The 60596-nt window shown below is 36.9% G+C and overlaps 4 protein-coding genes across 4 annotated transcripts in view; 1 reads left to right on the top strand and 3 right to left on the bottom strand.

Moving 5' to 3' along the window:
* The window catches only part of fam83d (family with sequence similarity 83 member D), an 8706-nt gene extending 1055 nt beyond the window's left edge, over nucleotides 1-7651 (bottom strand). Inside the window, exons 1-4 of the mRNA XM_056468078.1 lie at nucleotides 6865-7651; nucleotides 4733-4900; nucleotides 4495-4619; nucleotides 1-357 (exon numbers count right to left, since the gene is read on the bottom strand). The exon at nucleotides 1-357 is cut by the window's left edge and continues 1055 nt beyond it. Coding sequence (XP_056324053.1) covers nucleotides 1-357; nucleotides 4495-4619; nucleotides 4733-4900; nucleotides 6865-7449 — 1235 coding nt within the window. The 5' untranslated portion in view covers nucleotides 7450-7651. The remainder of the gene's footprint in view (nucleotides 358-4494; nucleotides 4620-4732; nucleotides 4901-6864) is intronic.
* Nucleotides 7652-12153: 4502 nt separating this feature from the next.
* Nucleotides 12154-22749, top strand: zhx3a (zinc fingers and homeoboxes 3a). The gene is made up of 3 exons (XM_056467856.1): nucleotides 12154-12428; nucleotides 18038-21122; nucleotides 21599-22749. The coding sequence occupies exons 2-3, from the start codon at nucleotides 18199-18201 to the stop codon at nucleotides 21630-21632; spliced, it is 2958 nt and encodes a 985-aa protein (XP_056323831.1). The 5' UTR covers nucleotides 12154-12428; nucleotides 18038-18198; the 3' UTR covers nucleotides 21633-22749.
* A 2011-nt stretch (nucleotides 22750-24760) lies between these two features.
* Nucleotides 24761-39537, bottom strand: top1a (DNA topoisomerase Ia). Its single transcript, XM_056467950.1, has 21 exons — nucleotides 39394-39537; nucleotides 38976-39000; nucleotides 35129-35225; nucleotides 34769-34889; nucleotides 34570-34616; nucleotides 33670-33759; nucleotides 33371-33452; nucleotides 33190-33287; nucleotides 32881-32996; nucleotides 32409-32530; nucleotides 32154-32276; nucleotides 31878-32065; nucleotides 31652-31796; nucleotides 31064-31207; nucleotides 30667-30852; nucleotides 29337-29405; nucleotides 29129-29243; nucleotides 28927-29054; nucleotides 28708-28802; nucleotides 28441-28590; nucleotides 24761-26222 (listed from the first exon to the last, which is right to left on the bottom strand). The coding sequence occupies exons 1-21, from the start codon at nucleotides 39424-39426 to the stop codon at nucleotides 26120-26122; spliced, it is 2277 nt and encodes a 758-aa protein (XP_056323925.1). The 5' UTR covers nucleotides 39427-39537; the 3' UTR covers nucleotides 24761-26119.
* Nucleotides 39538-43567: 4030 nt separating this feature from the next.
* On the bottom strand, nucleotides 43568-58142 carry cyldb (cylindromatosis (turban tumor syndrome), b). Its single transcript, XM_056468185.1, has 13 exons — nucleotides 57672-58142; nucleotides 56328-56454; nucleotides 55642-55886; nucleotides 55390-55552; nucleotides 53073-53205; nucleotides 52877-52984; nucleotides 50935-51014; nucleotides 50756-50822; nucleotides 48898-49030; nucleotides 48712-48820; nucleotides 48469-48587; nucleotides 46260-46464; nucleotides 43568-44091 (listed from the first exon to the last, which is right to left on the bottom strand). The coding sequence occupies exons 1-13, from the start codon at nucleotides 58083-58085 to the stop codon at nucleotides 43910-43912; spliced, it is 2085 nt and encodes a 694-aa protein (XP_056324160.1). The 5' UTR covers nucleotides 58086-58142; the 3' UTR covers nucleotides 43568-43909.
* Nucleotides 58143-60596: the final 2454 nt, after the last annotated feature.

The raw sequence follows: 60596 nt of genomic DNA, 5'->3' as shown, positions 1-60596 counted from the left end.
AGGTCTTCACCTAGAGTGGAGGAGTCAGAAACTGGGTTACTCTTTCTGTCTGGCTCTTCAACGTCTTTATTCATCCGCTGGATCTCTGGGGTCTGAAGTCTGGCTGGAGTGCTCGTCAGACGCTCCGCTTGAGGCTTTGTTGTCCGTGCCAAGTAGGAGGGAGGCGTTCCAGGTGCTTTCAGGACAAGGTGGTCATATAAGCTGTAATTTCTGGCACTAGAGGGAGCTCGTGTGTTCACTGGCAGGGGTAGAGACTGAGCGTATAGGATACGGAACTCCTCATCGAATTTCTCAGTTATCTGGCCAGATAATTCGATAAGGTTGCTGCTGTTGAGTTTGCCATCCGTCCAGTTGAACCTGTAGATAAAGGAATGTGGTCAAATAAATAGGAAAGGTTGAAACAGAACTGTAGGAAAGACTGATTGACATTTACAAAGTTAAACTTGATTTTAATAGTGAATGTTTTTAATCATTATTCTACATTAACTGAAAGGTCATATCCATAGGGAAAAAAAGAAAATATTTTGGTTACAGTTCACTGTAAGATCTTATTAGAATAGACCTTATTAATTAGATTATTAAAGGGCACCTATGGTGAAAAATCTACTTTTCAAGCTGTTTGGACAGACATATGTGTATGTATGGTGTATAGACCGTCATATTGGGGTGATATAAACACACCCAGTCCTTTTTTATCAATTTAGTAACATAAAATCAGTGGACTAATTGGAGCAGTTTTCAGATCGACCGCAACTTTACGTAGGAGTGCGGTCCCCCCGCCCACCGAATTGATTGACAGCTGCACGTATTAACATGTCCCGGTAGTCACATGTATAATCATATAAACAAGACCAGACGTGCGGAAAGCAACCGGGAATTAAAGGTCTGTTCAGTTCGTTAGGATCATCAATCATCATCAAACGTGATCAAGAGTGAGTTTTACATGTTTAAAATGTTTTAAGACAGAGCATGCGTGTAATGAATTACAGCGATTTAGCTTAGCTTTCTTCATCAGCACAGCCGCGTGTCAGAACAATTAAAAAAGAAGACGCTTCAGTCCCGGTTTGTGGACGTTAAATCAGGTTTATTTTGTACATTAACATAACAGATATCCATACAGCAGTGGAGAATTACCTGTATCCTGTCACAATTGCGTGCAAAAAGAGTGCAAAGCTAAACGGGCGCTCTGTCTGTCTGTGTGTGTGTGTGTCTGCTGCGGTGTGTGTTTGCGCGCGTGAACTTTGTGTGACCCTGCCATGCAAATGCACAATAAATACTCATTGGTAAAGTTCTTACTGTGGTATTTCTCACAAACGCTACATGAGATCTGCTTCCTTTAAGTCTGTCTGTTGTCTGACGCTGCCGAGGGAGGAGATTAAGGCACGCAGAAAGGCACGTAGAAACGGTGGGCGGGGAGGACTAGCCTTAAAGAAGCAGTACACCAAAACCGCCAACCAGTGAAAAAATGTATAAATAGGAATTTAATAAAAGGTATAATAAAAAAATCTGATGGGTGTTTTCAGCTGAAACTTTACAGACACATTCTGGAGACACAAAAGACTCATATTAAATCTGAAAAAAATCACAATTAACTGGTGCTACTGTAATATCAGTCTAGCGTAGTATAGTAGTTTAAATTAGTTTTAGTCTTTTCAGTTTTGAAATTTTGCAAAGTTGAAAAACATGATTATTCTTTAGGGTGTAGGATTGATTTTAAGTGTGCATTAGGACTAATAAATTGTACAAAAAAAAATGAGAAAAGATTTGCAAACATGACTGGTGTCAGGATCCCATTATCGTGAATCCACCAAAATGACAAAATATGCTGTATTATGCAAGCCAGGCCAGTAGATGGCGATGTTAAAGTGCACATATGTTCCTGTAGTTGTCAAGCACTCGTATAGTTAGTACATATGTGCCATGCGCATAACTCACAATCACGCATTTTACCCAAAATCAAATTTTAGACACGATAATGATCAGGGATGTGATTCCTCTGTATTTTCCAAGCTCAGTGGGGCGACCCCTGTAATTTGCAAAAATCCAATGTTTTTTTTTTTTTTGAGGGGGGTGGGGTCTCAGTGATGTTCATCGTCATCAAAGCAGACAACCTGATGCTTTGCACCTTCATTGTTCATCATTGTGCACAAGAAGGAGCAGTAACTGCTTTATTCCGGACATCATTCAGAGATGTAACTGTACAGCTACTAGGCTATGTGTATATAAAATAATGATATTGTGTAGTCCTAAAATGTGCGCATATGACGAAGCTGCTGACAATATGCAAGATTATGAAATCGCTTTGAATGAGTGCGTGGCTGTGCACTTTCTCTGCTCTCACAACCACATGCGCTCTATGTACATTATAAATAAAGCCAGCACACACATTTGTTATTATATTCTGTAAGTCACCTGTTCTTATGTCTTCATTTATTCAATGCTACAGCCTAGCACCTGACATGTATTACCTGAAGGTTTCTTAAGTTTAGATGACATTACAATTGTACAAACAATATTTTATAATTAATTAAAACTATTAAAAAGCAGGGACGAAGTCAAAGAAAAGTGAAAGTGATAAACTCTTTTTAGCATGTATGAGATTTCTTTAAGGGAGGAATCTTAAAGTATGTTAGGCTGCTCAATTCAACTGGACTAAATATTTCTACAGTTCGAATTGTTGACTGACTAATACTTTATTTATCTTGTGGAATAAAGAGTCGACTAAATTACAGGAAAAATTAGATTCTGTGCACACAAGAGCACTAAACCGAGTTAGTGGCAGTAAGTGGATCTGTCCTAACATTGAGGTACAAAGTAGGCTGTAAACCTATTAAATATTACGTGTCTATTAAACTGCTTCACACATAAACAGATAAAACAAAAACAAATTAATGTGTGGCCAATATCAAACATTTATATAAAGAATATTATTTTTTATTATTTCTATTATTATTATTATTATTATTATTTAAACCACACACACATACGCACGCACGCACGCACACACACACACATTGTTTCTCCTCTGCCTATGATATAGTTTTTGAAAACATTAATTCTAAAACTAATTAAAATGACTAGTATTTACTATAGTCAATAAACTTAAATACTTGCCAAAAAGGACTTTGCCTTTATTCTTTTATTTGGACCTCATTAAATATAGTAGAGATGCATGATATTTATTTATTTTTTCTAAAACTTTCAAACTCTTTATCTGAGCTGATGGCGATATCTTTTCTCTACACAGCATCCATTTCTTATTGGTCAGTTACTAGGACCCAACAGGAAGCTGCTTGGAGAGCCATGTTGAAAAAAGGATAAACAGAGCAGATACTGCATTAAGCTGTATGATTGCTGTCAGTCAAAAGTTCAATCCTATTTTCATATATGCTGAACAATTTATTAAAAAAGACTAAGCACTTTATGACATTACTTCATGTTGTGTATTTTAGTTTCATTTTCCTCGTCTAAGGCTTATAGTGCCCCCATGTGCATTAGTTATGTTGCGGGGCAGGCTTTAGGACCTAGGGTATGCTGTTAGCTGGCAGAGGCTGTAGCTCTACTTAAGCAAGTTTAATTTACCGAGGTATTTGGTACAAGGAGTTATTCTGTAATCACATTTGCGAGATAATACAAAATAGTTAGTACAAGTGATCCAGTTACGTTACTAGTCTTACTTCAGCACTTCCCTCAGTCTCTAGTGAATTAGCCACGCCCATTTGTTGCACTAAACATGCAATAACGAATTCCTTTCAGTTATTATTGCACGGTAAAAATATCACCCAGCCACCAATTTATTTGATATTTTTCTAATCTGTGTGTTAATATTTACTTATTTAATGCAACAAAAATGGGGTTTGCTGTCAAGAATTGTGTGATTTTGATTGTGTTTGTAGGAATTTGATTGACACTATGTAACATAGGGGACCTTGTAAAGTGCAAACAATGTGTTTGTTCACAATGAGGTACATATGCACAGCTAGTGTTTTTTAGCCAACGATAAACTTCCTGTGAAAGCTTAATGTGACTGTTTTCAATTTCTTTAGGTTACTTTTACAGCATCGATGTTGTAACGTAACTACAATACATTCAGTTAAATAGACTTAAGCATTCATTTAGTTGTTCAAGCATAAAACAAGATTGTTAGGAGTGCAGAAACTCCATTGAAAATACTGGGTTAAAATAAACTCATATTTTAAAGACATGTCAGGGGAAATGGAATTTAATGTAGTGTTTCTTGTCAGGTCTGAGACACACTTTATATCATATATCAATCAGGCAGGGAAGATCACTGATTTTTAAAGAAATCGAACCTTAAACATGGCAATTTTATAATGGAAAGTTCATCGGAAGCTCTGAGGCTGGCTGGCTGAGATGAAAAGTCTGCGTGCATATACCCCTTTAAAATCTGAATGACATTACAGAGGACTCATGTTTTTAATGGTGAACTATCCCATGAAGATTTTCAAGATGTGTGGAAAAGATGCCCGTTACCTGTAGGAACCTGTTGCCACTTTGTTCCCATCGATCAGCATAAAACGCTCATGAACCTTTCCTGTGATCCGAGCACCTGATCTCATGTAGTAGGTAGAGCCTGTTATAGTCCGTACTTTCATTTGCTTAAACAAACAAACAAAATAAATGATTAAAATAAAAAGTGCAGTTAATTATATATAAAATGTAATAAATGACATTATTAATGTAGTTATAATGTAATTCTGTAGACTCATACCAGCAGTTCATCCAAGTGTACATAAAGGTTTTTGCACATCTGTAAGAAAGAGGCAACAGAAGACTGGTCTAAAAGAATATAAACAGGGACTCTGCGGCGTGTGCAAGCATCTTGCAAATCATGGAAGATGTCCAGGTCTGTCATAGAGTCTGTCACAATGGCGATAACCTAAGGATAAAAATCACTTCTGATTAACAGAAATACAGTCGCTTAATGATTATCAATGCTATGTATGCCCTTAAGTTTGGTTGTAGGAAATGAACTAACAGCTTAGAGCTTAAGCACCAGGAAAACAATCAGTGTTCAAGCTCATTCGTATGAGTGTCATGACCGAACAGCCGCTGGCTACACACCTTGATGCTTTCTTATTACATTTGGCCTTTAAACACATGCAAGCTGGAACAGATCCAGGCTGCCTGCAGGTGTAACCTCGATACATTCAACTCAAAAAAGCCCTTCATTTGAAAGAGCCTGTTGTGGCACCTCCAGGTTCAGACCCATGTGTGATCGACGCTTCAGCACATTCTTATCATTCCTCACTGCCGATTCAGATCCAACTACTTTGAATAAGCCACACACTATTTCTTCTATCACATGAAAACCCAAAGGCTCATCTTTTGATTCATACCATTGAAACGGAGAGATATTTTTATCATCATAATCACCAAATCATCAGTATTCTTTCCACTGCTCTTGCTTGGTTATTTTTATTATTTTAATCCTCTTGAAATTTGGGAAATCTGAGAAAAAAATCATTTCCAAACTTAATAACAATAAATAAAATTAAATTAAAATTAATTAAGTCATATTATGGCAATCCATTTGAACATTGCTTATAAATTACTAACATCTATTTTTTAATCCAATTATTTTAAATGAATCCAACAAAGACAAGCATCTGTTTCTAGTTACTATTCATTAGTGTTTTTTAAGCCAATTAAATATGAACTATGAAAACTGGACTATGTAGCTACTGAAAATACACATGTGTAAAAAAAAAAAAAAAAAAATAGCTAACTGGAAATCAAATGTGAAATTTATATTTTTAGGACTTTTAAAGAAAGCAAGAAATAAAAATGTAATGCATGAAGGGAACCAATACATCAATATATTCTCTAAATCGAAATATATGAGGAGCATACAATACTATTAGAACACTTCATGACTTTAAATTCACTTTACAGTCACAAAAAAGGTTAATAACTCTGCTCCCAGACACTAGAACATAGAAAAGCCTGTACTGTACCTTTTGATTGCACACACACACACACACACACACACACACGCACACACACACACGCACACACACGCGCACACACACACACACACATAACCTTTTTTTAAGTCAGTATGTGTAAGTTTAAGGATTAAGACGTATAAATATTTTTTAAATCTCAATGATTCATATTATTTTTCATGCTTATTTTGTTTAATTTTTGAAAAATACTTTGTAATTTTTTTAGGGGGGGGTAAAATGTGTATTTTAGACATTTGACATTTTTTTATTATAACTGAGGATCTTGCAAGAATCATGCAATTTTTATGCCATTACAGCATTTGAGGTTGTCTGCTCTGATTTTCAGATGTTTTTAAGGCCTTATATTGTGAAAGGATTAATTGTCTTTTGTAGATTTGCAGAAACCCTGCATCGCATCCCTTTTATTTTAGCCATGGCTTTATAATAGAAAATATGTAGCAAATTTTTTGCACAACAAATACTTAGTTTGAACTATGATAATTATACTAAAGATCTATTCTCAGTTTTGACCTTTAAAAAGAAATATTCCTAAAAATTTGCTTTTGTATGCATATCATATAATATATTTAGTATGCATATAATAAAAACAGTAATATATTATCTTACTCTAATAAAAAATTATAATAACATAACACTTACTTTTACGTTACTTTAATTAAAAAGTAACTAAGTAACACCTCTAGATACCTAAAAAGTTACTTTAGATTGTCTTTAGCTTAATATAGATTGTCTTAATTTAAATTATCTTTCCCCAAACACTAGTGTCAACACGAAAGAACTGATGATTTATTACAACTCATAAATTAACCAACAGAATCATTAAGCTAAACTATCCAAAGGGGGAAATATCTGTATTTCTTTATATCAGCAATACCTCTTTGGCATTTTTGATCATCCTCCTGGCCGCTTCTTTGCAGCTGTAAATGCACTCTCCGTAGCTCGGCTGGAAGTAGGCGACCGCTCGCGTTACTCCGCGGTACGAGCCTGCTGTGAACGCCGGCCAGCCGTTCTCCAGCACCGGGGGCTCAATGTCAGAGACCTCCGGGAAATAAGTGACAGATGAGCAGTCCAGAGTGCCAGACTGATCCAGATGAGAATCGTCACCGTTGATCGAGATTGTTTTGGGCACCACAGCCGCGCGAGAAACCCTCCTGATCTCGTCTTCGGACAGAAAGTTAGGGATTCTCTCTTTCTGGAGGAAGCCCATGAAGGACTGCACTCCCCCGGCCACCAGCTCCTCCAGAGCCAGGCGGTGTCTCTCATTGTAGAGCTCGTTAAGGTTCGAGTCCTGCTCTTTCCTCGGTGTGCGCCAGCCTGGTGAGTCCTCGAGACACTGAGAAAGAGCCATGACTGAAAGTTTTTCAGTCACACACACACACAAGGGTTCCCAAAAATGAAAATCACACACCTGTATGCTGTACTTTCCAGAAGACTCGTCCCACAGCTGGAAAGCGACCATTGGTTGCTACGTTGTTGCCAGTTGAGTTGCGGCGTCACGTGTCCGCTGAGAAAGAACGCTATTGGACAGTGTGCTCTGCGCCTATTGGTCAAGAGTTTGAATTTGGAGGCAAACAAAAGCGGCGTGGGTGATTTTTGCTTTTTTTTTACAGTCTGCGTGTTGTAATGTTCACGCCCGGCGGTGTTGTGAAACTCAATGGCCTCATAAAGCACAGGTAATAATACTCATATAAACAGACGGTATAAAAGTTATGGCAAGATGTTTAAGCAGCTCGCTTTCATAGCGCCTTTTGTTTTGAAGTAACTTGTATTTTGATATACAGTATGCAGGTCAACTTTAGCTATCGTGTTGTTTTTAAAAAAAGAAAACATCTGACAAATAGCTTTTATTCTTTAAATCTATAAATAAAAAAGAAAACGACCAATAAAAAAGTGTGAAGCACTTTCACAAGAGAGGCTAGAAAAATTGTGAAGCTCTAAGTTATTATTATTATTTATTTATTTTTTGTGTTTCAGTTTTTTTTATTATTCAAAGTTGAATGTGCTGGCCAGTTTGTTATTTGCTTAATAAATTACAGTAGGCTACAGTTTTTAAATTAAATACTTTTTTCTAATGATATATGGTGTAATACATTTTTATATTTTTATTTATATTTATATTCTAAATATTTGGGAAATATTTTGGTACATCAAAAAGTGTGGATATGATGACCATCCAACAAGCTAATTCAGATTTTTTAAAAAAGTGTTTAAATGTCACCTAAATTCAGTATTTAATAAAATAAATAATTAAATGGAAAATGAGGTGGATTAACTGCAAAAAGGTCCACTTTTTGAGAAAAAAAAAGAGACACCCATTTCACCATGCTGGCTACGGGCCTGGTATGCCTATACAGTGTGCCTAGCATACAGTATGGTAAACATGAGACTGATAAAAAAAATCCCAGTTTCTTTGGAGTGTTTATTAGTTATGGGTTTATTGTGTAAAATATTGATATTGTTTTATTCTATTTTAAGGCATCAGAGAAAATATTTTGCAGGCTATAAAATAACAAAAACATGGAATATTTTCATTCATTTTCTTTTTGGCTTAGTCCTTTTAGTAATCAGGGGCCACCACAGTGGAATGAACTGCCAACTTATCCAGCATATGTTTTACGCAGCGGATGCTCTTTCAGCCGCAATCCAGCACTGGGAAACACCCATACACACTTGCATTCACACACATACACTACGGCCAATTTAATTTCTTCAATTCACCCATAGTGCATGTCTTTGGACTGTGGAGGAAACTGGAGCACCCGGAGGAAACCCACGTGAACACGGGGAGAACATGCAAACTCCACACAGAAATGCCAATTGGCCCAGCCAAGGCTCAAACCAGCTACCTTCTTGCTGTGAGGGTACAGCTACCAAAGAGCCACTGTGTTGTTTTCAGACAGGTTGTTTAAAATTTTAGACAACACTATACCCTCATTTTGGCTTCAGAAAAGTTTAATAAAGTAATTGTTGGATTAAGCCGATTATAAAAACTGAAAACGTTTGATATTCTGACCAATTGTCATTTATGACACAACAGCTCTAATTGACTATATTTTATTCAAAATTGTGATGAAATGTTGTTATACATTTAAGGAATAAATTAAATGTTATCATTTTACTGAAACCCATACGTGTTTCCCAGGGTTGGGTTGCAGTTGGAAGGGCATCCGCTTCGTAAAACTAGGCATGGGATGATAACTGTTTTCAAGGTATACGGCGGTTTGGAAAAGTCAAGGTTTTAAAACCGCAAATATTTTCTGTAATACCGTTCCTAAGGTATGTGTACGATTTCTTATTTACGTTTTTTTTTTTTTTTTTAGGACAACAGTATCTCCAGCAGAAAAGATCTCCAAAGATGCCGTTTTAAATTGTAAAGAAATCAATGTTTTTGAAACTAATGAAGACAGCAGAAGTCAGTGATTCATTTGAATTATTGAGCCTGACACGTTTACTGCTCTAATATACATTAAATGTTCTCAAAATAAAATATATTGTGTTCAAAGGGGGATTTTTTACCCAGAAATTTAAAAAGAATATATTTTAGAGCAGTAATCACAATACCGTGATATTATTGTCCAAAGGTTATCATACTATCAGAATCTTATACTGGCACATGCCTATGTAAAACATATGCTGGACAAGTTGGCGGTTCATTCCGCTGTGGCAACCCCTGATTAATAAAGGGACTAAGCTGAAAATAAAATGAATGAATTATTGAATGAAACCCATACATATTAAGAGTACCTGAGAAGACATCTCTTAATTTTCTCTATAGCTGTATACAGTATGTCATTCTGTATGATTAAAAATAACAACGTTAATGCTATAAATAACTAATCATCTTACAACTGTTAGTTTAACACAATATTATTTCATTTTTGATTACAGAACATAAATGTGGTTAATTGTCTGACACAATGTAATTTCCACCGTAATATTTTAATATACATATTCACAGATATTTAATATTCACAGGTAATATTTTTAAGCTATTTTATAAAATTAAGATATACTATACTTAAATGTACCCACAATGTTGTGAATACCAGGAACACACACTGTTATTGAAATAGATGCCTGTATGGAATGTCACACTTTGACTTTCTGTCAAAAAGGACATTGTCCTACATAGTTAGCCTGTCACTGTAAGCTTTTCAGCAAAGTTAAACTACAAAATGATTATAAGACGAAATTATTCATAATGCAAAACTATAAAAACAAATACAATATACAATTTCATATCATTATTTTGAGCATCAAATACTGTAATCAGTAAATTGTATGCATTTATAGATGACATGCCTCAACCTGACCATACAGTTCTCTCTGCCTTTCAGTTTATAGTTTAGTTGAAAAAATACAATTTAGTTATATAAATTATAATTATAAATATAATTTGGTGGACAAATTTTATAAAAAAACGAATTTGCATAATTTATTTAATTTTTAAATAGGTGTTAAACTCAACAAATTAAATGACTGTGAGAAACAACACAGATGTATGCCACTGGATGTTCAAGAGTACAGTGATTTTATAAATAATCCCGGTCTCCTGTAAATAATATTTTAAAAGCTAAGCTATGTCTGCCATGTGTTCTCAAAGGGAAATGACAAATTTGGGCTGAGGCCTTAATGAAGGAAAAGCCCAAACCGCATGGCAACCGTCTCGTAATGGACAGTAGGTGTTTTCAGGCTTTATCCAATCAGATTCATCTCTGCCTGTACTGTCAAAAACGCTGCACACGTCTGAAGGTGTAATTGCCACTGTGGCGTGAGGTGGGAGCCCCTGGATAGCAGGTCTACCACCACGTTCCTGAGAAAAGAAAAGACTCAGACACATTATACACATTTTATGTGGCCAGATACAAGTACGGAGTATCACACAACCTGTTGATAAAAGACGGGCTGGTGTTTGTTGCACTCTGCCTGTCTGGTGGTTATCAGTTAAGAGAGCAGAGCAGTAGGCTGTGGGAACTCTCAGATTTACTTTCACCTTATATGACCCTCTCTAAAAAATGTAATCAGTTTCAGAAACCATTATTAGTCCTAGTAGTAAATACAGCAAAAATCAAGGACACGTGCATGCAGCTGTGCATATCTATTATCATTAGGAATAAAAATGTTTATATTTGGCGATTAGTACTGAAATATTACAGCAAGAACAACAATTTTGGTAATAGAGTTTTAATATAATAGAAAGAAATACTTATATTTTTACTTTATGTTGCACAAACTTCCTGTTCTTGTGTGTGTGTGGATAATATTATTCACGAACAATTTGTTTTCTATTGCATTGATTTTACTTGGCCATGGGTGGTATTCTGTTATGATCTATTCTATTCTATTCTGATCTACCTTGTTCTGTCATATTTTGTTTTGTTTGGTTGAAATATTTGTTTTGTATTGCAATTTCATTTTCCCTGGTTGTGGTGTAGCAACTGAGATAATATTATTCTGTTTTATTTTGTTCGAGTAATAACATTGTATGTTGCTCAGAAATTACTAATATGATTTTATTTTTATTCTGTTCTACTCTATTATTTTCTAATAATATAAATTCTGTTGTGTACTGCAATGATTTTTTTCCCTGAGCATGGTGTGCTAATGAAGATTATATTACGTTCTACTCTTAAGTTGTTCTAATACTAAACATTTTATTGTGCTTGCTCAATAATTGGCAATTTGGTCGCGTGACTGCGTGTTTACTGTTCATTTTTAGCAATTTGTATTTAACTGCATGTTGCATTTACATTTTATATCCACAGAGATTCTATTATTTTCATATTTTCTATTGTATTCTGTTTTAATAGCACGCTTTGCATATGCGTTTTTAATTTGCTCGCGCGTAGATTCTGTTCCGCTCTGTTTTATTCCATCGTAACATTGCGCGCAATATATATCTGGTGTTCCTATTCATAAACACGCGTGTGTAGTGTATGAGTGTGTGTATGTAGTAGAGGCACATGCTCGTGATCGCTATAGTAGGTTGTTTCCCCCCCTCGTCCTTATACGACCTACTGACCGAAAGCGCTGCTCCATATTTCTGGCTATATTAGACATTTGCGCATGAGTCACTCCCTTCAGTGTGTCTGCTCAGCCCGTCCTAGAACAGAGAGGGGTAGGATCAGGATTTTGGGTTTGGGTGACGCGTTTTAATCACGTGCCCTTATTTGAGAGCGCCTGGCGTACATTTCTTTCCCTTCTCGCCACTCCAGCAGCGCCCATGTCAGCCGGGCACATAATCAGTGTGCCATAAAGCAGTAGATGCTCCTTATCGCCGTGACCCGGAGGGTTCACGTTAGTTCACAGGGTTCATCTGAGGAGAGGTCTCGGCCCCTCCTGTTCCCCCCGAGACCCGGAGCGGAGAGGAAACCTAAATGTTATTCATTTCTGTATCAATAACGGATTTCATTCGCAGTCAGCAGAGCCGACGAAAAGGTAGGGAACTTTGACTTTTCGAAGAAGTGAAAGCGATTATTTAGGTGACGCGAACACTCCTCAAAAGTAGTTTGGTAGAGAGAAGCGTGCCTGTTATTCTACTCATATGCGGCGCGTGAAGTCGCCTCTATGTATAAAATGGCGACAGTAGAAGGGAGTGCTTAGTTAAAATTTTGGTAATAGCCAAATATTGCGCCGCGCTACATCGCACTCAAACTCCCGAGAAACGTCCTCGCCGGATGGAGGTTACTAGTGCCTCGATACGAAGCGAAGGGTTAACTTACCAGTTTGTTACAGTTTTGTTACTCAAGTTCTCGTCTGCTTCCAATTTGATTATTCGCACGCTACAACGTGCCTATGGGATGTTACTATAGTGTGTCCGTTTTCGAGCGTCACGCGTCCGATTTCTACTTCAAAACGAGTACCGAGGAGCACGGAAATATTGGCGCATTGATCGATTTCCAAAAGTCATCTTTACGATGGCGAGCCCTTCGGGGGTGCCTGTAGTTCAGAGCTGGCGCAGATCTGGAAAAGCACGCGCTATCAACTGTTAATGGGTACAGAATGTACTCAAACTCAGATTTAACTCCAGATCATAACCCTGGCTCTGGTACCCACACATTATAAAATCATTATTTAGAATGAAGGCTCTCAGGGTGTTTCATCTCAACTCCCTGGCCGTACACTAACCATCACTTTTTGCTGAACCACACTACTTTTCTCTTCAAGTTAACATGCCGAATAATATTGGATGGATGCATGCTTGCTGTAGGTCGCAGAGCATGCAATGGGTTTTGGGTGAACCTCTGTTCCCCTGTGGGAATGGTGTTCTGGTCTGCAGTGTTGTAATAAGGCAGGGCAATATTGCCTTTCATCCTGAATTTGAGCAATTAGAAAAAGTAAACCATCTAGAACGTGACCTTCTCAAAAGTATCTGCGCCTACAGACTGAAGAAAATGCCATTTGGACATACATGCACAGTTTGCCGCTTTATTATGTGTCCAATCTGCATGGCGAGAGTGACTGCGAACACTGAAACGTTAAGTCCCTTTATTGTATGTTGATTTCCTGTAAAAGCTGTCGGTTTATGTAATATTCCTTGAATTAAGAGAGGAGAATCGCCTGCCTAATGCCAACTGGATTTCGAAGCAGAATTATAATTATGGAGGCTCTACGTGCTCTATCCGTGCTATAAAAGCAGTCAAAATGATTAAATTATTTATAATGAAAAGCTCACTGTGCATGTAATAACAGAAAATGCCCTTCTCTGATATCTCACATTACCTTATTAAATTTGTAAATCTAAAGAGTGGATGAATAACAGCTCCACAATAGGAGTATATCCCCCAAACCTCCCTGAAAAGCCCGTATTACCTCAGTACTTTTTGAGGGAAACTTTTGGCTTAACAGCCGAGTGACGGCCATACAAGTGTTTCAGTCTGTTCCAGCGCCGTTTTGTATGGAGGAGCCTGGCATTCGCCGAGACCTGGCACTGACTCAGTACAATTCATGGTGCTCCGCCATCTTCTTTTTTTGTAACTAATGAGTGTGTCGCACCGGTGATCAAACTCAGCACATCACATCAGTGATTATTTCTCTGCTGTCTGAGGCGTGAAAAGTACTTATTTTCAAATGCGAATTTCCGAATCTGTTTGCGCGCAAGATTTTTGTGTCGTAAGACAGGCAAAGTAATTCAGAAAGCGCAAGTAGCGCCTTTGTAAAATTCTGGGGTGCTCTTGTTCATGAAAAAAAAAATCTGCCATGATTACAGAGCGGAAAAAGGGACGGACAGTCTCATTTGTTTCCAATTTGTATGTTGGCATAAACAAATAGCACAGTCAAATAAAATATTTGGAGTTTTCTCTCTTTTGGGTTGGAGGGCTACAAAAAAAATGTCCCCCAAGTGAGTGTTTTTTGGTGAAGAATAGAGGATTTAGTCCCCTCTGTGTGTTGTGGGCAAGGAAAGGGAAAGGAGAGGGGTTGCTATGGCAATGTTAACACATGAGTGGCAGCGCAGACTGGCCTCCCAAGAGTCCGTGCAGCAGTCATCGAGGTAAGGGGGGGCAAAGTGGGCACTTCTGATGGCACCCAGCTTTCTGTAGTACTCGCATAAGGTTCATTGACTGGTTTTAAACATAAACACGGGCGGCCCACAAATAGCTGATGGTACAAACGCCAGTGTTGGTGGCATTTTGCTAATGAGTCACATCCCATAATGAAGGTGAACTGTAGGATGCCTCAGTGGCTCTTTAGTCTCTACATAATTAATGTGGACGTGTTTGACGCCATCACTGATATATCTCACAAACAGCATTGTACCACAATGGCATGTAGTCACATGCCCACCTTACATACTGGCAGTCTGGCACAAGCATTCAGGAAATATTTCAATGGCATGTGAGCGTTGAGGGCACTGCATATGGCTTCCGGCTTAGTGTCATATTTCCCTTGTAAATGGCAGCGCCATTGTTTAGGATGAAGAAGAATGATCACGACAGCCTCTTATGATGACCTCTTTTCTTGTTTTCAGTTTTGCACTTATAGAATTGTAATTACTACAGCATGTGCGCAGCTGACCTTTGTTATGGCATTAAACAAAAGTCACATTCACCCAGAACTTCATGTAAAAATCAGCCGATATTTTACAGGCTTATTCAGCTCAGCCTCGCGTAATAAAGCTGATCCAGTCTGAGAAATAAAAGAGGACGTCACGGTCATGTCTAGGAGCACTGTGTATTTTGGGCCGTCATTTCAGCTCTTTTTTTTTAATTCCTGAATGGTTTTCTCATTTATTTAAAAGACAGATGGAACCAGTGGAAAAAAATATATACACATGGACACCACATTGTTTTATCATCCGAAATGTATTTATAGTCTGATGAAAGAGAGCTCACAAAAATTCAGAGCTAAAAGCAAAGCCATCTGAGAGGTTAATCAGTACACACAACTCGCACAAATCTTCATCTCGTGCCAGTTTTTTTTTTTTTTGAACGGAGGTAATTGGAAATACACACAGCAATCACTCTATTACATATGGTGGACACTCAGATTAACAGTCAATACAAGATATTTACATAATTGTTAAAGCGAAACAGGAGGAAAAAATGTGAACCACAGATGAACTTTATCCTAAAATGCTCCCGCACAGCCTGAAGTGTAGTGTGTGGAGGAGTGCACCACAAAGAAGAGGATTTTGGGGTGTGTGTGTGTGAGCACACAATCAAATAAAAGAGAATATGGCATGTAAGAATACAAACATTCTCTCAGCTTCAAACGACGTGTCTGTTTATAACAATCCTAACCCTTTATCATAAAAAAAAAACAACAACTTCTGAGCATATTTTGTTGCTGCGCAGAAAAAAAAAGGCATTTTATTTCAGCGGCTTTATGAAAGATATTCATGCTGTTGATATCTTAGAAGGCTTATTCGGTGTGGTCCCACGTAATAAAGAACGTCCAGTCTGCGATGCTTCAGCCTTTAATCAATAACAATGAGAGAGGATGTTTTATTATGTAAGGCCCGTATAGCCAGACCTTTGGCCTCTTTCTTCATTTAATACCCCGCATCACAATCTAAAATGTTTAAGCAGAGCCAGACTTATTAAATGTGTATCACGTAACGTGGTGTAATATTTAAGTTTCGAACTACTGGAAAACGTAAATGTAGGTCAGCGTTGTTGTGCTAATTTTCAACCAAATCTACTGCATGCCTTGACTCCACAGGTTGCCGGGATAAAAAGGCCTCCGGTTTCGCCGCTAAAGCTACGAAAGCACTGAGACGCACAGTAGCAGGATAGACTGTTTTGTGTGAGACTGGTTCACCCCGGTGCTGAAACACGAGGCCTCTCTTTCTGAGTTCCCTTTTCAATAGCTCACTGTCTGGAAACCTCTTGTCCTGTGTCTAATCGCACGTCTCGGTTGCCAGATAAAGCATCCCATTCTTTGACGAGTGACCTGTTTTTTTATATAACATTTTTGAACCATCTCCTGCCTGTCTGGTGCTAATCAGGCTAGCAGTTCAAAATTTGGGTGGTATAGTCATTGAGATATTAACATGTCTGTTATGGCGAACAATCATTTTTTTTTGGTTAATATTTGCACAATATGGAGAGCAGATTTTTGAGAGAATAGTAGGTGCCCTTGTTCCTTCAGACGAACTCCATCACATTCTAACTCAGCTAGAACTCTTTAACAAATAGAAGTCACATATGCCGCACACATTTTAATTTCTATCCAGTCCAACGTTTTTTTATATGCACACATTTATATACAAGCAACTTTCTGAATAGTTGTTTTTTATTCAGAGAAGTCTGGTGCAATTTCTGTAACCCTGATTCATGCCAGGGGTTAACATCCATTGATGAAATCTGAGTATCATGGACTCGTAAGCAGGCTGAACATACAGTAAATGCCCACGTCTGGATGCAGGGAACCGGGATTACAGCATAAGATGCTGGTGACCTAGTTTTATTTTTATTTATTTATTTATTTTTCTGGCAGGAAGGCAGCCGTCATGAGAAATAAAAGAGTCAGTTGCAAAAGAGTACGTCACGGCCATGTCTGGGAGCATTGTGTATTTTGGGCAGTGTTTTTTTGTACTTCTGAATGGTTTTATATTTGTATTTAAAAACAGCTGGCCATAGTGAAAAAAATATAGAGACACATGGTCCTTACAATGCTTTCATCCAAAATGTAGTCTGATGAAAGAGAAGGTCAAGGAAATGTAGAGCTAAAACCCCAATACAAGTCTTAAACGGTTTAAATAAAATCTTTTGCAGATCCACATTGCAGGAAAAATATAGTCTTAAATCATTTGATTCTTTCACCTGCTACTGTTTAGTTGAAATATTAAAACTGCTCAAAGAACATAAGAAATTTATGTGCTTTGCTATCAGCTTCCAAGATGGAGACAACGCATATTTTCATAAATATTTGTACCGCCCGATTTAAACACATTAATTTGGTAATTGTACATTTGCTTCAGACTTTTAGAATTGGCTAAATATGTTAAATATAAGAATCAATATAAGATATTTACATATTTTTCTTGAAAACCGAACAGGCGGAAAAATGTGAACCACGTATGAACTTTATCCTGAAATGCTCCCTTGTGTAGCATGTGGAGAAGTGCAGCAGAAAGAAAAAAAGAGTGAGTGTGTGTGAGGGAGAGAGAGAACACATGTAGAAATCACAGAGAACTGGGCTTGATGTAAGCATACAAACAGTCACATTTTTGGAAACAAACATTTTTGGAGTATATTTATAACAAGAAACTTTATCTTGCTATCTGTTTATTTTAGGCCGCTTATAATGAAAATTTCTTACAGGCACATTTTGTTGATTTTAGCTGTTCATAAAAATGAGATTTTATATTGGCGCAACAGTACCAACATTTCTGCTTTTAATAGAGCTCTACTAGGCAAAACTAAAGCAAGTTTTGGAGTTCATATCACTTGTTTGATTTTAATAAACATGGTTGTATTAATAAGTGGTTGGTGGGAGCGCTTCAATAAACTGTCAAAAACTTTGATGCATGTCCCATGCTGACATTAATTTCTATTTTGTATCAGAATGTTGTTATATCAAAATGTCATGTTTTCTTTCCTTAGGTTCACAGGGAGCTGTTACTTCACTCCCTTTTACAATGGGAAGTCCTGATAGCTGAAGATTTCATCAATTGCTGGTTCATCACGGCTGGTGATGACACCTCAACTCCACACAATTCCAGTATTTGTTTCCGACTCTTCACTCATCTGCACAATCCTACAATATGGCCAGCAAGAGGAAATCCACCGTTCCCTGTATGATTCCATCTAAAAGTAAGCACATGCGGGAGGACATCATACTAGGATGCTTGCCTGAGCTCCTACCCACAATACCTGAAGACAGCATCCTCAGTATCTCTTCAAAAGATGAGGATACACAACGATTCCATGATCTCTCAAAAGCAGAGACGAAAACTTCATGCTGGGAAAGGGGAACATATAGCTGCCCTCTGTGCTGTTTTGAGTCCAGAGACTTGAACCTGTTTCTTCATCATATGGACAGCTGTCACATGGACTTTCATGCTCAACCAAACTTCTACTGCCTATCTTGCAAGGTCTCAGCGGTGAAGTTTGAAGGTCTTGCTTTACATAACGCTAAATCACATCCTGAACTCCATACAGCGCACAAGAGAGTGTCCTTGCAGGTTACCAAACGAGATGGGGCTATAACAGTGGAGCAAAGCCTGTTTACAGAAGAGGATTTCAGTGAATCCGGAATATCCATTACCAAGACACCCATAATGAAAATGACCAAAGGGGGGCACAAAAAAATTGTCGTCTCCCATACTGTTGAGGTACACCGGGCTGAGCCTAACATCGACAAACCCGCAACTGTAACCAATGGAACTTCAGTAAGGACCTTTCCCCTAACAACATCAACACATATCATTGGTGGAACTGGTGCCCCTCCAGTCTATAAAATCCCAAACACACTTGGGATACCAAGAATGCATAACCGTGGTCCTCTGTGGAACTCTAATATGTCATCACCCGATTCAAATGCTGATCTCCCAAAGGTCATGATCCCTCTAAGTAGCATCCCCACCTATGATCCAGCTATGGATTTAAGCAGCTTTCTTAAGACATCCTTTGGTAAGTTCCCTTACCCTACCAAAGCAGAGCTCTGTTACTTGACAGTGGTCTCTGGCTTCCCAGAGGAACAGATCAAACTCTGGTTCACAGCCCAAAGGCTGAAGCAAGGGATCAGCTGGTCTCCTGAGGAAATCGAGGACACACGTAGAAAGATGTTCAACACTGTATTCCAAGCCACACCGAAAACATCACAGAATCAGTCGCATCACAACATTTCCCAACACTGTGTTTCTGTCCAGTCTGCCACTTTGAGTTCTAACTATATACAACAGATACCAAAGGGAAGTGCAATGGGTTGGAAAGGAGGGGTCATAGTCAGCCAGCCTAGCGTGACCCAGGCCACATCCCTTAAGCAGCAGCAGCAGCCAGTGGTTCAGGTGCCACAGGTAAATATCCACAATGCTGTCATCACAAAGGAAACTGGAAATGAATTATCTTGTCGGACAGCTGAGAATGGCAACAATGCAAGCCGAGGAGGTAGCGTTAGCAATCATGGACACACTGGAAAAGGCGAGACTGGCTGCAGCTCATCCATCTTGCCTGGTGCTTCCAAAAGTCAGAACAGCAGTTATAGTGAGGGCAGCATCATGAATCTGACCAACATAGTCAGGAAAATTGACTGTCATGTCAATGACAGGAGCGCAAATTGCACCAGCAAAACAAAAGCCAGTCCAACTTCCATTTATGGGCAACAGAAAGCATCCAATCACACAAAAGAAAGCAGCTTTGCCACCACCAGCAAATTTAACAACGGAAGCACTTATAAAAGCACCAGCCACATTTCTATTTGCACTAAAAGGGAGGGGAACATCTTAGACCACACCAGCAAAAGCAACACTGACACTAGTGTGATTTGTAGCAACAGAAACATAAGAACTGATGAGTTTTTAGCACCCCTTACCCATACCCTGGTCCCACAGCCTGGAAGCATGGATCTATCCTTTGGTAAGAGCAAGGTTTTACCTGAGCTGCCAGGCACCCTGAAGCAAAGCTTTACCCATAACTCATTCCCTGAACAAAAACGCTTTCTTGCACCACAAGGTCAACCATACCACATACATACTTTGACAGACTCCCAGTCTGCTTTTGGAGGTTCGTTTATCAACCTGCCCCAGAGCTCCCTCCAGTCTAACTCTGCAGCAAGCTCCCATATCCAAGATGAACCCAGTCAACACTCCTCCCCATCCCTTTCTGCTCCTCAGGAGCAAAATTCTCCAAAAACCCTGCTGGGAGCACCTCAGGTCCAGTCCACAGACTTTACTGCCGTCCACTACAAGGAACAGGACCCCAAGCACTTACCTGCCTTAGACAAAGACTCTAAGCAATCAAGTTTTGATAAAGAAAGGTTCCACAGAAACTTAACACAAAAAGAAAATGAAGGAAGAGTTTCTGAAATGGACAGTGGAATTACAAACACGTTTTACACCACTGACAAGAACGAGCATAGCAAAATAGTTAACCACACTACATACCTTCACAACGATAACACTAACAAGGCTAAACAAGCCATGCCACTCTTACGACAGTACATACAAGAAGTGGACCAATGGGAAAGCAACTGCAACCATCTCGAAGAGTCAAACATGAGCCCTATGAAGATAAACGTAATAGCGTTGAACAAAGATGAGAGTTTGTACAAGACCAACAGCAAACCGCTAATCAGCAAGCCTTTAGAGAGCTTGATCAGTGGCAACGATTCCAGTCATAAAAACGAATCTTCAGCATGGCACGAAAGCTTACAGCTTGTACCAGTGGATGCAGAACATCGCACAATTGATATAGGTAACACTGAATCACATCAGCCAGATAAACTTGTAGGTCTTGAAACCCAACAAGTCAAGCGCGATCTATGTCCGGAGCGGAAGAGTGTTTTTCAGAGTCTAGATTCTGAAGCTCCTATGCTGCCAATGAAGAAAAGATCACAGGAGGCAATGGCGGAGTTAGACAAGTCAACCACAGGAGAACAAGATTACTGGGAGATTAAGGATGACGAGCATCAGCAACCAATGGGAAACCAGAGTTTGAGAGGGCATCAAGCACAAGACAGTCAATCAAGGTAATGGCTGATGGACTGTTGATATTAGAAATAAACAGGCTAATTCTGAACGTTCCCCCAAGGGACCCGTTGTCATTTTTCTAGCAACTGTCTACTACTCTTAGATTGTCGCTTTGTTTAAGGTAATCAAAGTAGCGCCAATTTTAAAACGAGCTCAATTGGTAATGGTGAATTAAATTATGTGCATATTAACAGTTCTTGGCCTTTTGATCAACAGATTCTTGATACAGTGTTTTGAATTAGTCACTGGCGCTCGCTCATGATTATGTGCTTTATTTAAAAAAAAAACAAAAAAGCAGCTATTTTTGGCGTTAGCGAAGGCGCAGCTAATGAATTATAGATTTACTCAAAGTGTGTCTTAACGTGAATAAATGATGAAAATCATGTGTAGCAAAGTGCTGGACTCTGAGATCTTTTGGTGTGATGCTGTTGGTCGTGTTTGGGCTGGTCTTACATGTCTTTTTCCTCCTCTACAGGGACTGTCTGAGAGGAGAGCTTCTGAAAGTTTAAGGACTTGGCTCCGCAAGCCGAAGAGGCAGAGGATCCCATATTCATCCTGAACATTACATTTCTTGTTTTCTTTACATATGACAGCAGATGAGATTGTAAAACATTCGTGATGGTCAATGGACTTGTGGAGTTTTGGGTTGATCCAGAGAGTAGCCGCTACAAATGTAGATCCGATTCGATTTAGGTAAACTCTGTGTAGGAAACTATGATGTATATGCTTGAAACTGCACTATCGAGGGTGTACTGGACGTTAGGAATGTCAGTTAGATATTGTGAAACTTTGTTATATGTCAGATAATCAGCACTTCTGCAATGCCTTGGGTTTTTACCGTTACCCGTTTTCATTTCTTCATGTCCAGATCAAACAAGTTCTCCATGGCGCTTTTTTTTTTTTTTTGGTTTTTCCACACAGCATTGAGCAGTTAGCAACAAATCATGCACTATAACTCGCTTTAGTGGTGTCTGTCTGCACACACAACCAATTGGCCAGACATTGCCTTAAACATCACCTTTCTATTTCTATGACTGGCTGCACAAACAAGCTTTTCAGCAACTGTGTTGATGTGTGTATAAATTGGGGATATGAAATCCCAACAGAACTGCTGCTATATCTTCGGAAGTGTTTTGTTTTTTTTTATAAGCATTAACAAGACTATTATATGTGAAAAGCTTACAAAAGAAATGTTAATTTATGGTGGAGAAAGTTTAAAACGGTTTGCTTATCCGATGGGGTATTACAGTTCTCACAGACAGTCAGATAAAGTGCTCTGCTAACTGGATATTCCCTGTGTTTGAGTTGGGCTACGATATATATATATAGTATATAGTATATCTACACACACACACATTATGCATCATTTATATGCTGCTAAGTTCAGACCATCCAAAGTGAATAACAGGTGCTTTTCATCCCATATTATTTGCATTTGTATCCAACGTGGTTTCTCTTAAAAAAAAAAAAAAGTTAACACAAAGATAATATCTGGACTTACAGTATTACCTTCCCGTCAGTTCCCATTGTGCAGGTCTGTCTAAAAGAACACAGTGCACTGGAGTGTTATCCTTTCTACACATTACAAATCTTTTGGTAATAAATGGAGAATGTCAAATTTAAGAACTGGCGTCCTGAATGCATTTCATGCTACTGAGAGTTATACACAATGGCTTGGCGAAGAAACTTCCAGCGCAGAGGAACAGACGCGCGTTTGTTTGGATTTGCGTTAATTGCGGATTTTTGCGAGTTAAAATGAAGCACATGCAAATGTCCGACGGCGCAGGGAGCAAGAAGAAGAAAAAATGGCCATCTCGGGGAATAAATGATTAGAATAGTTTCCTGAGCACAAGAGTCACCAAGAGGTCCCGGGTGCGCTTTTCAAAAGGAGTGAAACCTTGCCTAAATCTACAGCTTGGCTTATGCATCATACAGGCCGTTCTTCCAACACAAACAGGCAGGGGCTTTTTTTACGCTCCCCCTCCGAGCTCTTCCTGAGGCCGCTCCTCAAAGCTCGTTTCACGCGCTTCTGGGAACACAGGAACTTTTTCAACCCATTATTTGAGGGATAATGCTTAAGCCTCTGCTGCGGTTTTGTGGCTCTCAAAAAATTCTACATTTTTCATTTATTTCAATGTTATTAAGGTACTTTTTTTCTCTCTTTTTTAAGGATCAGTAATATTTTGAGCTTGCGAGGAATTGTAATGGCACTTCATTATATTTGAGTAGTTTATTTTGATAAGCATATTTATAATTCTATTAAAAAATGGCAAAAACTGAAATTTAACTAAAATATGTTATTTTATCAGAACAAAATGACACGCACTAAACAGCTAAAAATCTAAAATGGTTGTAACTATGAAGTTCTCAAATATGAGGAAAATATCACCATAAAACTGCAGACAAAATGAGCATTTGTGAAACCAGTCTTTCATTGGATTTTTTTCCTCAGTGCAGTCTCCAAAATCTTTACCACTGTGCAAAACGTTCAAGCAGTACTTGACTCAATTAATAATGTATCTTTCATTTCAGTTAACTATTTTTAAGTAATAAGTAATATACACTGAATATTCAAAGATGATTTCTTCGATTTACTCTTAAGTAATTGTAAACAATTAATTTGGGTTGAATTAAAACTAACAAATTAAGTTGAACATCACTAAATTTAATGTTTGATTAAATCCTATAAATTGTTTGCACTCATAATTTTTTTCAGTGTATTATAAGAGCAAATGTAGTTTAATATAAATGTTTCTGATTCAGAGCTTAACAAAGAAATATTTGTTTTGACCAGTGTAATAGTTTAAGGTTATTCACACAGGCCAGTGCATGTGTATTAAACACAAACTCAATACACTAAAAAACACTGGGTTTCACATAATTCCTTAAATGTTGCCCCAACACAAATCAATGAATTTAAGTGGAATCAAAAAAACAATTAAATTATCCCCCAAAAAAACTTAAAAATTGTGTCATTTAAAATATAGTAGTTTAAATAAGCAGCAAAATGTTTGTTTTTTTTTAAGTAGGTTTTGTACTTTTATGGACTTAAAAAATATTAACGCAAATGATTTATTTTTCATTGGCTCAAGTGATTAAATTGAATGTTAAACCAGTATCCTACATTTTTTTTAATAAGATGAATGAACATTTTATGGCAATTGTTAGTTTGATTAAAGCTATAGCTTCTTGTTGAAAGAGAATTTAAATTAATTGACTTTCTACGCTTATAGAAAATCTTTCTAGGTAGATAAATGAATAAGCTGCCTTTTTAAACAAGTTGAAAAATTGTATACAACCTAGTACAAAGCATATGTCAATTAATGTAAATAATTTTTTTCCAAACAAGAAGCTATAGCTTTAAAACAACAATTCCCATAAAATCTTCATTCATCCAACTAAAAGAATTTAAGGTAATGGTTTGACCCAATGAAAAATAAGTTGCCTTAATATTGTCTTTCATTGGGTCAAGTGCTCAAATTTAGATGTGAACCATTACTCGACCTTTTTTGTAATGAAAGCTTTTTTCAATGCAAGACGCAGCACATTAAAAAAAAGAAAACCCAATACTGGACTATATGGAAGATTATTTTAGTTTCTTTGAGGTTTGGACACCAGCAGCAGCAGCACCACAGCCTTATGTTGTAGGATTTTATTTTTTAAATAACCTACAGTTGAGGAAAAAGAAAATTAAAAAGAAACAAAACATGATCAGAGGTTATGGCATGAGCTCGAGAAGGTGGAAAAGGTTACATGGCTGCCACTAACAACATTTTATTTCATACTGGAGTGAGGGGAAAGAAAAAACAAGATGAAAAGTGTTAAAAGTCCATGTTAAAATAAGTCTATTCTTAAAATCTTGACACAATTACAAAATAAAACAGCTTCAATCATAACAGACTGTTTTTGGCAAAGTTGATTTCCCTCACATAACCCATCTGAAACAAACCCCTTTCGCCAAACCCTGAAATAATACATCCTAATAGTGAAATCTTCAAGTAACAGATACAGGAGCTTCGCTTTTTTTCATCTTTTTATGTTTTTTTTTTTTTTTATCTTATGGAAACAGTCATTACACATTAAGTTAAACCCAGATGGAGACTCAAAGCTGTAGGATACTGGAGACAAAAGTGTGGGGGGAAATAACTGGTTCACATTTACACTGGAAACAAGACCCTGATATACAAGCTGTAAAAAAACAAAAAGAGAAAAGAAATTCACATTCTGCATGTTTAAGGAAATATAATTGAAGCTGTAATCCCCTGCAGCTCATCCAAGCATCCTACTTTGTGGTCTGGATATTGTTTTTACAAGAGTTTCCAAACTCCAGTTTCAAAGCGAACAGTTCACGTAAGACTCACTCAAACACACAGCTCTTCATGGTCATATTTCCCAGAAAATAATCACACCTGGTGTACACGTTTCTTCTCCTAACAAGGCGTGTGGGTGTACTTAAGCGATTCTTTGATTTTTCTATTAAAATATAGAATTTATTTTAATACAGGAGGGCTACAAATACAGCAAAACTAAAACTGAAAGGATCCACAAAGCGAGTCGTAGTTGAATACAGTAGCTAGAGGACCACGCAAGTTCAATGTTTTGTCCCCCCCTGACATCCCAGGGGTCCGTTTGTCCAGAGCCCCGAGGGGGGGGGACAGGCAGACAAACAGTAAAGGTTGAGCTGCTGATTCTCCAGTTTCTGGCTTAAAGACCATGCAACCTTGTGTACTTCATTCTCAAAAGAACGACCCGATAAAACCTACAAGATCACAGGTCAAAGCCTAAAATAATAAAAACACAATCGATCAATGAAGAGAGAAACACAAAAGCCCGTCACTGAAATCATGACATTCAGGTCTCCTCTGGACACTACGCTCGCTTCACATCTTTTCCCTTGTCAGGTTCTCAACCTGCTGGAAATCACTGACTAAAAGTATCTATTAAAAGAACATAAAAAGGATGTGGGTGGAGGGAGAAGTAAAATCTCAAACAAGATTTAAAATTCATAGTCTTTTTCAGCCATGTCAATCGCCCAGGCAAATTTCTCACGCTGAGTTTTGTTGTAGATCTTCTCTATCGGGATGCCGAACTTCTTACACCTGAAAAGACCAACATGAAACATTTTTATTTGATGATCGGCATCATTTCAACTACACATGAAGCAGAGTGAAATTCTCCTCTCAGGTTCCTGTGTGCAGCTTCAGTAGTTATATTTTTATGGCGACGAATAGCTTCATCGCCTTAAAGTAAAATAACTGAACAAACACAGGAGGAAAATGCTCATTTTAGTAGAAAACCTTCAGATGGCACTTGACATGGCTTCTGAACTCTTCACATTCAGTCCAAACTGTTGTTGCACCTCTTAAAGCCCTTTCACACTGCGACGCAAGCATTCTCTTCAATCAAAACAACAGATCCCTATGGAGGTTTTCACACCAGGCTTCACCATATCACAGCACAGAGCAACATTTTGGTTTTTTCGACCAGTGCTTCACTTTTGTTCCCCCATCAGCGTGTGATGAAATGACTGACCCAGTTAGATTTGAGCTTTGGGTCAAGTGGTCAAAGCTGCAGATGCACAAACGGGTGAGACTGATGGGGACGAATAGACGCCAATTGTTTTTTTTTTATATTTGGTGTGGTGATAATTATTTTCTGATAAGTCAGTCATTAAAAAAATAATAAATTAATAAATAAATAAATAATAATAATAATAATAATAATAATAATAATGGGCTGCACAATATTGGAAATATATAACTCCCAATATTTTTTATTCTGCGATATATAATTGCGATATGAAAACGATTTCAATTAGATAAGTTGAATGATTATTTGGAAATTTAGATTGATTGGGATGAGTCTGTAGGGGAGTGTATCTGCATAAAATATAATAAACAATCAGATTTACACAAAGCTGCAATGATAAATTGTGCAGGCTTAATAATAATAATAATAATAATAATAATAATAATGGGCGATGCTGTGGCGCAGCAGGTAGTGCTGTCGCCTCACTGCAAGAAGGTCGCTGGTTCGAGCCTCGGCTGGGTCAGTTGGCATTTCTATGTGGAGTTTGCATGTTCTCCCTGCGTTCGCGTGGGTTTTCTCCGGGTGCTCTGGTTTCCCCCACAGTCTAAAAACATGTGGTACAGGTGAATTGGGTGGGCTAAATTGTCCGTAGTGTATGTGTGTAAATGAATGTGTGGATGTTTCCCAGAGATGGGTTGCGGCCGGAAGGGCATCCGCTGCGTAAAACAAATGCTGGATAAGTTGGCGGTTCATTCTGCTGTGGCGACCCCAGATTAATAAAGGGACTAAGCCGACAAGAAAATGAAAGAATGAATAATAATATTATTATTAGAAAAGAATTGCAGAGAAAAGGGATATGTTTCATTATTTAAAGCAGTAAGCATTACAGCTTTAAAGTGAAGAACCAAAGATTTAATGGTTGTATGTGTGGATGTGGAAGGGGCATTTTAAAAGCCTAAATGAAGAAATTAAAATAATAATAATAATAATAATAATAATAATAATATACAAGATACATGTATATTATGGAGATGATTTATAATGATAAAATTATTTAATACACACACGTTTTTATAATGTGCAAAAAAGTAAAATAAAATTGCAAAAAGCAACAACTAAAACCAGCTGATGCCCATGTTGACGAGCGCAGGCGTGATTCAGAAAGCATCTTCAATTAATTGGAAATGAACAGACATTTCTACAAATCATTATGGAAGAGAAACATGCAGGCACTTTGTAGTGCACATCAGGCATGGGATGATAACCGGTTTCAAGGTTTAGAAAAAAAGTCAAGATTTTAAAACGTTTTGTGTTTTACCATTCTGAGGATATGTGTAAGCTTGTGTTTGTTTGTTTTTTGTTATTTACATGTTTTTCACAACTATTTTATTTAGTTTTTAAGGGCAACCTTATCTCCAGCAGAAAAGGAACCTCCACATCATAAGCTACTGCTCCAAAAGGTTTTAAATGTTTCTTAAAATAAAATATATTGTGTTAAATGGGGGAAAATTGTTGTTTTATACCCAGACATTTAAAAACAACTTAGAGCAGTAAAATCACAATACAGTGATGTTTTTATCAATACCATCCGAATCTTATACTGGCCCATGCTTAATCTTATAATTTATAAAAGCAGTATTATACAGTGTTATTTTACATTTGATTATTACGTTTTTGTACCTGAATTCTGACCAAATAGAGCTACTTTAGGCATCTGCTGAAATTGTATTCACATCACAAATTTTTTCAAATCAAATGGATGCGTGTACTGTACAGTGGTGATCTCACCAGGCTACAGAGATGCGTGGGTCCAGGTAGTTGAGCTTTGAGGTCCCCAAAGCGATCTGCTTGTTCTCCTCACGGTCAGTGGCCTGAACCTCCAGCTTCATCAGCTGCTCCTCCACCCTCTGAAGCGCTTTCTTCTTGGCCTCCACAGCTCTGCGTTGCCAAAAGAATCAACATTAAAGCAGCATACAATCACATACGAATGCACAATGAGCGACGAAGAGGCCAAATTCAGCTGGGCGCCCTTCAAGCAAATATTTTGACACTCACTTCTTGAATCTCTCATCTTTGCGTACTTTGGCATCAGCCTTGGCACCTTTCAGCTCTCTTTTAGCTTCAACAAGCTGCTCCTTCTTTGCGTCAATCTGGTTTTAATGAACAAGTGAATGCGGGAAAGGCAAATATTTAGATGGTCCAACAGACCCTGCGCTAACAAAGAAATACCAGCATGAAGACAACAATAAGGACAAGGTCGCCAACGTCTCATACCTTGGTCTGAAGATTCTGCATGGACTTCTCAAAGGTCTTGGGTGGTGCCCTCTGGTGGTTACACAGGATGGCTACTGCTCGGTTGGCCCGATTGTAGGAGAGGATCTTCGCAGGAACATTATCTTCAGCTAAACAAACACACAAGCGTCACATATGATGCGTTTCCAGCAGCTCTGCTCAATCTGGAGTGAGCAGGACTTACAGTTAGTGAGTTCGTTCAGCTGCTGCTGTAGTGTGATGGAGGCGTTGTAAGTACGGAACACTTTAGCCGTAAGGCCGTCCATCAACTCCTGAAGATGCTTGTTCAAAATGGATGTCTGCAAGATGGTTTACAATTAATGTGATGCATTCAGAATTAAGATTTCCCTCTGCATCCCATAAATAACAGACTGGTGAACGTGACTGCTTACATTGAGACGGTCAAAGAGGTCATCCTCCGGCTCCTTGTCCTCCACGAAAAGCTGGAGATTTTTGAAAACCTGTAACATTTAAAAGGGATTTTACACAAAAAGCAGAAGCAGAACACACGACTATGCTAATCAATAGCACTCAGATGAGAAGATTTCAATTTGTACGCGGCACAGTAAATTGGCGAACATTTGATTTGCACAGAGCCTTTCACAAACTCAAGGACAGTTGCAGAGCACAAAAGACCACAACCCCAAACACACACAAAAATTGATTGCAAGCAGCAAAACCTGGCATAAATTGATGACTGACAAACAAGACGCAATGAACATTGAGATGCAACTAAATGAGTTGCGCAATCAGAGACAGACCATCACGTAGACCTGAGGAAGATTACAACATCTAGGTACACCTAGAAGCATCTACAGCCTGTGTAAGACAATCAAAACGTACAAAAAAATAAAAAATAATATCTGGGTGACGGAGGTCTTAAGTGTGTGCGCAACAGCATAACAATGGATCAATTCAGCTGAGTATCGTGGTGCTAGACCGTGACAAGCTTTAAAAACTGTAATTAGGACTTTATTGCATGCGATTAGTAACCTGTGAAGTTGCTGGCGAATGGACTTTTTGGTTTAAGGACACGGGCGGCAGAGTTTGGGATATATTAGCTCTGTTCCAAAACCTAATGAGATGCCTCAGGCAGCATCTTAACTGAAAAGGAACCTCATAAGTGACTGATTTGGAACGCTCTACATCAGCAATCTGCGCACCACACAAGAGCACGGCGGACCTCTGGGTAATCTTTTCAATATTGAATCAAGCGTTTATAAATCAACATTTACTCTGCCTCATCCACCATCTCGGATAGACTGAACTTTTTGCAATTCCTAAAAATAATTGTACCTGTGAAGCATACACCGAACTTTTTCATACATTAAATGCATTACTGATGACATGTAATGAAAACACCCAATAAAAAGAGGGTTTACGTTACTAATCAGCTTAAAGTTGAATCATTTCAAAATCAACAAATGAAGATTTTACATTTTAAATGCAGAGAAGGGAAGGAAAAAAAAAAAAAGTTAACAATTTTTCCAAATAACACTGGTTTAAATAAATAAATGCACAATAATTAAGTGTAAATTTTTAAGTACTAGCATTTAATATATGAACCGATGTTTGTATGTGATTCAGTTTTGAAGATTTCATTTGGCACTACGTTTCATTTTTGATCCCTTCACACCTTACAATATTTCCTCTGTAGGCAATTCGCTAGATATTGAAACAGAGCAAATGTAATACAAGAATAAAACAAAATCAAATACTTACCCTCTTCTCTACAGGGACCTTGTTGTAGTATCTAATGGAGTCTTTACCAAGAAAGTCAAACTCCACCACATACTCCTGGCCGTCCATCTCTGGATGCAGACTGAGATGCTCCACTCGAAGTGAGCAGCAGCCCACTGTGTCAGCAGTCTCCCCTTCCTCCTTTTCATTACCTGCTCTCAAAGCCAGCTACACCAGAGAAATACAGAGATTCATAACACCGTTCTGCTTTTCAGCTTCTGCTCAAAAATTTCACAGCAAACGTACACCCATTGAAATGTTAGTAACTGAACCAAACGCTTTAAGTGCTTTTAAAGAGGAATTCTGAATTAACCTATTCATCACATGCTTTCAGGGTCATGAGCCTGACATGAAGGATATTACATTGAGCCATGCAAACCTTGTCAATGAAGTAAAGAGCAACAGCACGCTGTCTGATCTTCATTTCTTTTGATTTCCAGTCATCGCGGTATTGAGTACGGATCCGATCCACACATTTCTTCAACCGACGGGCTGTTTCATATTTCTGCCAATCCTTCTCTCCCTGTAAGAAAACAACATGAGGTTCGCACTGATATTAAAGGTCTAGCCAACACTGATCATTTTCTCAGGGCATTAAAAAGAATAAATGAAGACTTTATTTTTATAAATTAAAAAAATAAATATCAACACTTAGCAAAGACTAATTTATTGGCAAACACATGCTTTTTAAATAATTGCTTAAATAATGGTTTCCACAAACAGCAGCAAAACATTCAACACCAATTCAGAAAGATTTTCTCTTATTTAAAACTATAAATACTGCACAATATCAGATTTCGTAAAGTAAATTAAAAGATAGAAACAGATTATCATTTCTGAAACAGTATGAAAAAAATTTAACTATACTACATTTACTATTCTTAAACAAAAACATGAGAAAAATAATTGGTTTAAATCAGCTCCACATAACTTTACAACTTATTGTAATGACATAGTGCTAGTTTACCTTGATCCTCGAACTGGGGTTCAGCATGATGTATTTGATGGAGCCTTGGATGTTTTCGGTCCAGGACACCAGCCATGTCACCTTGTTGTCATGACGTACCTCCTTCCACTTTGTCCCGGGAGGTGGTGTAGGATGTTTTGAGTCCCTAATAAGACAAAAGAAACTGATTAGAAACATTTTTTCTCCACCAAGGGGGTGGTGTTGGGCTCCAATGAATGCTGCTTACTTGCTGCAGTTAACTATAATGTCTTCGGGTCGGATACGACGCTTCAGCATGCCCATTTTGGGATGGTCACCTCTTCCACGGAACAAGCCTGGAGGCTCAATACGAAAGTTGGCAATGCGCTCTTTGTGATTGTCCATGACACAGAAGCCATACTCCTGCAGAATGCGTTCGTTCTCTTCTTTGATTTTCTGATAAATGAAATTTTTTTTTTTTAAACTGTGTCAGTGAAATATTATACCAGCAGAATGATTCCTTCATTTAGATCTCCAAACTTACCAGTTTTTCTTCTTTAGTCATGGCCTTCCTGGCTTCAGATTGAGCTTTGAAATATTCACTCATATTAGAGAAGTCACACTTATTCAGATCAGTGATTTTGGATTTCTCTTCAGACGTCATTTCCTAAAACGACAAAATCATGAAGGATTAATTAAAAAAAATAAATTAATTTAAAAAAAGTTATAGTTATAAAGTTAAAGTTATATATATGATTTTGTAATAAAGCAAGAAACACTACTTTCCAAACAACGTTACCTTCCTCCAATCTTTAAAGAAGTTTTTACGAAAGATGTCCTTAGTGGTGTACTCGTGGTCCAACATTTTTGAGAAGAAGGTGGCCACCTCCTCTGCATTTGGGCTGAGTTTCATATGCTTCCCTGGTGACAGAACGTAAAAAAAATAAAAACCATAAAACCAGATTCAAAACAACTGCAAGAGAACGGAATCCATCTTATCAAAGTTACTGAAGTCTCAAAATCTGAACATCTCATGCAACGCCAATTAAAGACAAAAACACAATGTGTGCATTAAACATTAGTCATGTTCATGCAAAGAGAAAACCTACAGTAATTATGCAGCTAGTCTTATAAAAGTCTTTTTTTTTAATTGTTTGAAGATCACACAATCCTACTCCTGCTTCTTTGACAGTTTTCTTGAGATGGCATCACCCCCCCCTCCCCCCTCCCCCCTCCTCCATGCACTTCAGGAGAACCATTAAAGGACATACCGTCATAATAAAACTTGACATTGCTGGGCATAGGCTCATACGGTGGTGCAAAGACAGGTCCTTTGTGTTCCAGAAACTTCCATTTCACTCCATCTGTGTACCTTTCTTCCTCCCACCTAAATGGTATGAACAAGCACAAAGAGGAAAGGAGGTAAACCAACATCCCAATGCAGGCAACCAAAATGGATCTGCAAAGTGCCTGAACAAGGACACTTGTGATCTGCAACATATCCCCGAATAAAATCAAAACAGACTCAAGACGAGGAGTCAGCCTACAATTACTTGACCATCAGAGGATGTGAGACTAACCATTTCCACTTCTCTTCTGGCTCCTTTTTTGCCTTTTTCTTGCCATCTGTGGCAACTTCTCCTTTCTTGTCTTTTGTTTTCTTTTTGGGCTTTATGTCCTATGGCAAATCAAAAGATTCAAATTACTGACATCTTGGAGAGTGTAATCTGAAGAGATTAGCCAATAACTTTATCGGTTTACCTCTACCTCCTGTTTCCGTTTCTTTGCTTTCTTTTCACTTCTGTCATCCTCGGTTTTAATTTTTTTGGGTTTGTAATCACCACTGAATGAAACAGAACAAAACGTCAAAATGCCTTGCAACCACACACACACACACACACACACACCGTTCAGATACCACACAATCACTGTCCCCATTTGCTCTAATAGTTACCATTTTAAACAAAGATTAAGTGAGCTTTCGTGACTACAGAGGATTGCAAGTTTGTTTTAATGTCACAAGTGAGTTCAAGATGTCCTGTAAACACAATGTCACTTACTCGTCATCATCACGCTCTCTCTTCAGAGACTTCTCCAGTTTAGGAGAGTGATAGAAGTCATCGCTGTCAGGTTCAGACTTAATGTGAGGGCTGTGTAAAGGATGAAAAACATTATTCGTTTTCTCGCTCACATGATCAAATCTGAGAAGCCTTTTAAATTGGCTCAAGATAAATTCATGTTTCTAATTATGTAATTACATCCATTCTGATGATCCTAAAAGGAATCATATCATAAAGAAACTCTTCTTTGATCTCTCTTTAGAATGAAAACATACAGCAACTCTCAGAACTCCAAACCCCTCAGCATAAGGGTGATTTCCACAACATTTAAAGGTTTTCTGTTTTACCACTGTCATTCATTTACATGACTTCAGGATTTTGGGTGGTGTCAAAGCACAAGCACTTTGATTGGTGTACACTACAAAAAGAGATGGTTATTACGTGAACCATAATAAGTGGCAGACTATATTTTCTACAGTATGTAAAACTACTAGCATACATTACACTGGGATTTTCATATTTTTGTATGGATGCGTTTTATTTTTGGCACACTGCGCTCAGGTAAACATACATCCATCAACTGAAATCTGAAACCCAAAGCATAACAATCTGAATCACTAATTTTCCCCTATTATAGATGTCAATAGCTACTGGTTCCCAACATTCTTACATATTTTGTGTTATTCATTCTTTTCTTTTTTCTTTTTTATCTAAGACATTGAAGCACTTGAGTTATTTTTCACTTTTGGGACAACCAATGCTTTCATTTGAGTGGCTTGTTTTTTTGGACAGACGGTTTGTTTAACTTTAAAGTTATGACCCATTTAAGGGGTCTCTTATTATAGTGTAACTCATACTACAGTTGCATCATTTACAGTCACATTAAGGGCTCACACTCACCTTGCGAATCCATTCTGTTTCTCTTTTTTAGGTCTGTCATCAGAAGACTTGAGGAAGGAAATGGAAAAACAGAAAAAGGTCAATAACAGCACTCAATATTGTGTGAATCACAAAAGACTATTTACAACTCCTCCAGAGCCAGAGGATTGAGCTCAGATAAAACCGCTGCAATGTGAAAGTAACCGAGGATTCTGCCCACCCTTTCCTCCTTTCTCTTCTCTTTGTGTTTGTCCTTCTGCTTGTCTGAAGATCCATCTTTGAGCTTCTGCCTCTCTTTATCTTTATCTCTGTGCTTTTTTTCGGAGGGGTCCCTGTGTTCGCTGCCAAAATGCAATAAAACATGCCGTGATCTAATTGCCACAATGGCCTGGTCCATCAACAAAATCGGCTCCAAATAGATGATAGTGTTTACAAAGGAAGTTGCAGTAAAGCCAACATTCCTTCCTGTGGTCTGAACCCTAAAGGCCACACCCTGCTTATCAAACACACTCCATAAAGAGTAAACTGGGCTATAAACCGCCTATATATCTGCTGTAGGACAAAGTAGGAGACGTCATACCTGTTGCTGTACTTTGATTTCTCACGTTCTTTGTCTTTCTTGTGGTCCTTGTGTTTGTGTTCTTTGTCCTTGTATTTATCTTTGTGTTTGTGAGAATCTGCCAACAAAGAAATTAAAGATTAAGTAGCACATTCAAAAAGGAATGAACACCTGGCAACAAAAAGTATGACCCTGAAACTGGAAAAACTCATTCAAAAGTGCTGCAAATCTTAGACTGCATACAAAGCGATTTGATTCAGAAAGACGTACCTGTACACTGAAATTGTTTTAGTTCTATAGGTGATCATAAATTAAAACAAAAAAAAGGAATAGTTCATATGGAAATGCTACAGGAGCAGATCACACACCTGGATGAGAAACGCATTTCAGAGAAACCTGCGTGAGCCTGCCAGACGCTGAACACCATTTACAGACAACTGGTTTGAAATAAGTACAGCATGACACATTTTGGGTTGTCCTTGCCCGACCCACTGCAGACACATTAGTCACACCTTGTAGATTTTGGCACTTTACCTCTTGAGGTGAAATGTCCAGTTTTCACTCTCAGCTATGTATGGTGTTTATAGAGGGCCCCATTCTGCACAGGGTCCAGCTAAGACTGTTTACTCTAAGAGGACTATTGCTTTAGGAAATGTGTAGGTTGGTGGGCCGGATTGGGTTACAAGAGGGCCAGGCAGATCCTACTGACACTGTAGCGGACAGTGAGAAAGCTGGAGGTGTTTTATAACAGGCCTCCCAAAAGGCAAAAGCAAAATGATCTCCCTTTATGTTACAAAAACTAAAAGAAGGAACGAGAGTTGTACAAGAGTTTGGAATCCAAGCAAACTCAAATGTCATCCTTTAAGAGCACAGAAACAATGAACCTCAAGTTACAGTAAGATGCATTCAAGCATTAAGAGGGACAGAGTGCTCAGTTAGGACATGAAATCAAATCCTTTATCTTCCACAGTACGCATGAGCGCACTTCCAAACCCCTGAAACCATCTAGATGTGTATTCTTAAACTCTTATTTAGGTGTGCAGTAATCAATAATTGTGGCACAACCTTCTCACCTTATTTATACATTTTTTTTTTAAACTCACTCCGCTCTAATCATTCATTATGTTCGTTTTGCCCTTCAGCAAAACACATGCACATCTGGGACTGTGAAAGAACTTATTTGTGAACTGTACCCTCTAGTGGACAAGTTCATTGTCAGCAGAACAGTTACATGCTTAAAAAAAAGAAAAGAAAAAAAAAAAACACACACACACAAAGTAATGAAGATGGAGCCAATATAACTGATATAAGCCATCTGACAAAAAAATATGGTAAACGCTGGGTAAATGAAACAAATAAACAAGTAATCTTTCATACTAAAATTACTTAAAAGTACATGCAAATCTAATGTAAAAACAGTCCCTGATCTTTATTGAGGACTGATGGGATGTGTTATTAAATATGTAATTACAGTTCAGATTCATTTATAATGCATTGCAAGCAGGCAAACATTGTGTGCAGATACGGACACAAATTGCAACTTAATTTGCACGCTGTGTTATTAAATGGTCTAATTTTATTAGTGAGAGACACTGGTTTTACTTTTTTTAAAATTTCATATACTGACAACCATGTTGTGGATGTTCAATGAAGTGGCATGGTGTGAACAAGCAGTTCATGTATTACCACAGCGATGGTTAAATGCTCAGAAACGCTCTTATGGAGGAAAGCAGAATATTTACCAGAAGTGTCATTCTCAGAGTAAGAAATGGGGAAGAAGGGAGGGGAGAAAAGGGTAAAATAAAACTTGAAATTAAAATAAAATTAATTTTATGAGATTACCTGCATAATTACTGTAGGTTTTGTTTTTATTTTTTTGGAAACTCTGTGGCATTTTTAAAACACTGAAGCAGAAATAATTTGCCAACTTTCATATTTCCCAGTTGGCCACAAAATTAATTATCAAAGTGCAACAAAACAGCACAATGGCTGGCTGTCAATTTCAGCTGTGATCATGCTTGGAAAAAAAAGGAATGAAAAAAAAAAAAATAGAAAAACATTTGAACTTTTTTTAAAATCTATATTCGAGTATAATTTTTTTTAAATACTACTACTAACTGCTACTTAAACATATAATAGGCAGTGACCACAAAAATGTTACTAATGTACTAAAGGCATATAAAATAAAGTGCATTTACAGATTACACACTTGATTATTTGTGTTTGTTTAAAAAAAAAAAAAAAAAAAAAACAAAGAAAAAGAAAAAGTTGTTAGGGCTGCACAATACATCATTTCAGCATCAATATCACAATGTGTGAATCTGCAATAGTTACATCGCAATTCATGCAATATTTAGTCTGGATTATAGTTGACCAAACTTATACTGAATTCTTTCTTTTTTTTTTTACATTTTTGTCTTGTTTCTAGTCCAAATGTCTACATTTCAAATCAAAAACAAGATTTTACTTGTACCACTGACTTAAGAATGTTTAGCTATTTGGACTAGAAACTAGACAAAGCAACAAAAAAAAAAAAAAATACATTTTTTGCATTGTGACAATTCCATTTCTGTAACCGAATACTGTTAGCATCCCCAGAAAAACGCCAAAGAGCCATTCAAACATTCATAATATTTATATAAAAAAATAATAATAAAAAATAAATAAATAAATCGCAGAAGAATAGAAGATCGCAATATCAAGTTTTTCCAATATTGTGCAGCCCTAGTTGTTATCATTACACAATCAACAACCCTTCATAGTCTAATTGCAAGCACTACATTATTAAATTAATTTTCATTAACATAAAAACAATTAAACTGTTCATAGTGCATCAAATAATTATAAATAATATAAAAGAATTAATATATTTTGAACTAAAATGTATTAAAAAATGTCAATTAGTTTTCATTTCAAGGTTTCATTCCCACCTCAAGTTAACAATACCTTGTCATTGTAAAGTGTTATGGGCCTAAAACGTTTACAGCCATTTGGTGCATAGACAAAAGAAATGTGTCAGATGTTAAAAGTACTTTTGTTCATGGCATGCCAAGTTAAAACTATAAAGAAATGGGAACATGTTTTTATTATAGGTATCATGTAAAACAAACAATTTATAAATGTCTCTGAATGGCCATGTTTTGAACCTGCATGACCCAACTGATCTCACCAATGACACTGTGAAATCAGGTTTAGGTCCAATGAAACCCCACAGTAGCGGTTCGTTTAAGTTTACCAAATCTGAATGCAATTGTTTTTTGACGCATATTTAATTACAGCACACATCATGGCAAAAAACGTGTATCATTGATACTAGATTACTAAATAATTACTTACTGATTTGATTTGTGAACATTTGTTTTATTTCATCACATTCCATCGATTAAAGATGTATTTGAGGTCGAAACGTTTATTTTGGTGCGAGGATTCAGAACAGGTCACCCACGTTTCTCAATCCTTCGCCTCCATAATCACGTCGATGTGCACTTAACGTTCACTACACTCAGACCGCTAGACAGAGAAAAAGAAAATGGCGCAGAGACTAAGTCCTCAACCCCCAAAACCTCATTTTCACAAGCCTCGTTAGACCATTTTCCGTCTTCCAAAACCGCCCAAACGACGGCAACTGACAAATAATCTCTTTCTCTTTCGAAATAGACATTTTTCGTTGATTTTAAAGCATCGTAAATGCGTTTTGTAAGGGCTCAATGTGAACAATAGGCGCTTGTCAGTGAGCGAGAGGGGACTTAGTCTCTGGGACGCCATTTCTGTCCTTAAAACTAACTGGTCGTCAAGCAAGCGTTAGAGGTTTAAAACGTAATAAATTGTATTTTAATCACAACGTGGCGATTAGACGAATCCCACTTACCATTATGTCTGGATCCCGAGTCGATCTGCGGAAAAACAGTGGTGTACAGTTAATGTTAAATCGTGCCATGTCAATAGGCTGCTAACTTTCAACTTGATGCTAGTCGGCGGTTAGCGCTCAAGCTAACAAGCCTGTTCATAAAACAACGTTTAAATACCACCGCTGCGGGGGACAGAAGAGCGTACAAAGTTTGTATTCCCAAAATGAAGTCTTTGTCAGGGAGCATTATTATAAGAAAAGCGGCAAATGACAGAAAATACTCCATTATTACAATCAAAGCCGACTTCCACTGTCTATTAGCTTAGCATGCTGGTGGAAAACTGCCGCTGCGGATGGAATTTAAACAGCCGAGCTAGTGACTACAAAGCATCAAGAAAGAAAAAAGATAACTGACAACCATAAAGCACAAACAGTTTACCTGGGAATCGTTGTGGGAATGGTCCCCACTCATTTCTATGGGTCTTGTTTTTAAAATAACACAGTTAAAAGCCTGTTAAAATAAAATGCCGGCGAGGAGCAGTGGGCAGAATGAAGAAAGACACAGTTGTGTAACAGACCAAGCCCGAATTTCAAACCACTGCGCATGTCAGACGCGTTTAAAAGGATAAAAAAGGCGTTTTTCCTGCGCCTGACTCCGCCCACACCGTGTTCGCGCACGGCTCCCCTCTGTGACGTCACTCCAGACTTACTATGGAGCCACGTGGTGCCTGTAAAGAGAGATTTGAAACAGTTATAACAACTATTATTATAATAAATAATAATTATAATCACAATAGTAATAAAGTAGCGCTACTAATAATAGTAATACATTAATTATAATATGCTTAATATTTGATTAACAAATATCCACATGTGAAAGTGCACATCACAAACATTTCCAGTTAATCTTCTGACAGACACTTTTGTTGAAAACCACTTACAAATGAGAACAATAAGTAATCAAAGACAAGGGTTTTCAGTCTTTAAAAGACCCTCATATATGAACATTCTTGTGTAAGGGACCCCAATGCTAATGTAGGTTATGATAAGAAATGTTTCTGCTTTGTTATATAAGACCCAATTTTGCTATATTTATAATATTGTAGGTATAAAATATTAATTGCAAAATAAGACTGAAAAAAATATTTGTTTACATATTTTAATCACATGATTTTTATTAGTATATACACGCACAGGCCACTTCATTCAGTTCACCTGTTAGTACAGGGTTGGACGCTCTTTTACTTTCAGAACTGCCTTAATCCTTCATGGCATAGATTCAACAAGGCACTGGAAACATTCCTCAGAGATTTGTTCCATATTGACATGATAGCATCATGCAGTTTCTGCAGATTTGTCGGCTGCACATCCATGATGCAAATCTCCTGTTCCACCACATCCCAAAGGTGCTCTAGTGGGTTGAGTTCTAGTGAGTGTGGAGGCCATTTGAGTGCAGTGTTTCTTTTATACTAAAAGACATTGCATCACCAAAGACCACAATTTCTGCTAAAAATCTTCCTTATAGTTCTGCTGAGAGTAAATTTACAGCACATTTTCATTTCTTGGTGAGGTGAACTGTCTCTTTTAGACATGTTTGTTGTATTATGACTAGAGCCAGATGGAATCTGCAGACATTTTTTGGTAGTTCTGCGCAGAATTGAGTTAAAAATCTGCGCATTATGAATGATTTTGAGAGTATTATAACTAAAACCTTAATATATGAAATAAAAAGTAACATAATAATAAAAGTAATATAATAATTTAATGTTTGCAATGCAAATTCAATTAGATCTACTTTATTTGGTAAACAAAGCAAGTCTCTTATATAATATGTCTACTATAAGACAGAAAATATACTTTACAAACTGTATTGTAAATAAATCATATGAACATTTTCATATTAGTCAATAATAAAACAAAAATAAGTTTAAAAACTGAATACATTTACACACATTTACACATGTAAATAAACAGAATCAATGATGGGCTAAAAATCTGTGGAATTCTGCGCACACAGATTCCATGTGGGCCTACTTTAACGGATTTATCTGTCAGACCTGTAATTTACAGAAATTGTTTTAACTGCTGGGACAATAGGTGCATTTTAATTTTAACAGAAAACTGATTTGTTTCTTTTAGTGACTATCAACGGTGGAAATTGTGCTGAAAAATAATACTCAAATAAAAGTACCATTACTTGCCCAAAAATGTAGTGTAAGTAAAGTATCTGTTGTAAATATTACTCAAAGTATGAGTAAAAAGTAAACCTTTCAAAAGTTCTCAAGAGTAGTGAGTAGTGAGTATTACGCTGTGAGATGCTGTTGATGTGTCAATTTGTGCATGTGCGTGTGTGAAAATGTAACATTCTGTAGTGCATTTAGTGATTGTTTAAGGTCATTTGGTAATTTCAGTCATCATACAGTAGACATCCACCATCTCATCAGTGACATGAAGTCTAGACACTCTCGGTTATTGCATGTAACGATTTTGTCTTAAGGTTGTTCTGTATAATGCGATTTGATTGGATGGCAATCACAGAACTGATTATTCATTTTCTAGTACTCTACTTCTACTTCTTTTTTACTAGCAAATCACCATAGACAAGAAGAAGAATAAAGTAGGTTGAAGGAAAGTATAGAGTGGAGTAAAAGTACTGATACACCATTAAAAATGTACTCAAGGGAAAGTAAAAGTACACATTTTTAAAAACTCTAGACTAGTAAAGTACAATTCCTGAGAAAAACTACTCAATTACAGCAATTTGAGTATTTATAATTTGTTACTTCACACCACTGGTGATGACTATATGCCATCGAATCTCTAATGGTTTCTTGCCTGTGTACTCACTTCATCGCTTCCCAATTGCCATGTTTATCTTGAACCTGCACTAGGCCTATCTCTCTCCTGACACTGATATTCAAAGGCGGAAACTGGCGTTTCACAACCACATGTTATACATGATCTTTGTGTCTTTATAGCTGCCATAATAAGGCTAAGATAACATTCAGCTTACAATTTAAACAGCAAAGAACCTACAGTGATCATGTTTCACAGAGGTGAAATGTTACATTTTACATTGTTGAAAAAGAAACAGGAACTAAAAAATGTAATAAATTAAATGTGAATTTTTTTTGTGTATAGTCAGTGAAATTTTTTCAGTGTATATTAAACTCATTTGCTCATTGTCTGTTTTCTTTTAGGGCTGCATGGTGGCGCAGTGAGTAGCACGATCACCTCACAGCAAGAAGGTCGCTGGTTCAAGCCTTTCTGTGTGAAGTTTGCAGTTTCCTCCGGGTGCTCCGGTTTTCCCCCACAGTCCAAAGACATGCATAGGTGAATTGGGTAGGCCAAATTGTCCATAATGTATGTATGTGAATGAGTCTGTATGGATGTTTCCCAGTGATGGGTTGCAGCTGGAAGGGCATCTGCTGTGTAAAACATATGCTAGATAAGTTGGCGGTTCATTCCGCTGTGGCGACCCCAGATTATTAAGGGACTAAGCCGAAAAGAAAATGAATGAATGAATGTTTTCACTTAAAGTCTTTAAATTTTATATTAAGCCTTGAAGGGCTTGATAAATCAATATAATTCAATAATTCATATATAATTCAATAACCATTACCATATTAATTACATAAAACATATTTAGCACAGCCTTGTATGCTTAATTTGAACAAGAAAAATATATTATAATATATTAAATAAAGCAAAAATTGAACTTTCTCAAGCATAAACATGTTACAACACCAATTTTTTTTTTTTATTATTAAATTAAGCAGACTGATTGTATTTCTTGAAAAGGAATGCTTTATCTAATGATCAGCCAGATAACAGTATAATTCCAAAAGGAAAATGACTTTAGAATTAGAAGGTTCTGTCTGCATTTGCTCGGTTTTTTTTTACCCTAATTTGCAAATTTAAGAGAATTTTGATCATTTACATTTAGAGTACATTTAGGCTCTCTGTCATGTTAATGTATGAAAGAGAACTACTATACACATATTGTTTACTATATGGAATGCAAAAACTTTAAAGCTAAATATCTCAAAATCATTTAGAAACAGACAGAACCTTATAATTCTAGGGTGACTAAGTGAGCTAAACAAACTGGTGTTATTTGTACCTTTCTTTTTCTTTCTTTCTTTCTTTCTTTCTTTCTTTCTTTCTTTCTTTCTTTCTTTCTTTCTTTCTTTCTTTCTTTCTTTCTTTCTTTCTTTCTTTCTTTCTTTCTTTCTTTCTTTCTTTCTTTCTTAATTTTAAATTAGCCGTAGTCATCTGAATCCCAAAGCTTTCATATGAGCAGTAAGTACCACCAGGTTTATGATTCAGAATCATTTCACTGAAAAGAATCAATTCAACAAAACGACTCATTTGTGATTCAGATGTTAGTTTAAAACCTGGTAATCAAGTCTGTTTTGTAAACATCGTTATTAGGTCAATGATATGAGTTTTCCATTAGAGGGCACAATCACCCTGTTTTTTTTTAACCAGGCCACACGACATGTAATATCTGTTCTACTTCATAATAAATCCCTCCCATTCTATGAATTCCAAAATCTTGGCCATACTTCTTTAAAGACATTTTCTCAGACATGAAACATAACAGACACAAATTTATGATGATTTAACTTTAATAATCTTCAATAAAATATAATATAGAATTTGAATAGACTATAACATACAAAATAAATAATCTAATACAAAAATGACACACAAAAACCTCATATGATATACTGGAACTATTTCTCATATCAAAATATAGTAAATGTTGCTTGTGTCCAAACTCATACTTGTGCTTGATTAAATGTCCATTTAAATCTGGGCACTTTCAAGCAGACATAAACTTCCATTAGAAATCATAAGAACAGAGCGTCTGAGCACTCCATTCATTTGTGTCAACCTTCATGATGTAATGACAGAGAGTTACAGTATGGGCATCAGAAATGTGTGTGTGATTATTGTTGACAGTCTGTTGTCTGATAGAGACACATGTATGAATCAGCCATCAGTCTGCGCACCGCCTCACTGCACTGACTCAGATCTGCTGAGCTGATCTCCTCTTCAGACTGTGACAGAAAATCTCCTACCTCAGGACAAGACCTGATCACAGGAACGCTGTAGCCTTTGTTGTCATCACCTAAGAATACAAAAAAAAAAAACATGATAAATAAATAAAACATTATCTTATGCAAAAAGAATAAAATGAAGGATTTTCAGAAAGGTTTGTGAAATCTCAATGCTGATTGTTTAAATATAATAAATTTAAAGGGACAGTTCACCCAAAAATGACAACTCTGCTTTAATTTTATCTTGTTCCAACCCCCTTTGAACTTCTTCCTTCTGTTGAACACAAAAGTAGATATTTTGAAAAATACCGATAGGAACCAGCATTCTTCAAAATATCTTCCTTTGTGTTCAAAACTCAAGAAACTCAAAGGTTTAACCCTTGTGCACTGTTTAAATTTACTACCCTTTTGTTATGTTAGGGATGAAAACATTTACTGTGAACTGGATTTTTTTAACCTTTTATCACAGTCTTAGACATGTAAACGATTAGAAACAACACTGGCTTTGATGCATTATTAGATTTTCATTTTTTTTCTCTCTAATTTACTGTTGGTGGCTGTTTATTCTCCATTGACTTCCATTATAACCACATTTGATGGTGCATAAATACAGTCTTTGTTTTTATTTACTCCATGTAGATCTGAGAGCTGATCTGCGTATTTGATTTTCTCAGACACATCAAGGTAAGTGCGTAAAGGTCACTCTCACACTCTCACACACTCACAGACACACATACACACACTTTAATTTGCTGTTATACTCCATATAAAATCCAGAAACTAAGATTTTTTTTGCACAGGCCTATCTAAAGGGTTAATGGTTCCAACTGATGATCAACAATAAAAATGACAAAATTTTACCAAAAATGCATGATTATATGGTGTCATGGTTTTGTAATCAAAAAATGTGGTTATAATGGAAGTCAATGGGGCAAGAACAGCCACTAACAGTAAATTAGAGAAAGAGAGAAAAAGAAAATGAATCAAAAACAATGCATCAAAGGCAATGTTGTTTCACATGTCCAAGACTTTGATAAAAGGTAAAAAGAAATCCAGGCCACAGATACTTTTTATTTTGAAAATACGTCATTTTGTGTGTTTTTTTTCACCAAATCAGTGACATCATTTATGAATTTGGCAATTAAAGAGTAAAAATCCTGTAATGTTACTAAGCAATTTAGTAGTTTTGGAACAGGACTGAGGCTGATTAACAAAGTTATGCAAAATGTAAAACATTTGTATCTGATGCATTTTTACAGCAGTTTAATTTAGTGGATGTTTTCATCCCAAACATAATCCTTGAGTATCCTTGAGTTTTTTTTAAAAATTAAAAGTATTTTCTCAAAATATGTGGCAAAATAAGATTTGTCACCAACAATTATTCTGCTAGCTGAAACACAGAAAAAGTTATGGCCAAATTAAGACTCAAAATCACCCCAGAGTGGATGAAAACATCCCCAAGAGTACATACAAGTTAAGTAAATGATGATGTAATTTTCATTTTCGGCTGAACCTTTCCTTTAAATAATTCAGGGATTATACGCTAATAAAAAACACCATTAAGCTTTTTATTTGGCATTTTATTTCATTTTTGTAAATAACAATCTTTTTCTTAAGTGTGAAGTATACTTTGATTTTTTTTAATGTAGAGCGTTTCAAAATGTACTTCATTTGATAGCTTGCATGAAAAAGGGCACTCAACGCATGAGCACTAGAAAATTTCATCCTTGTATTAAGCGATAAATATTAATTGCAGATCATATCTCTTAATTCCCTCACACAGGGTGTCACGGTAGCGCAGTGAGTAGAACGATCGCCTCACAGCAAGAAGGTCGCTAGTTCGAGCCTTGGCTGGGTCAGTTGGCATTTCTGTGTGGAGTTTGCATGTTCTCCCTGTGTTCGCGTGGGTTTGCTCCGGGTGCTCCGGTTTCCCCCACAAGTACAAAGACATGTGGTACAGGTGAATTGGGTGAGCTAAATTGTCTGTAGTGTATATGTGTATATGGGTGTTGTCTAGTGATGGGTTGCAGTGTAAAACATATGCTGGATAAGTTGGCGGTTCGTTCCGCTGTGGCGACCCCAGATTAATAAAGGGACTAAGCCAAAAAAAAAATTAATGAATGAATGAATAATTCCCTCACACATGAACTCGGTCAATATAGGTGTTGTTGAAATTACGTCAAAACGTAATTACGAAATTCTGAACAAAAATGCACATTTTAAAGACGTTAGATCTTACCGCATCGATCAGCCATGCTGTCAAAGAAGATCCAGGATCGTGGATCAGGCCCGTATTTGACAAAAGACACATAATGGCTGGTGTTTATACACAGAACTGCAAAGAGCTGCATCTGGTGCCTTTGAACAGGTGCATCTTCTGGAGGACAATCTGGAAGTGTAAGTTTCTGAGGAGTGTGTTCCTGTCGGGAGGGATGATTGTGAACCTGAAGAAGGCAAGACAGAAAAAATGTTTAAGTTTAGGGATTAAAAAGCAATACATACATACACATACACAGCAAAATCCAAACAATAAAATGTACTCAGTTTAGATAGTATTTGGTCCCTCTCTAAATTGCGTTAAAGTTATTCAAAGTAATGAGACAATGAAAGGATTAATTAGGTGATGATTGAGCACTGATGATGAACACCTGCTGTTAATAAACAGAAATACAGAAGAGAAACCAAAACTACAGCAGACTTCAGTCACAGCCTTAGATGAAATCAGCTGAAATATAATACATTGAATCTCTCAAAATCTCAGCAGAGGATCAACTCGATCATTAAGCAACTCCACAAACAGCAGCTTTACTCATTACCACTCTGTTTGCCCTTATTTAAAGAGGGACCAAATACTCTCTGAACTGAGTAAATGTTACTCAGAGGATTTTTCGATTTTTTTTCTTTTTTAACTATTTCCCAAATTGTGTTTAACAAAGCAAGGAAATTTTTACAGTATGTCCGATAATATTTTTTCTTCTGGAGAAAGTCTTATTTGTTTTATTTTGGCTAGAATAAAAGCCGTTTCTGATTTTCTAAAAAACATTTTAAGGTCCAAATTATTAGCCCCTTTAAGCAATTTTTTTTCTGATAGTCTACAGAACAATCCATCGTTATACAATAACTTGCCTAATTACCCTAACCTGCCTAGTTAACCTAATTATCCTAGTTAAGCATTTAAATGTCACTTTAAGCTGTATAGAAGTGTCTTGAAAAATATCTAGTCAAATATTATTATCTGAAATAAGTTATTAAGACTATTATGTTTAGAAATGTGTTGAAAAATCTTCTCTCCGTTAAACCAGAAATAGCGGGGGGAAAAAAACAGGAGGGCTAATAATTCAGGGGGGCTAATAATTCTCTGTACTTCAACTGTATGTGAAATTGAATATAACCTTCTATGTAATTAATGTAATTTTCATATACACTACTGGTCAGTTTGGGATCATTTTTATTCATTTTTTAAAATGTTTTTTTTAAATAAAAAATACTCTGTTCATAAAGGCGGCATTTATTAAATGTAAAAACAATTGTTAATTGGTAAATACTTATTTATTAAATATTTATTTATTAATCATTGTATGTAGTCTTAAATGAAATTATTACTCCAGTCATTATTGATTTTACTACTATTACCATTAATAATAGTATTAATAATAGTAATAATAATAATTATAAACATTAGAGTGATTTCTGAAGGATCATGTGACTCTAAAGACTGGATCAATGAAGCTGAAGATACATCACTAAAATCACTGGAATAAATTCATCCATTCATTCATTTTCTTTTCGGCTTAGTCCCATTATTAATCTGGGGTCGCCACAGCGGAATGAACCACCAACTTATACAGCATATGTTTTACGCAGTAGATGCCCTTCCAGCCACAACCCAACACTGGGAAACATCCATACACACTCATTCAAACACATACACTACGGACAATTTACTACTCAATTTGCCTAACCAATTTACCCATACCACATGTCTTTGAACTGTGGGGGAAACCGGAGCACCCGGAGGAAACCCAAGTGAACATGGGGAGAACATGCAAACTCCACACAGAAATGCCAACTGACCCAGCCAAGGCTCAAACCAGCGACCTTCTTGCTGTGAGGCAATCGTGCTACTCACTGCACCACTGTGACGCCCCACTTGAATAAATAACTAAATTAAATTATTTATTAATTTATCATTAAAATTAAATGAAACAACTTTTGAACATTTTATAGTGCAATAACATTTCACAATTTGACAATTTGTTCTGTATTTTTGATGAAATAAATGCAGCCTTGGTGAGCAGGAGAAGCGTATTTTAAAACATTAAAAATCCTACTGACCCCAAACGTTTGACTGCTAGTGTATTTCCATGTATCAGATTTCTATATAAAATTATTATTATATTATTTCATAAGAATACAAATTCCATTGGATTTTGCTTCAGGTGCACTACCTGTGTGTTGCAGGTGGAGCAATACTGCTTAATTTTGCCTGGCTGAAGCTTCCGGTCCATCAGGCATTGCACGCACTCATATTCAGCCAGATGACCACACAGAAAACACTCCCGAGGAGCTGACAGAGAAAACAGAAGAAGCATAAGAGGTACTGCAACCTGCAACACTCCAATATCTGATTCCACAAAACAAACATTATCAGGAGCAGATTTCATTTACAAGCATGTTTGTTACACACTCACAACAATGCAATATGTCTGTGATGTCCAGATCTGTTGAGGGAATGATTTTAGGGAACATCTTGAACTTCTTTCCAAATCGTGGCATCTGAACTATAAGGCAGGATGGAATCTAAAATGAAAAGGTTTGATAAATAATGAATACTTTTGTTCGGAAACGCATGCTAAATACGTAAGTAATGAACAAACCTCTTCAAACTTTAGATCACTTGTTACAAAAGACATCTCAAGCAGCTGTTGAACTGAAGGCACGGCTGCGACCTGATTCTTCTCTACAATGATCTGATGCATAAAAGCTTCCTGTGGAAACTCTCCTTGTGACCTAAAAAAAGTAAAAACAGGTGTTCAGATGTGCGGTTAATGCTTGTTTACACAAAATGTATGGTACTTTCAAAGGTTGGTACATTTAAAAAAAATAAGTCTCTTAAACTCTTCAAAACTGTGATTATTTGATAAAAACACACTGAAATTGCATACTGTGAATTGCTAAAAATGTTTTCTATTTTAATATATTTTAACATGTAAATTACTGCATTTTTCAGGGTCACATGATCCTTTAGAAATCATTGTAATACAGTTGAAATCAGAATTATTAGCACTCTTTTTAATTTTTTTTTTCTTTTAAAAATATTTCCCAAATGATGTTTAACGTTCATTAATTTTCTTTTCTGCTTAGTCCCTTTATTAATCTGGGGTCGCCACAACGGAATGAACCACCAACTTATCCAGCATATGTTTTATGCAGCAGATGCCCTTCCAGCCGCAACCCATCTCTTGGAAACATCCATACACACCCACTCACACTCATACACTACGGACAAGTTAGCCTTCCCAATTAACCTGTACTGCATGTCTTTGGACTGTGGGGGAAACCGGAGCACTCGGAGGAAACCCACGCGAGCGCAGGGAGAACATGCAAACTCCACACAGAAATGCCAACTGACCCAGCCGAGGCTCGAACAAGCGACCTTCTTGCTGTGAGGCGACAGCACTACCTACTACCTACTACTCCTATTTCAGCTAGAATAAAAGCAGTTTTTAATAAAAAAAAAACATTTTTATAAACATATATGTATATGTTAATTATATCTAAATATTTTCTGTTTTTATTTGTTTTTTAATTAATATTTTTTTCCAAAAAAAAAAAAAAAAAAAACGTTTTTACTACATTTTATTAATGTGATTAATTTTGGAAATCTGTTTTATACATGTTTATGCATGTTTTTGTACATACAGTTGAAGTCAGAATTATTAGCTCCCCTTTGATTTTTATTTATTTTTTTTATATTTTAATATTTATTACATTTTTTTAAATATTTCCCAAATGATGTTTAACAGAGCAAGGAAATGTTCACAGTATGTCTGATAATATTTTTTCTTTTGGAGAAAGTCTTATTTGTTTTATTTTGGCTAGAATAAAAGCAGTTTTGAATTTTTAAAAACCATTTTAAGGTCAAAATTATTAGCCCCTTTAAGCTATTTTTTTCGATAGTCTACAGAACAAACCATCATTATGCAATAACTTGCCTAATTACCCTAAGCTGCCTAGTTAACCTAATTAACCTAGTTAAGCCTTTAAATGTCACTTTAAGCTGTAGAAAAATATCTAGTCAAATATTATTTATAGTCATCATGGCAAAGATAAAATAAATCAGTTATTAGAAATGAATTATTAAAACTATTAAGTTTAGAAATGTGTTGAAAAAATCATCTCTCCGTTAAACAGAAATTGGGGAAAAAAATAAACGGGGGGCTAATAATTCTGACTTCAACTGTATATTTATTTTTTGCCATACATATTATAATAAAATGTGCAAACAGATTGCAATGATCAGAGGGGTCTGGATGCAGACCTGGTGCAGTGCAATCTGAACTGCATCCAATGCTTTTGAGTGCTCTCACCTAACCCCACCCCTAACCCTACCCAATCACAGTGACATCACTAGTTTCATTGAGTACATTGTGTCTGACATTGCATCACTGAGATATGCAGTCTCATCTTGCATCATCAAGGCTGCACCCAAATACTATTGGCAATGATACATACCTGATTTTGAGCAAAGGCTCTATGTGTAACACATGCTGTAGCAGTAAAGTGATGAACTCCTCTGGATCTGAAGGAAGTAGCAGTAAAAAGTTTTAGGGTAATATTCCCTTTAAGCCACAGATGAAAAACCTGCAGGTCTGCATCAAAAAAGTAAATGACCACTATAGGGCGAGTAATACCTTTCTCCTCTGAAGCAAAAGATTTGCAGCCCAGTTGTTCACGAAACTTCATCACATTCTCAGCTGGAACAAAGCCTGATCTGTGGAGAGAAACAGAGATTGTATTAAATCATCTGTGTCTATAAACACCAAATATATTCACACAAAGAGTTTCATACAGAAATTTGCTAAATGAAAATATATGCAAATTACATATATAAGGCAAACAAGTTCATATTTGAATTTTACATATACAAAATATGTCATATTTGCAACATATATTTCAAAACATTGCAAAAATGGCCGCTTATATATGGTATATTTTTTTCAACCATTGAAATTGCAAACATATTCTATATAAGCCAAATATGAACACATACAATTAAATCTAATATATTTGAACATATATGTACATGTTTGTAATTCCAATGGTTGGAAAATACAGCAGGGAAAATAAGTATTGAACACGTCATGTTTTTTCCTGGGAATAATATTCCAAAACGATCTGTTGACATAGAGTTGAACCAGATTTTGGTAAAAATCCAAACAATACAAACATAAAAATTAATCAAAATAAAATTCTGAATGTGTATATTCAATGTGTAAAATGAGTATGTTTAATAACAATGAAATTACACAAAGAGAAAGTACCGAACTACTGAAGCATATTTAATACTTTATATGAAAGGGTTCTTTGGTGATGGCAGCTCATTCTCATACGGAGAATGAAGTCTTCAACAGGGTGTAAATATCTTGATGGTTTTGTGTGTCCTGTCTATCAAATCTGATCTTTATTATGTATTTTATATTGGATTCAAGTCAGGTGATTGGCTGGGCCATTCTACAGCTTGATTTTCTTTCTCTGAAACCATTTGAGAGTTTTTTTGGCTGTGTTTTGGATCATTGTCTTGCTGAAATGTCCACTCTGGTATCATCTTCATCATTCTGCTAATGTGGATGATGGACTGAAGCAGATAATAAGCATTTACAATGACGAAGGACAGAAGGTTGCTGAATATCTACTGAGAGATTTCAGCTGCTGTCTTTCACTGCCTTTCTACACCTTGCTTTCCTCATGATTTCTATATTCTTGTGACATTTCATTTAATCATGCATACCTTAATTAATAAACTAATTTGATTTGTTTTCTTTTTATATGGATTTTCTTGGTTGTTACCAACATCTGAGGAAAATTTCAAGTCAACGGCACCTTTAGAAATATTTTTTCTTGGAAAAATGGGTGACGTGTTCAATACTTAGTTACCCACTGTATATATAAGCAGTCATTTTTGCAATATTTCAAAATATATGTTCCATATACGATGTTTCTTATATATATGTAAAATCTTAATATGAACTTGTACAGTTGAAGTCGAACTTTTAGCCCACCTGTGAATTCTTTTTCACGTTTCTCAAATTATGTTTAACAGAGCAAGGAAATTTTCACAGTATGTCTGATAATATTTTTTTCCTCTAGAGAAAGTCTTATTTGTTTTATTTCGGCTAGAATAAAAGCAGTAAAAAAAATTTAAAACCATTTTAAGGTCAAAATTATTAGCCCTTTTATTTAGCTATATTTTTTTACGATAGTCTACAGAACAAACCATCGTTATACAATGATTTGCCTAAATACCCTAACTTGCCTGATTAACCTAATTAACCTAGTTAAACATTTAAATGTCACTTTAAGCTAAATATTAGTATCTTAAAAAATATCAGGTTATTAAAACTATTATGTTTAGAAATGTGTTGAAAAAAAACTAGTTTTTTTCTGTTAAACAGAAATTGGGGAAAAATATACAGGGGGCTAATAATTCAGGAGGGCTAATAATTCTGGCTTCAAGTATATGTCATATATTTAATGCCTTATATCAGATTTCTATGTGGGTTGTTTGCCCTACAAACATGAGCTTTGATATAATGAACTATCATACGCACACACCAAGCTATTCAGAGCATCTACCTGCGTAAACAGTTCACGATGTCCCGTCTTAAAATGTGAGAAACGCCTTTCTCGCTGTCTGCTGATCTGTTAAAAATTCTGTCAAAAGCTATGGATGACGTGAAGAGACTGTAATAAGACAGAAGAGAGAAATTGCATCATGCAACATGAACGCAACATGAAATATGATACACACAGTGGTTATTGAGATGCCTACCTAAACAGAGTAGCATCTAGATAGCAGGAGTTGAAGTGACCTTGGATCCCCTTCATTCTGCCGACCAGATGAGACAAAACATCTTGCTCAGCAACAGGAGGAACGTCTTCATCCAAATCCTCCATAAGTGTGGCTAAGGGGAAAGAAAAAATACATAAATAATCTTAATGTAATGTAATGTAACATGAATTTATATAGCACATTTATTGTGTATGCCCATACACCCAAAGCGTTTCACAATAATGGGGGGCGGGGGGATGTCTCTCCACATCACCACTAGTATACAGCATCCACTTGGATGATGCGATGGCAGCCACAGTACAAAAGCGCCAGCGCACTCACCACACACCAGCTATTGGTGGAGTAGAAAGACGGTGATAGAGCCAATTCGGTGAATGGGGATGATTGGAAGGCCATGATGGGTAAGGGCCGATGGAGGTAATATGGCCAGGACACCAGGTTTACATCTTTACGAAAAGTGCCATAGGATTTTTAATAACCACAGTGAGTCAGGACCTCGGTTTAACGTTTCATCTGAGAGACTGCACTCACTGACAGTACAGTGTCTTCTTCAATATACTTGGGCATTGGGACTCACACAGACCCCAGGTTGAGCACCCCCTGCTGGTCTCACTAACACCACTTCCAACAGCAACCTAGTTTTCCCATGTGGTCTTCAGGCCATTCTAAAGTCACATGGAAGATTTTGACAATACTTTTCCTCCCTTTTCTGGACTTTGAGCATCTCAGGACCCTTGTTGTCTATTAAGGATGAGAGAGCTCTCAGATTTAAAATATCTTAAAGAAACAGTCCTATTTTTGCCTAGGAATTAGCAACTTTTCATTTTCCGTCAGTCTTAGGACATGATGTAACTACAGAGAAGTCAAGCTTTAAATGGGAAAATTATAGAAATGTTTTAATTTTGCAAATGGTCTAATCCGATTCAATGATCTATGCATAAGTTAAGCTAAGAGGGCTCCTGCCAGACCTTGAGATTGGCTGAATGGAATAAAAAAAATGCTAAAACGCAACTGTTTAACTCTAGGGGAGATGTCAAATTAATTTCCAAAAAAGTGGAATGTTTCTTTAATTTGTGTTCAGAAGATAAACAAAGATCTCAGGGATTTGAGCCACATCCATATCACCGGTTACTCACTGAAGATAAACAGAGCTGAGCCTGGTCAGTACCTGAATGGGAGACCACATGGGAAAACTAGGTTGCTGCCAGAAGTGGTGTTATTGAGGCCAGCAGGGTGAGCTCAACCTGTGGTCTGTGTGAGTCCTAATGCCCCAGTATAGTGAAGGGGGACACCATACTGTCGGTGAGCGCTTTCTTTCGAATGAGACATTAAACCGAGGTCCTAACTCTCTGTGGTCATTAAAAATCCTATGGCACTTATCATAAAGAGTAGGGGTATAACCCCTGTGTCCTGGCCAAATTTCCTTTACCGGTTCTTGCCCATCATGGCCTCCCAATCATCCCTATCCACTGAATTGGCTCTATCACTGTCTCTCTACTCCACCAATAGCTGGTGTGTGGTGACCGCACTGGTGCTTTTGTCCTGTGGCTGCCATCGCATCATCCAGGTGGATGCTGCACACTGGTGGTGGTGTGGAGAGCCCCCCTCCTCATGATTGTGAAGCGCTTTGGGTGTATGGCCCTACACAATAAATGCGCTTTATAAATACAAATTGCATTTGGAATGATATAAAGATGACTAATTAATAACATAATTTATATAATATTTTTAAATTAACAGCTAATTTAATCAGGCTTTTGTGCAGCTTTACATTTGTGCGCAGAATATGATCAGTCATGTAAAGAGTGACGTTTCCTTTCTACTCTGCAGCCAGCCACCAGGGCACAATCAAATGTTTTGGTTTCACTTTTCAGGATGTGTTCCATTGGTTGCAAAATAGCAGGTCAGAGTTCCCCAGATTTTAGCTTTGTGCTGCATCCATGGCATGCCATAATTACCATGATAAAAAACAAATAAAATAAAATCTCAGTTTGCAAGCTGTAATTATGCGTTCTACAAGGATATGAAAGTTGGAATCTCGTAATTATGACAATTACAACATTTGCAGCAAAATTTGCATAAGATTGGATTTTCTGTCTCCTGTATCTGCATGTGCAAACTGAAGAGAATTTATATTTATTGTTTTTTTGTTTATGACTTTATTTGTTTTTGTTCTTTTCTCATGTTGATTTCCTTTAATCTTTGTAGTTTTAAAAAAATATATATTTCTTCCAATGTTTAACAGATGGTTAAGCCCATAATTGCTGAGATATGAAATAAAGCAGATGGGTCTCACCTGAGGAAATATTGAGTGGTTTCAGCATCTCATCCGGAATTAACAGAAATCTACTGTCTGGTTTGCAGTTGGTCAGCGGCACGAACAAGGCTTTATTCACCTCACAGGTAAAATACCGCTTTGTTCCCAATGTCCCATCTGAACAAGTCGTCGCCTCTGTGTCCTAACAGAATTTGAGGGGCATTTTTTAACAATTTGCATGCATAAAACACCACACAGACACAAGAGAGGGAAAAAAGAGTCATTGCTCACAAGCTCAAGTCCTGCCCAGCAGTTTTTCTTTCCTTCTGGAACCCCAATCCATCTGATAACCCCATACACGGTCAGTCCATTCAAAGACAGGACCTCTGCCATGGAGCCCACCTCCAGAGAATAATGGGACAAGGCCTGAATGGATTCGGACGCATCCTTTTTTAAGAGAACACTTCCTTTTTTAGCATTGCGTGAGTTGAGAGCAGGCAATGAATTGAGGAGGGAAACTGCTTTCCTCTTCAAACCTAAAAGGGGAAAACACATCAATCATATATGATCACTTGACTTCTTTCCTTAATTCATTGCATCATTCATGGCTCATAGTCTTTCCAGTTTAAGATAAGAATCTTTTCCGCGTTCTAGTCATTTAATTAACTCACACTCTCTTAAAGAGAGAGTTCACCCACAAATTAACATTTACACAGCATATACTCACCCTCAAGTTTCTATTTTTTTGTTGAACACAAAAGTAGATATTTTGAAGAATGTTGAACACGTAGAACTTTGATTTTCATAGAAAAAAATGTATGGAAGTCAATTCTGGTTTCTAATACTCTTCAAAATATATTTGTTGTTCAACAAAAAAAAAAACCCAAACAGGTTTGAAACTAACAGTGGGGGAGTAAACGATTTATATGAATCTTTTCTGTTTTGGGTTTTTTAATATGGGCAAAAAAGGTACTGACCTAAATCAATGGCATCTCTCAGTGGTATTCTGGTGTTTAAATCAGAAGGAGCCACTTGCAGAATATCAGCCGCACTGAAGAAGGGCAGAGGAGATGTCTTCTTCAAAGAAATTTCATTCTCAGTCTCCTGAGTAAAAAAATCAACAGATTTTAAGAGATCAAGTGCATTCTGTTCTGTCAGTTGCAATAATGCAACTATTCCCTTTGTATTTCAAGAATTCTGTTAATGTGATCGAGCGGCAGATTAACACATATTTCAGAGTTGAAAAGTGCATGTACTGGTTATGTAATTCTATTTATATCATGTTATGGATCATGTATTTATTTCGATGCAAACATTTCCTGTAAAGTTTCCTGTATAGACGTTTCCTCTATATGCAAAATTGTCTGTAAAAGTCATTCATTTATTCATTCATTTTCTTTTTGGCTTAGTCCCTTTATTAATCAGGGATCGTCACAGCGGAATGAACCGCCAACTTATTCAGCATTAGTTTTACGCAGCGGATGCACTTCCAGCTGCAACCCATCACTGGGAAACACCCATACACTCTCATTTACACACATACACTATGGACAATTTAGCTTATCCAATTCACCTATAGCGAATGTTTTTGGACTTGTGGGGGTAACTGGAGCACCCAGAGGAAACCCATGTGAACACGGGGAGAACATGCAAACTCCACACAGAAATGCCAACTGACCCAGCCAGGGCTCGAACCAGTGACCTTCTACACATGCATTATTGTTTGTAAAATAAATTAAACCAAACTAATATGAGTAATAAAAGTAAAAATGTGACCATAAAATAAATTACTTGAATAATATATATATATATATATATATATATATTTATATATATATATATATATATATATATATATATATATATATATATATATATATATATATATATATATATATACAATGTTTACAATGCAAAAAAGTCAACTGCATGTAATTCTTCACTTCTATCACGATTTTTCCTGTGATAGTTTACCCAAAAATGAAAATGTACTCACTTTGAGTGATTTGAGTGAACTTGAATTTCTTTCTTCAGTTGAACACAAGATAAAATATTATGAAGAAAGCTTAAAACCTGTAACCACTGACATCCATAGTAGGAAAACCTAACAGAAATATCTACTATGGAAGTCAATGGAAACAAGTTTCCAGTTTTCTTAAATATTTTTATTTGTTTACGAAGCACATATAGGGAGAATAAGTGATGACAGAATTTTCATTTTTGGCTGAACTATCTTTTTTTCTTTTTTTTACAAACATTTCAGGATTCTTTTTCATTAATGAATGTAAACATTTTTCCATCAAAATAAGTTCTTTCCTCACCACCAGCTCTAGCTCAAAGCCCAGCACCTTCAAGTCTCCCGGTTTGTCTTTCTTGCCTATTTGAACCAGATTCTTGACCAGGCACGGCTGAAAGCTCTTCTTATGTTTGACCATCACCAGATCATCCCGCGCCAGCTCACAGATGGCAGAGAACAGCTGGAGGTTTCCCAGAAGCTCCAGCCTCCTGCTGGCGGGACACACCAACATCAGCAGCCCAGCCTGGTGCCTCGACAGCGGGTAAGTGTCGTGTTTCTTTACCGTCCCGCTGCTCCTAGTGCTGCCTCCTCCTCCATAAACCATCCCAATCAGCTCTCCTTCTGTTGTCTCCGCGTCTGCTCGCCCGATGGTCCCGCGGGACAGGCCTTTCTTGTTTCTCCTCAGGACGATGAAGTACCGCTGCTCATTGAGCTCCATGTTGAATGACGAGTGTTTGATGAACACAGAGCTGCCGGGAGATCAGTGACAGCAGAGTGTGAGAGCTGTCACTTATCAACTGGATGGACGGTGATGTCATCAACATTCCTCTTGTGACGTGTGCCAAAAAGTCATATGAGACTAGAGATCTACATCTGTGCAAAGTACATCAGTCACAGAAAAAAAGAACAAAAGAGATGATTTGTGTGCAGTGTTTTATTAATAATGTGTGATAATTGTTGTAATTTTTCCACATTTACAATGATGATTGGGAGTTTTTGTGCATATAATAAATATGATAAATGTGATAAAATATGAAAAATGTGATTATATTTTATTGAACAGGGGTCAGGAACCTTTTTTCAGCAAAGAGCCATTTCAGATTTTTTTTATCAAATGCGTTTTTTAAAGAGCCGTATGGGGTGTGTGTATATATAACAAAACCTTTATTTATTTATAAACCATTATTTATGTCCATGCACAACTCAAAAATGAACAAATATGATGCATCATAATGTATAAAGAAAGGACAATTTACAGATTTCTTTTTGCCAATGTCACTCATGAATATTTGACTTTACGTGTGTGAGGTTACAATAGAAATGTAAACTACCATAGAAATGTAAAAAGAATAACTTGCCCTTTATTGTTGTCGCGATTCAAGTTAAACCACAGCACCACATATGCGCATTGGTTGAAACATCCTTTTATTGTAAACAGAGTGCTTATTCATTTTTGCTGTAGAAAATACAATATAAAGGGAATTGTAATTGTATTTTCAATAGGAAACTGATTTCTAGTAACAGTTCTATTTTTTTTTTTTTAATCTGAAATATTATTGAAGAAAAACAGCTGGAGAGCCACATATTTTTGGTCAAAGAGCCACATGTGGCTCCCGAGCCATAAGTTCCCTACCCCTGTTATAGAAGATTAGTTCAGATTCAATTATTAAACCAGGAGTGCAATAGCAGCAAGTGCAGGATAAAGGTATGAGTTATAAGTGCAATTATAGAAAACTATGGGTAATATTTACAGATGGACGTACTATGAACATAATATACAAGCTGTATTAACTATAGTCAGATATTTACAAATGGTGAACAAGTTCCTGCATGTTTATTGTGTAGAACACAAACAAAAGAGATGAAGCACAGAAGAGATGAAGAAAGTAATACACTTACCGGCCACTTTATAAGGTACACCTATCCAACTGATCGTTAATGTAAATTTCTTATCAGACAATCACATGGCAGCAACTCAATGCATTTAGGCATGTAGACATGATCAAGATGATCTGCTGCTGTTCGAAGCGAGCATCAGAATGGGGAAGAAAGGTGATTTAAGTTACTTTGAACTTGCCATGGTTGTTTTTGCCAGACAGGCTGGTCTGAATATTTCAGAAACTGTTGATCTACTGGGATTTTCATGCACAACCATCTTTAGGGTTTACAGAGAATGGTCTGAAAAATAAAACAATATCCAGTGAGTGGCAGATCTGTGGGTGCAAATGCCTTGCTGATGCCAGAAGTCAGAGAAGAATGGCTCGAGCTGATAGAAAGGCAACAGTAACTTAAATAACCACTCGTTGCAACCAAGGTATGCAGAAGAGCATCTCTGAACACACTACACATGCAACCTAGAGGCAGATGGGCTACAGCAGCAGAAGACCACTGCGGGTGCCACTCCTGTCAGCTAAGAACAGGAAACTGAGGCTAAAATTCGCACAGGCTCACCAAAATTGGACAATAGATGATTGGAAAAACATTGCCTCGTCTGATGAGTCTCAATTTCTGCTGCGACATTCGGATGGTAGGGTCAGAATTTGGCATCAATAACATAAAAGCATGGATCCATCTTGCCTTGTATCAATGGTTCATGCTGGTGGAGGTGGTGGTGGTGTAATGGTGTGGAGAATATTTTCTTGAGCATCGTCTCAACGCCACAGCCTACCTGAGTATTGTTGCTGACCATGTCCATCCCCTTATGACCACATCTTCTGATGGCTACTTCCAGCAGAATAACCCTTCATGTCATAAAGCGTGACTCATCTCACACCGGTTTCTTGAACATGAAAATGAGTTCACTGTATTCAAATGGCCTCCACAGTCACCAGAACCCAATCCAATAGAGCACCTTTGGGATGTGGTGGAACGGGACATTTGCGTCATGGATGTGTAGCCGATTTGCAGCAACTGCGTGATGCTATCATGTCAATAAGGACCAAAATCTCTGAGGAATATTTCCAGTACCTTGTTGAATCTATGCCATGAAGGATTAAGCCAGTTATTAAGGCAAAAGGGGGTCCAACCTGATACTAGTAAGGTGTACCTAATAAAATGATCAGTGAGTGTAGAAGTAGATAGAATAGAATAGTAGCTTTTTGCATCATATATCTGACCCTGGGTTACAAAACCAATCATATTTGTAAATATTTTGAAATCTAATAATTAAACTTTCAGTTGGTGTATGGTTTGTAGGATTCTTTGTGTAGGATATGACAATATTTGGCCG

The sequence above is a fragment of the Danio aesculapii genome, chromosome 11 (genome assembly GCF_903798145.1).
Source record: "Danio aesculapii chromosome 11, fDanAes4.1, whole genome shotgun sequence".
Classification (NCBI taxonomy): Eukaryota; Metazoa; Chordata; class Actinopteri; order Cypriniformes; family Danionidae; genus Danio; species Danio aesculapii.
Note: the sequence above shows the minus strand (reverse complement) of the source record. Positions and strands in the feature narration are given on the sequence as shown.

Coding starts and splice junctions, on each gene's coding strand:
- zhx3a (XM_056467856.1), top strand. CDS start 18,199: ATGGCCAGCAAGAGGAAATCCACCGTTCCCTGTATGATTCCATCTAAA. Junction 21,123..21,598: donor GCACAAGACAGTCAATCAAG/GTAATGGCTGAT, acceptor CCTCCTCTACAG/GGACTGTCTGAGAGGAGAGC.
- top1a (XM_056467950.1), bottom strand. CDS start 39,426: ATGAGTGGGGACCATTCCCACAACGATTCCCAG. Junction 32,531..32,880: donor TGTCAAGTTTTATTATGACG/GTATGTCCTTTA, acceptor TTCTGTCACCAG/GGAAGCATATGAAACTCAGC. Junction 31,797..31,877: donor ATTATAGTTAACTGCAGCAA/GTAAGCAGCATT, acceptor TTGTCTTATTAG/GGACTCAAAACATCCTACAC.
- cyldb (XM_056468185.1), bottom strand. CDS start 58,085: ATGGAGCTCAATGAGCAGCGGTACTTCATCGTCCTGAGGAGAAACAAG. Junction 53,206..55,389: donor ACCACTCAATATTTCCTCAG/GTGAGACCCATC, acceptor CTTTCCCCTTAG/CCACACTTATGGAGGATTTG. Junction 48,821..48,897: donor GTGATCTAAAGTTTGAAGAG/GTTTGTTCATTA, acceptor TTTTCATTTTAG/ATTCCATCCTGCCTTATAGT.